The sequence below is a fragment of the Aphis gossypii genome, chromosome 3, assembly GCF_020184175.1.
Source record: "Aphis gossypii isolate Hap1 chromosome 3, ASM2018417v2, whole genome shotgun sequence".
In the NCBI taxonomy this organism is placed as follows: Eukaryota; Metazoa; Arthropoda; class Insecta; order Hemiptera; family Aphididae; genus Aphis; species Aphis gossypii.
The window spans coordinates 34,470,011-34,542,099 of record NC_065532.1 but is presented as its reverse complement, the minus strand read 5'-3'; the positions used below and the strand labels follow the sequence as shown (position 1 = coordinate 34,542,099).

At 28.0% G+C, this 72,089-nt stretch overlaps 1 protein-coding gene across 1 annotated transcript; it reads left to right on the top strand.

Moving 5' to 3' along the window:
* The first annotated feature begins 22,503 nt into the window (after positions 1 to 22,503).
* Positions 22,504 to 62,443, top strand: LOC114131250 (transcription factor Ken 1-like). The gene is made up of 6 exons (XM_050202838.1): positions 22,504 to 23,207; positions 51,561 to 51,888; positions 52,745 to 53,047; positions 53,957 to 54,235; positions 57,496 to 57,916; positions 60,162 to 62,443. The coding sequence occupies exons 2-6, from the start codon at positions 51,571 to 51,573 to the stop codon at positions 60,653 to 60,655; spliced, it is 1,815 nt and encodes a 604-aa protein (XP_050058795.1). The 5' UTR covers positions 22,504 to 23,207; positions 51,561 to 51,570; the 3' UTR covers positions 60,656 to 62,443.
* The last annotated feature ends 9,646 nt before the right edge of the window (positions 62,444 to 72,089 follow it).

Here is a 72,089-nt window from a genome sequence, read left to right as displayed (position 1 = left end):
TGCTAGATTAACGAGAGAAATAAACATTAAAACTGGAAAGCGAGCTTACAGTATGACTTATGGACTAGTTTGGTTACTATTATATGCGTAATGTATACGTTACAATATTTACTGATATTATGAATGAGTGATGATATTATATTAAAGTTGTTATTTTGATTAATATATCAAACTCAAAGTATATGCTAATTTTGTATATTTAAAAAAAAAATGTTCAAATATGATATATTACTACACTATAATATGAACCAACGATAATGCACATTGTTGCCTTACGTGCGCTACTACTCTATCGAGATTTACATGGAATTTCTATCCATATTTTATTGTACAATGATAAAATACACATAGATATAATAAAGACAATAAGCCATAAATAATATTCTCATAGATATGTATGAAAATTTCAATAGTTTTACCAGGAACCTTTTAACAATAAAATATATGACTCGGTATGCATATTACTTTCATGAATTCATCCGGTGCATGTCTTCGGGAAAGAGGCAGCGCGCGTTTCTTTGGGTCGGCGTTCCAGTGAAATCGTACCTCGAAGGTCGTATGAGGTTCGTTCTGCAAGATTTGTTTCACTTAAATATTATGTTGTCATACACTCGTAAACGGTTGATTATAGATCTACATTTTTATCATAAATTGGACTATTCGGACAGTGGCGGGAATGCAAAACATGTATCACGGAAAATTGATGGCGTTAACCGTCGTCGTAAGATTATATCGCGATGGCCATCAAACAGAATTGTGGTTATTCGCTTTCCCCCTCGCAATATGCACACAATGGAATATTGTAGACAACAGTCACCTAGTCTGAGATAACCACGGTTCTGGGCGTTGAACATGTGTTTACGATTCTAACCAGCTAACCTCGTTTTGAAATTTGCAAACAGACGCGTTCGAAAATTTGTCACCAAAATATTTATCGGTGAGTACGCAGCTAATATAATATCTATTATACGTTTATTCGCGACTAAATTAACAGCTGAATAAATTGTTAATTTTTTCCAGATACGTAAGTACGTCGAAGGTGAAGTGAGTATCTGCAATATTTTCTATAAAAGCACCTTACGAAACGGCCGTCGAGTATACCTTTTTAGCAACGCGATAGAACACTTTATGCAACGTTGCCAAATTCACGTTGCCGACATTTTGTAATTTATTATTTTCACGTATTATTACACCGATTATTATGATACCAAACTTACACGAGCCTGTCCAGCTTGATTGACAGTACTGTATTATAATATTATGTTAAATTAAACACAAAAGCTTTTGACCAATATTCAAATTCTAAAAACACTGAATCAGTACCTACTATAAAATATATACAAGTTAAATTGAAAACAGATATCAAGTTAATATATCAGTTTAATGTATTATTAATTATTATTATCGACAATTTCAACTTCTCGATAGGCAGTGATCATCAGTGAGTCTAAATATTTTATTATTATTAAAAAAAGTAAATTGACGCATCAACAATATACGTTTCATTTGATCATAAAACCGTTTAACCGTGTAATTTTTTTTGACTCGTATCACATATTTTGTATCACTGTAATTATTCAAATTAATATTTTTCTATATTATAGTTCAAAAATCGTAAATAACAAAATCGAAAGGTTTTTTATGTCTATAATCGTGTAAGTTTTCTTTTGTATTTGTGTATCTTTTGATAAGCCAACAAAATGTGCTCAATTGTGTTATAAAAAAGGTACCTTAATGTTCAATCGTGCCATAGAATCTCAATCACACGCTGTTTTCACGTTTTTGTTTTTATCTTTCACATCCCTGAATGTGTGTGTATTGTGTTTTACCGTGTTATTCGCACGAGATTACGGGCCACAAATTTCGACCTATAATGACTAATCATTACTGAGAATAATTATTGATTGCCGACATTGACGTTAACATATTATATTTTATTATAATATTATAATGTCGTGAAGTTGCGAATTGAGTCTAATAAGTATCGCTGTTAGTTGTTTTTCCAAGATAGGTACCACATTGAGTGGCGTGTTAAGGTATAGATTTTTATTTGTACAAAATCTCTTTTATTATTATTCACAAGTTTCTTTATAAAAGTAAACAGTTTTACACTTCATCGCAACTGCGTTATTTAGAAATTAGTATGTATTATTTTTATTGTAATTAAAATGTACCTACACAGTATTATTTAATGGGAATGTTTTGAAAATATGAGGAAAACTTTGGTAAAATAATCGCGGAACGCGCATAACGATTTTTTAGTAAACTACCGAAATATATTAATATACTATATGCATAACGCACATAAACTATGTTTATCATAAATTATTGTCGGTTAGTTTACAAAATATTTCGATTCTTATGCGTATTTCGATGTAATCTAAATACCTATAACTATAACAGATCGGTGTGTCCACGGATTCCGATGTTAACTACAGTAAAATTTGGGTAACAGCCGATCCTAACATTTTTGGACTTTTGGTAATTGGTATTCTGATCAAATGACAAAAATCGAAGAAAACTTTCGGTATGATTATATTATTTGTTGCAAAAATATTAGATAATAATACTCAAAAATCATAAACAGTATGATTCATAACACTTTCATAATAATTTTATCGCTGTGATAACAAAAATTAACGTTCGATTTTCAAGAAGAAGTCATCTATACGTATAAAACTATTATTGTATCAATTAATTAATAACTAAATAAATAATATAGATATCAGAAATATTAATTTATTTAATTTAATGATTCAACTGAAATGCTTTAAAATATGATTTTAACCATATCCGTTTACTGTTTAGAAAAGACAAACGGTAAATATTACTTAGAATGAATTATATTATTTTAACATTGCAATATTTGATACCTGGTAAATAATTAAAAATGTACATTCACTAAATAACAATATATTTTTTGGTTTTACTAAATGACATAAAATATTTTAATCAATAAAATCTTAACTAAGTAGTTATTTTATTATATTCTATTATAGTCTACAACTTAATATAAGACTATCCATCATTTTTAAAAATCAATTTTTTATTGAGTTAAGTATCTCAACATATTAAATAATATATTGTGGTTAGTCCAATCACTATCAATAAATTATTTCATATTGATGATAATAAGATTAAATAATGGTTGTTTTTAGTTGAACATTTGTATCTTTAAGCACGTGCCATTTTCTAAATAAAATTATATATTATAAACTATACAGATACATAATAATGTGGTAATCATGAATTATTACGAGTAGGTATATTAGTATAATATTTTAAATTTGGTTAATATATTTTATATACATTTTGAGATTTCTGTAAAATAAACTTAAAAAAACTCCATATTACCTTTTCAACCTTTAACATCATTTAAATTGAAAATTATATGCCTTTTAACTACAAAAATTACACAATTTTTATTGCTAAGCTTTAATAAAAATAAAGTACACTTAAATTGTTCTTTATTCTGCTAAGAGTCAAACAAATATACTAGCTTTACTGTCTTAGTATTCATTAGGCTAGACGACTTATATATTTTAAATGTTACATCATATGGATTAATTGTTATAAAGCTATATATTAATTAGTCATACAAACAACAGAACTAAAAAAAAAAAAAATAGTTTTTTTTACCAAATAATTTAAAATTGTCTACGGATGGGTAAAATAGGTAATATATTTTATGTTTCATATATATTTTGAAATTAAATGTTATATTTTAATATCGATTAATAATTAAAAATCAGTAGGTAATGTTTTGTTAATATTTTGTATTTGTAATTTTAAATGTATTTTTTCTTTAAAAAAAAATATATATATTAAGTACATTAAATATTAAAAAATATATATTTTAATTCTTACTAAATAAATAAGCAAGTATATTATTTTTAGTCATCAAAAAATTATACAATAGCATTTTATAAAAGCTCCTTAGCCCCAGATGTGTATTATGCATTATGATAAATAATTTATTTTGCTTACATACCTTTTAAATAAATAATAAATTTAAACCTATTTCTTTTTTTTATATTTTAAATAGACTATGCAACCATTTTATATTATAAGATGAAATCAAAATTATATTATAAGTAAAAGTTTAATAATGTTGGTGTATGGCTATGTGCTTTTTTAAACTAATGTTTTACGTATTTGTTAGTTATCTACCAAAATAGTCAATTCTTTCTATACTCTCATATCTTTGACTAATTAATATAAACAGTTTATCCTATATTTGGTTTGCCATAAAATAAATCAAATATTGTTAATAGGGCTCGGATTTTAAAGCATATGCTTCTTTTTTTATATTTGATATAAAAATTAGATTTTTATATATAAATTCGTTTCACGTCATCCTGATTCCAAATAAACCAATTCATTTTTGTTTTTTTCCTTTTTCAATTATTTCAGCTGCAGAATTTTTATATTTTTATTACGCAACTATAATAATAATAAAAATTGAATTAATAAGAAACGTAAAAACCCAGAATGCGTTATAGGTATTAGATTATTATTGTATTCGTTATCGGATTGTTTATTAAATGTATTAATAAACGTAGGTATAGATTATCGATCTACATATTATAACAAGCAGTATACCTATAGTTATACAATATACAATCAGTATGTCTATAACATCGATATCGATCAATTTTTGAATTTGAAATTGAAAATTTAGTGTTGTAATTTGAAATCTCTTCTATGAAGTATGCATCAGGTCAATGAATGTAAATAGTCGTTTTCTATGTATAAAAATATTCCGTCAGACAATATAGTCAGTTTCACTACAACAAATTTAGAGAAATATATAGGTAGTAATTAATTATTTTTTTAATTTAAATTAATTTTTCAAATTTTTTTTTTTCATTTTTATAACAAGAGCTCGTGTTCATTTTTGGTCATGTTTTTTCGTTGCTTTTCTTAAAATTAAATATACTTCTATTTTGTTTTTTTTAACACAATCGTATGCTTTTTTAATTGTTTATCATGCTTTAAAATCCTAGCCTTAATTATTAATAATATTGTATAATACATTGTAAGTATAATATTGTATAGTATATTTTTAATTTCTATGTCATTAAAATATTTAATAACAGAACATTGTTATGGGATTATAAATTAATAATATATATTTTTTTAATTGTACTTACTGGACCTCCATGGTGTTGTTCGTGACAAATTAAATAATGCCAGTGAATATCATCTGTTTCAAACGCACACATTTTTAGCAATAATTTACGTGGTTTTTGACAAAGAATACAGGTCTAAAACCATATAAATATAATATTATTATAATTAAAATAATATAATTTTAATTTTATTTCATTTTTTAAATAAAAAATAATGGAATAGTTAAAACATGCCATTTAAAATTAAATAATACAATGTTATTTTAAAATGAAACACAATACACAATATTGTGCATAATTACATTGATATATTATACATAATAACTAATATTATTGAATAATTCAATACTGTTAACTATTGTAAAACAAAAACTAGTATACATTAATAGTAAAAATATATTAATACTTCTTTTCTTTAACAACAAAGCAAGAGCAAACGGTTTTTTATTCATGATAGATAGAATTTTTTTCCGTGATTCCATATTATAATATATAATTGGGAGTTCGCCAAAAACACTTTCGTAACTCTGCGTACAATATCATGGTCACGAAATGGTTATTAAATGTATGAATATAAAATCATATTAGTCGTTTATTTTTTACGTAGAAAATAAATGAAAATAAATTTTACAAATGTTGAAATTCTTATAATGTACTATAATATCCTGTTTAATAAGAATTATAATTTTTATATAGAGTTTTTACTTCACTTCACTATAGTGCACATCGTATAAACCAGTTTATAACTAATATACTTCAAAAATGTTTGAATATTTTTTAACAATACTAAATAGTAGAAAAAATGTTGTTGCATAATTTTCACTCATATCCTGAGTTGCTATGTTTAGGAGCGCATCACTTTATTCTTTCATACAACATAAATCCAAAAAAAATTTCTCCAAGTGTTTCGCTACCTAAGGTTCTAAATATTTTTACTCAGCCAACAATAAAAACATATTATGCCGAAGTAATTGAAAATCAAAATTTACATTCAGAAACCATCAATAATATTTTATCACAGTTCATTTTAAATTCTATACTAGTTTTCCTTTTTTTGTTAATCCTAAAATATACAAATTTATCATTAAAAAAACTACCAATCCTTGGTATTCTTTTATATTATGTAATTTTAATTCTATAGTAGGTAGTTATTATTATCAGTTCTTTTAATATTTTATTAATTTAAACTTTCAATATATAGCTACCTAATTTTTCATAGTAATAGCTTTGTATGTACTTACAATTGTGATCTTTCACGATGTTATTTATAATAATTATTGAGTTATAATAGTATTTACTATTTACTAATAGTTCATCAAAAATACACCGTACATTAAAAATTCAATTTGTTTATACAACTAAGGAGCAGTTTATGTTAGATTAAAGATGAATAAATTGGTCTTACAACGATCTGTTTTTTTTTTTTTTTTATGAGTTATTTATGTTTTCGGTAAAGAAAATACTTTAATCCCAGACTTCGAAAGTGGTTTTTAATAAAAATTTGATCTAAGTATTCAACTATTAAAAATATATATATTGTCTTTTTATTATTACTCAAAAATGAATAACCTTTGTAGATAGGTACTAGATAATAGATATTTTCATACATGTTTTATATTATCTTTTTAAAAATTATGTATGATTCAAAATATTTTTTTGTCCTTTTTGAGTTATTTATATAGATATATATTTTAATATTAGATTTTTTTCTATAACTATTGTTAACTAATATAATACAAGGTCCCTCAAATGTTGTTTTTACAACATTTTAAAAATATCAAAAACATACATGTACAATTTTTTTTTCAAATTTGAAGGTTTTATGTTGACTAAATCTGTCACTAAAATCATATAAGTTGTTACTGAAATAACGATTTTTTTCATTTAATAATTTTAGTTACTTCATTGTAATTATTCAAAAAAATATATTTAAAACGTTTCATCATTACATACCTACCTACCTATAATATATTTAAATACACAACGGAATTTTTAAAACATTAGGCTAACCTCAACCTATATTTATACCGTCCTAAAGTACATCAGCATTAACTTAAGTTAATAAATATATACATACTCGTGTAAAATATATGAATTTTTTGAAAAAAGTTTAAAATAGTTTAGCAACCAAATTACTAATAGAAAAATGAAATTAATAAATAAAATATAAAATATTTTTAAAAATAAACACTGACAAAATATTATAGTGACCTACTGAATTACGAGGTGCACTCAAAATATACAACAGGAAAGCATTGAGTAACTGTACTGATGTTTTATTATCTTATTTTTTATTTAAGCTGGAGAAAAGCTTTAAAGGTGCTGATGAGGTCATAAAAAATGTTAGCTTTTTTATTTTGGCTTCATAGTAGGTTGGTAATCTAATTGAAATGAGTAACTCGTAAGCCTTGGCAGAGATATTTTAATTTTCCAGCATCTGTTTTTGAATACAATAACTGTTGAATTACCATAGTGAAATAATGTAAAAGTTTTTTTTTAATACACAATCTGTACCTGAATCACGCTCGTAAAAATATATATAAATTTATTAATAAGTTACTAATAAATAATTAAGTTAGTTTAGTTCAGTTAATCTCAACGATTTATATTTATTAAGTTTTACTTAAAATTCTTTTTCAAATAATAATTATTTATTAATCATCAAATTATCAAAACCACACTTCAGTTTCCTAATCCCTTGAATCAGCATTTTGTATTTTTAATAGTTGGCTAAAATCAATATTTTATTTATTTATTTTAGTTTTTATTTATTATTATTATGTTAAATATGCATATTATGTTACAAGTAGCACTTAACTACTGTAACTAATGTGTGTAAATATATAATATTGTAAAATATTTTCCTTTCAATTATTTGAATTAAAAATTTTATAATTTTTTTAATTTCGTTACTTGTTTATTTAAACATTTCAAACATCTATACTCCATTTTAATTTTCAAGTAGGTAAATGATTATTTAATAAATGATTGTATATTTTTTTTGAAATACAATAAAAACACTAAAAATTATATATTCATGATAGAAGAATAAAATACAATTGATAGGTATGCATATCGATAACCATTTATAAAAATATTATTCCAGTGTTTTATTAATTTAGACAGTAATTAGCAATTATTATGAAATAATGTTTTAGATGGTAACTAACAAGTACCAATAATTATTGACCACATTAAAATAACTGTAAATTGTAATTATACTTATATAATATCGTATTATATATAGGTATATATCTGTATCATATATTCATATCATACATGTGTTTTTGATTTACATTATTTAGCTTGTCCGCGCCGAAGCCATACGATATTATGATTCAATTTAAATGTATAGTTAATAATATAATTTCATAATACTTTAATATAAATATATATACATTATATACTATTGTATAAGAACAACTTTTATTATGACGGTCAACTATATTAGTGTGGTTTTAAGTAATTATATTAAACAACTGTCATTTTTACTTTCGTACATATATACATATACATACCTAATAAATTATGATAAAAAAACGGATATTCCGTTTGAGTTTATCGTAAATTATTGATGAAATATTATCATATAAGTAAGTATATAATGCGCAAAAGTGAAATACAATCTAGTTATGTGGGCGAGCTACACCCTCAGTCTAAAATATTATCTTGGCTGTCTGGGATCGCCCATACATAGGTACTATTTGTTTGTATTTATATCATATATTTACTATTTAGATATCTATGCAGTAATTTTAGCGAAACTTTGAGGGTATATTTCTATCGTTTTATCAATTTGTAAATATTATATCATGATAATGAGTGTATTCATAATAATTATTAATATATATTTTACTGTGCATATAATTATTATTTTAGATTAGACATTATCTCTCTCGTTATTATTAGTCAGCTTATACTCTCGACTATGTAATAAAAAAGAAAAACGGTATAATTTTTTCATATTGAGTTTATTATAATACAACGAACTAAACTCTACATCGTTATTACTTTGAATTTTTAAAGTGCAAATCCCAAAACAATAGGATAAAAATTAAATGATAATTTCACCGCTAAAATATAATATCCTAATATGGACCACACAGAGACATAATATGCCTTCTGATCTCGACTGATCTCAATATTTCACTAGCTCCCGAGCAAACTCACGGGGTGCATCGTTATAACATATTAATCTGTTGTAAGTTGTAGGTCTTTGTATTTATATTAATGATGTATAGACGATGAAATAATGATTATACGCATGTTATCACACATTCACGACTCGTAAAGCCATGTCTGCTTTTAGTTAATAGTATATACTTATACCTAGTTGTTCCGTCGAATTAATCGAACTGAGCATTTATTCTCTCTTCGGTGTATTATTACTATATTCTAAGTAACGATTGATTTATCCACACATTATAATAATTAGTTATGCGTTCAATGTAAAACAGAATAAGTTTATTGTAATTTCATAAGCTTTACATAATACATATATTCATAATAACTCTTGTACACATGTCTATCCTTCATGACTGAAGTACGTATAGTTCGTAAAATATAATATGCTCAAGTGTCGAATGTCGATCGTTGTTCAGCACATAAATTATACATTTCTTATGTTCATTAATATTTATATACGTGACTATTGGTATGGTACTTCAATGAATGATAATATAATATGGTGGTCACTAAACATAGATAGCTATACAGATTTTTACTGATGTCACCGCTATCAGTTGTTTGAATAAGTGTATTATAGGTAATTAATATATTGTTGTATAGTTAAATGTAAGTAAATATTTACGTTCAATTAAATGCATTAAAAATAGTAAAAATAGTAAAAAAAATGTACATGCATTGTAATTTGTAAGCTGAATAATCAAAATAAATAATTGTCTAGTATTTGAACGACATGGGAAATAAATTATCATTATACCTACCTGATTAAATAAAAAGTAGTAATAAATAATATCGTAGGTAATTATTGCTTATAACGATAATTAAATGGGGCACAAAATGAACTAAAATGTGATAATTTTTGCCATACGATTTCACTTTATCATATTTGTAAATTTTAGTAAATTATATTTTTAATTTTTTTTTTTTTTTTTTAATGATACCTAACTTACTAGTAATTGATTTTAAAATATCAATACATTAACCTGAGCTATACTGAGTATACAGTCATAAATAAATAGATTATGTTTATCTATAAAAATATTTCAGAGAAAAACCAACATTTCCAATACTATTTTCTTACTTCATTCAGAATCAAAACTGCACCTATATATTATTTTAATACACCTTTCGAAAATATTTTATTATGTGCGTAATTCACAGTATGTTATTTTATTATCTTAATATAATTTATACTTTTTAACTTTTGATTAACGTCCTACACTACATAAGAAATTCAATTTGTAGGAATAAATGGTGTGCAGGATTGTTTTTGACGGATAAATATATTATGCTATCGTATTTTTATGTCAAGAATATTGCATGCTATGATAAAATTTCTTTCCCATGGAACAAGAGTGTTCGCAAATTAACCGTCTTTATTGTAACAATTAGACAAACTACACCGGAGTAAGATAGGTAAGACCTTGAAGTGAGTTCAAATTACAAGAGAGTTCAGTGGTTCAAAATATATATATATGTGTATTAGATATAGTTGTATAATATAATATATTATTTTACTTTCAATTTCTTTTGGACAAAGAAGACTAATCATAGATTTCGATCAGTAATATTTTATAATACAATTTAACTTCTTTCGTTTTTATATTTAATCTGAAATGAATAATAAAATCCTAAAGTAGGTAAGTTATAGAACTTGAAAGTTTATTACTAAGTTCTGAGAAATATTAGAAATAACTCAACTATCTCATTTAAGTTTAACATTTTCATCATCTTTAATTACAATGGTTTCAAGGTAACTTTTTGCTGACTACATAGTTTTTTTAAACTGAATTTAAAATTTTAAAATAAGGATTCCGATATGTAATTAGTTAAACTTGTGTTCTTTTAATGAGATTTTTCTAAAATATTTTAATTTGTTTATAATTGTATGTAATACATTAATACGTATAATCATAATAATGCTATACGTAGATGTTACATATATTAATATAGTAAATATAAAAGTATTTTTTTTTTTAATTTTTAAGGTATTGCTATCAATATTTTAATATAATAATAGTGCGAGTGAATACTTTTTACAATACCTATGTAGGTACCTATATGAAATACTTCGCACAGACCATCAAATAAGAAAGGTCTGAAAGAAATTGTTTTATGTTTACTTTCTATTTTTCAAGACAACCTATAGGATAGGTTATTACATTACAATGTATAATCACAATAACTATATAAAAGTTAAATTTCAAACTGATTTTATTATATACAATCCAATAATCAAATAATTTTATTTCAAATTTCAAAATATCAAATTAATTTCACAGTGAAAAATTATGCTAAATTGACAATTGTTATATCTATTGTTTTTATAATAAATAGGTACTAAAATAAAATGGATATAATTACTGTGAAGAAGGGGGAGGGGGGTGCTTAGTAAAATTATTTCATTGAGATGGTTGGTAAACAATCATAAAAATTTGAATCATATAGTTTGATAAAATACAATTTTAAATTAAATAAAAACTATGCGTAGGAGAACAAAACTATATTTAAATCACATTGAACATATATTTATCACATCAGTATAGCAACTTTTGTTATTATATAATATAGTATTAAAGTCCATGGTTTTTTTAATTATTGCATACATAGTAAATATAAACAAAAATACAATATATACTAAAACGTCAACTAAAAATAAATTAAAGTAACCATATAAAATGTACACAATTTTACTAATAAATAATATTATAAATAAAAAATGTAGAAGTTTGAATTGAGTTTTATTAACGCAACACATTTGAATGTCCCCATGCTCAAATGATCTTTTTGAGTAGGTACAGGCGTCATGCATCACCACAACAAGGTTCATAATAGTATGTTCTTTCCTGCAATCACATGTAGCATTATCCTTATATTAAAAGGGATCTACACCTGCCCTTACATGTCCTGTTACTGTTAATTGTTAACCATCCATATCCTGGTAATTGCATACGCTCCACAATTGTCTGGGCTTAGCAACAAGATCTTTATTAGTAACAATTCAATGGTTTCAGTTATATAATATGTTTAATGATAACACACACAAATTGAATACCTTTTAATATTTGTCTTCATTTTTGCTTTTATATAATATAATCAATTTAAAGTTATACATTTTATTATTATATTATTGAATAAAGAGAAGTATCTTATCAACTGGGTAAATTATGAAATTAAATGTCAAAACTGTGATCAATACATGATGTAATTTTGTAATAAAAATAATATTTGTCAATATATTCATTTTACTAACTGTGTTAAACAAAGCACTCGTCTAATACTTATGTACGTACTTAAAAACATTGTCACACAACAAGCATAATATATTTAATTTAATAGTCACTTACAAAGTTACAAATAATAATAACTATTATTTTCTCATATTATATTATAATATAATATTATGTCAATAAAATACCGTACCTACAGATATAGGCTTTTCAAATGCATATTATGTAACTTTTTTTTTTGTGTTATAAAATTAAATTCTTATTGAGTTAAGAATCAATTACTTAAATGGTCATTATATTATAAAGTAAACTTCAATATATTATTGTATCGTAAATTATTAAATACGTGAAATACATATAATTTAGTGAGTATTTCCATTTACATGTTAACAGTAAAGTTGACAAAGTTCTTATAATATAATAATATGATGTATTAATATATATATATATGATTATTATTTATTAGGTATAATATATTATATCACCATCGAAATCATTATCATTGCTTGCGCACACTCTAGCTAAAATATACCAACTAACGACAAACACCTGGAAATGTGCAATGACAGCGAATTCGAGTAACGGGTTATTTTATTCTGATATTTTCAAATGTTTTATACGACTGTAAGTAATGTTTACTGGTAAGATAACAACATTTTATGTGAATAAAAATACATATTTTACAAATTATATAACATTTTACTAGTATACTCGTATAATAAAAACAACAACATAAAGTAGATATACTACCATACGAATCGTTGCTGCAGCGATCACTTGTTAAATAAGATAGGTTCTTTAGTTTCTTCTTAGTTCATCTAATTATTGTAAATGTAAATACATTATGTATACCTTAATTATGTTTAATAGAATAAAATACATATAGAATAGGTGCTTCTAAATGTATATATTACACTTTTTAGAAAGTTTATTCATTTATTTTTGTTTTCAAATCGAACATATAAACAGAGATTATCATTAACGTTTTGATTATAATATACTGCACACAAAAACCACAAAAAAAAATCCATTTAATCATTGATATTCGTAATATTTTACATTAAACTACTGTAGCTAAAAAGATATAGCGATTAAATAGAAATAATTTGAATGAAAGTGAATTATCGTATAGCTTGCACGTGACAAACGTAAAATTATTTCTTCATTATGTACGTTTTTTAGATATTTATATTATGACCTTCATTTTTTTTCCTATTCATTGTATTTAAGAAAAAATAGAAATTAATAAAACCGTTAACGCCTGTTTTATTAATGTAAATTTATTATACATAGAGTATAATATATGCCTGTATATACTTATGTATATAATCGTCAATATTTCCGAGGACATATAATACATATATATATAACACATAACGTCGAAGAGTCAATATGATGTCAATCTTAAAATATTTAAAACATCGCGTAATATACATTGGTACGTGTTTACACATCCAAGAGAAAAGTCGACCGTTTTTACCTTGGCGGGTAGGTCGTAAAGATATTGACACGTTATTATTAATACTTGTTTCCCTATTCAACCACGGCAAAACAACTCGTCTAGTGTATAAAATCGACGTAGTTGTTTTCGAAAACAAAAGCACATTATCATAATTGATTCTATAAATTCGTCATTCAAGGAATATTCAATATTCTGTTGTACCTATAATTTTCGATGATGTATTTGTTTTCTTTTGCCGCGTCCTGCACAGAGGATTGAGAAACAAAAGCTTCAAAAAAAAAAAAAAAAAGGAGATTAAAATACTGAATACATATACATTATTAATAGACCTTTAAACAATGACCTCGCTTTCATATGAATTAACGCACTACATTTTGCCCATGTTCAATGAAATATTTGTACAAAATATACACTTTGATTCCGAAATATATTTTTTTCACTTTCACTTTCCGAATGCGTGAGCGGGTCTTAGGCTATAATATATTACCTTCTCTTGCAGTAATTCTTCTATAAACCTCTCATTGTTGAATATCACAGTATAATTACGTTATATTATTATTTGTCTCGATTAGACAGCATTCAAATAGTATATAAATATACATAATGTATGATTTCAGTACACTTAATAGAAAATATATTCAAAACGATTAGGTTGGTAAATAATATTTGTCTTTCTAATTACCTTTATCGATATTACATTATGAATTATACATTTCATCAATGCGTATAAAAATGTACATAAATTATTAATTTCATTCTGGATTTTGATAACGCGTATTTAAAGCTTCAACACAACTATAACTAACTATTTTTACACTTAGATAAAATGTAATACCTACGCGTGTTTGCCTAGAACATTATTTGTGTCAAGGCCTTTAGTGAAATCACCTTCAATTTAATTTTTAAGGAAGAGAAAATGCTATGCATAGAATGATTTCCGAATCTTAATAAACTCATCGCTATTTATTTATCTATTGAATTTTTAAAATATCCAAGTTGAGCATATACTTTGGCATTACATATTATAAAAAAAAAGTAACTAATGACTAGTGTTATTGTAAAAATATATTAATAAAATATATAGGTACTATAAATAACAATTTACGTTTATATATTTTAATAAAACTGCAAATTAAATTGGCAGTATTATGATATAATGTTATTGTATTAGTTTACTTAATTAAATATTATATACGTAATGTATAACAATATGTTAATATTTTTGGCAGAGTGTATTTCGATGATATACATAGTAATCATTCAAATTAATGTATTACTCAAGGACATATTAAATAATTTTTATGTAATTGAATTGTTAAAATATAACAATATTTCAATTATTTAATTTTTAATATCCGAATTATACACATTGATGTATAGAGCTTATTTTAATAAATCGAGACAATTATTAATGTAAAAATATAATATACTTATAGCACTATGTATTAAAATAATTGTTGGCCCAAATCATATCATAAATAATTTTAAATACCAAATTCGTTTTAAACTAAAGAACACAAGTATTGGATGAAAATTTCCAAAGTTAACTTACTATCATTGTTACTTGTATAAAATATAAATAGTACCATCATAAATGAGGTCAAATAAATGTTCTGTGATAAAATTTGTGACAATTACATTGCGAAGAACCTAATATAACTCTACCAGTTTTATTAAAAACAAGTCGAAAGATTTTGTGCTTACACGATTTTAAATTAGATCTTGCTAAAATAGTAAAATTTAGTCTAGTAAAAGTTATTCTTTGAAGTTTGGACCTTGGATGGAATTTAATTACACCAAGTTTCTAGTAGAGTTAAGAATACTTATTGCATGTACTATGTACCTATTATATTTTTCTTAGTTCAATAATTAATATATTGTTTCGTACAGTGTACGATAGTCGGGACCTAATTAAGGATATTTTCGTGTTACAAATTATACTTCCCTTTTTATTGTAATTTATACAAGTAACTAGTTAGTGTAACAAATAGTGATGGTGGCCTCTAAAGTAGATATAGTGAATTCGGGGATATTACAAAATATTATACTCTGGTGAAATTGACCCCACGACTCGAGGTTAGTACTAAAGGTTAATATTTAATCATTGAAATACCAAAACCTTATCATCTAAAAGTTAAGACCTCGAATCCTAATTATTATTAGAATGATATTATTCTCATTTAAGTAAGTTTGTGTGTTATTCAATTAAAGTCAATTATACGATTATGTCAAGATAGATTTATTATTGACGGTCATTGAAAATATTGCTCTCTCGGAAAACATCTCTTATTATAAAGTTGATTTATAATAATATAGTTTTCTACACATTAAAATGCAACCAAATAGTATTCATTGCATCTTTTTTGATTTAAATAACTAATGGGAACTAGGAAGTATTGGTTTTAAAACTTGTTTTTTATTTCATTATTACATTTGTAATTACAAAAAAAATAAAAATAAAAAAACTTTAGCAATTACGCAACTGTTTATATCTCGGGGCCATGGTTGTCAAATTGTGTAAAAGGGCACTTAATATTTAATGTATTAAATGTATATAGTATCCAATGTAATTTTAAATCAATGAGTAAAAGTAGCCTTCACTTTTCTTCAACCTTACCTGTCTATGAATGTTCTGTTATACAAATATAATCATAAAAAAATCTGGACAGAGTTTAGAGACTAGCTGGTATCAGGCACTAGTGTATATTACATCGCTCACTTGAGCAGTTGATAGCGAGGAATTATTATCAAATTTTGATCTAAGTTAAAGCATCATATTCAAATTGCTTCCTAAGAAAATTCACTTAAAACTGTATTTATTTATTTACTTTGTAATTCTATTTTATTTTTATGAATTTCTTAGAACTATAAAAAAGGTTCAAAAATAAAATTGTTTGATTACGTATTTTGTTTCGATTGAAAATTAAGTAAAGGTCCCATAAACTTTATTATGAACATTCCTTTTCTTCAAATAAAATGTTCATAAAAAAAAAACATCCAATGTTTTAATAACAATATAGTTACTCCACTTAAAAATCTTCCAAATAATATATACAGAAAACAAATAAGTTATATCCCTTTCTTTACCAGTTATTCGATACTATCCAATATTCAATTAATATTTTAAATTATACAAATATATCAATGATGAATAATTTAATTTGAAAATCCATTCTTGGACGGCCATAGGTCATGTTTTAAATGTTAATAATGCTCATAAAATTATTTTATGACTTATAATTGTACACAATTGAAAATAAATTGAATATAATATCGACTAATTGTTAATGTATTATGAATTAACATTTAACGCTAATTAAAACATTAAAATGTTAACAAACAAAACTACAAATTATGCTATCGAAATATGTATATAAAACAAATAATATTATTTAATTCTGTATATTGATATGAATAAGTTATAAGAAATAATCAGTGAAAATTTCAAAACGCTAGATATTTTAATAATTATTATTTTTTTATTATCAAAACAAATTAGGTGTTTAAAAATTATTCTGTAAGTCTTGTATACTTTTTCTTACCCTTTTATGCCTATAAACAAGATATATGATGATAATATAGTCTAATGTCAAATGCTGAAATGCCTATATATGTATATTCTGCGCTGTTCACATGAAATTGCTGTGGGACTTTAACAATCGTTTATATTATAAATATGTGTTTATCAAAATAATAATTTCTGTTCTATCGTTACAAAATATATACTTATTATATTGTACATTTAGTATTTATGTCATTTTAATATCTTTTGAATTTTGAAAAATGCAAATACTATCAGATAGACGAGTACATAATTATAATATCAATAATATCATATAACATATTTTCTACATTATGACTACCGAGTACCGACAACCAATTGAACATTTATCATAAATAAGTTATTAATAAATTGTTAACTATAAGACTAGCAAAAATTATAAAAAAAAAAGTGTAGGGTTAGGTAAGATAGTTTTTATCTGACAAATTTAGGCTTGGATAAACGTAGGTCTTTGACTGTTATTGCTGTACAATATTATATTATGTAACTTTCCACTTAAGTTATAGTTATATGTTTATGTATTAATCATGAAAAAAATATTATCAACAGTTTGTTAAAAACTATATTGTGAAGTTTTAAACAACTATATACATTCTTCTACTTTTTTTAAATTAATTTTTTTTTCAGTAATCATTATAGGTAAATTATTATAAATTTAACAGTTTTATTGAAACAATTATTTATACATATATATATATATATATAGGTATATATATTTAGACCGCATTTGATATTTACCTATTACATATTGAAATTAAATTTAAATTAAATACTGCTAAAACTTAAAAAAGACTATAAATATGTAAAATATTATTTAGTAATATAAACAATTTTAATAGGTAATCAATTTCTTTAGATTATACGGAACTATCGTTTTTCGATAAAGTAGGTAATATAATTAATATAGTCTTAAACAGGAAATTAACTTTTAAGAAACTTTCTTGTTTATTATCTTGTTAAACAATTTCAATAAAATAAAAATAAATAGGTGTTTGTTTTGAATCATGTAATTGTACCTAATTAAATTGTAAAATGTACTTTAAATTATTATTATACTTCATAAATTAATAATTATCAAATAAATAATATTTTAATTACATCTTTTACTTTGCATTTTGCATATTTTCATGAATTTTACTGTATAATAGCATATAATAATACTTTTTAGTGCATAAAAATCCGTGCTCTAATAACACACCTCAGTTTGGTGGCTTGGTGTGTACCAGGGGCATAGCTTAATTGAAGGAAAACGCTGTTTCAGGTTAAACGTGCAAAAGAAAAGTAAACCCTTTAAAGTTAAAATGTACACAAAACAGATTTAATGTTTTTTTTATTATTATTATTAATTAAAGGGATAAAAAGATAACATCAAAGAGCTTCGTTTTATTTTAAGCTATTTATTATTCAACTCATTAATATTTAACATAATTTGAAACGTTGTATTTATTTAATTTATAGTGATACCAATTGTGTCATAGTCTATAAATAATTATACAACATAAAGTACCTACCAAAGTATCAATATTGATTATGCAGTTATACATACAATAGAATGTAATTATTTTATCATAATTATTATTATTTTTATCATTTTATTATCAATAAAAATAATGTCGCTAAACAACTTACTTATATACATAAACCGAAACTAACGTAGTTTTAATTTTTACTATTATAAAACACTTAAGTTTGGGTAATTTTAGTATACTAAAAAGTACACATAGATTAACTATATATACCTATTAAAAATAGTATATTAGATTATATTCCAAGGTCGATTATGTCAACTATGTAAACTAAATTACAAGTTTCTTACCAAACCTATACGAAAGTATGATATCCAATTATTTTTTGGTTCTACGAAAAATTCAATTTAAGTGAAATCCAAAAATGATATATAAAATGCCTTTGTCTAATTACAGACTCCCATTATTATGTATGTATTATAATGGGTTGTAAAACTTGTACTATCCATTCTGATATATATATATATATATGCGAGCAAACTATAGAAGTCTGCACGACTATACATAAATATCATTGCCACCAGCTACCACTCCTTATTTTAATGTAGGTATGTTAGCAGCAAGAACTATGACCAAGAATCCTCAATATCGTCTTATAAATAATATAATGGTCATGGACCATGGAGTCATGATTTATTACAGTTAAACTTCATAGATGGAACTATGAAATTATTACTAATGAGTGACTCCTTTTATTAAGCAGTAGATGACAACTTATAAAAATAAAAATTTTATTACACTTATTTAGGTACATTATAGGACACAAACATGTTATATTTGAAAATAAGTATAATAATCGGATAAACGATAAATTAAATATATAATATTTTACAATATTTATTAAACTATTAAATGTAGTATAGCATTGATTATATAGAATCTATATATTATATAATCAATGGTTGTAGTAATAAATTGCATCTGATTTGTTAACGAATTACTAATTAAAATTATTAATTGGTTCATTAAAATCTAAAATTAGAAAAACAATCCTAATGAAAATCATATTATGCATTCCTTAAAAAATAATAACTTATGTAATACCTAACTATTATTAATACTCGATGGTTGTTCGCATGGTTTCAATGATGTCATAATGCCATATGTTAAAAACTATTAAGATGATATGACAAGCGGTTATGGCGGCCTCGGAAGTGGAATATGATGACGGAAAGCACGATGGTATAATGAAAAAATGTAATTGATAAAAATTTTAGTAAAATACAATTTAAACTATAATATGTTTCTAATATTATAATGTTTAAATCCTTAGAAAAATTACTGAAAAATCGTACAATGACATGTTGTTGCGATTAAAAATCAGAAATGAACATGATCATAATTTACAATCAAAGTTATACCAATATCTCCATGAAAAGTCGAAGTTTCTCCAATAGCGTGTTCAGGGTGGAGATTAAGTCGACCATTTATTAAAATATAATCGTATGCCTAAAGTTTTTTCATTGAAAAAAAACTAAACGTAAACTTTCGTTTACTCGTTATTTTAATATCGGACGCCATCACCAAGACTTCTGTGATTATAAGAAAATCGTCGATTCCACCAGGTTAGTTAGTTATTTTTTTTTTTATTTATATCTATTTTGCTGCGTGGAAACGCGGAGTTACGCAATAGTTATCACTTTTGTTTTCTATTGTTTTCTTTTCCCATTATACCGTCTCATCGGGTTTCCGATTTCGATTGGCTATTAATGCACGGTGACGTGCTGAAGTGTATAATATTATACGTTTGCGATGCGTGAAGGTTTAATATTTGTGGTTAATAGGTACAAGTGCATACACGAGTCCTGTAAGAAATAACACCCGAGTATCGTTATACCGCTTTGATTTGGCGGGGTGTCGAGTGAAAACATTTTGTATTTCAACAAAGAACTAAAACTGAGTTATTATAATAATATAATTATGATAAACCTACCTATATAAATTTAAGATTACCCGGATTTGGGCTAATGTGAAGATTGTTTTTTTTTTTTTTTATAGGCTCCATTGTCAAGAACCCCAAATCCAAAGTATTTGAAAATAACACTGGGTGTTTTAGATAATTAGTCCTAGTTTAAAGTAACTTGAAATTATCTAAGTATTCTGAGTCTTAACCTTTATACGTTTATGTTTTTGTGTACGGAATGGTGCTTAACGGGCCGTTAATATTCGTTAATAGTCTTCGAGGTAGCAGACAGTTAGTAGCCCATAAACTCGGAACAGCAACCATGATACTCTTTTATATTTCCAAGTACGCGTTCTACTTTAAAATTGTATTTTTTTTTTCAAAATATACAATTTGAATTAATTTACAAGATTGAAATATATTCAAACATTACACTCAATTATCATATGACGTATACTCGGAAGTCGTTCCGTACAGAGTTTAAACTACTTAATCGATTTAATTGTTGTATTTTATTAAATGGGTAGACCTAATTGTCGTGTATCTTTTCGTTCAATTTTGTCAACCTCAGAGAACTCGGTATACTTCCTCTGTCGTCATGCTTTTGGAGTCTGAAAAACGAGAAAATGTTCTAACGATATTTCTTAAAATCGCTGAAACCATAAAACACGTTCAACTTTTAAAGATAGTATCAGGACTGCACGCCTGCAAAACAAAAGATCGTTATTTATTATTCTGCTCCATCAATTCCCCGTGTATAGCCGATCCCGGTTTGACAATCCATATTGCAATATTATTATTAACGCAGCAATATTAATACATACCTATATACGTTTCATCTATCGTTTTCGACACAGCTCGATTATTATTCATTACTTAAACTTCTAAGGGGCGAGGGCGGGCGGGATAAACGAGACGTTGACCCACCCACCTAGCTAGCACCCCGGGTATACGCGCCCCGTCGATTTTCAAAACGCCGTTCGTTGTCGGCGTAAAAGTTGAGTAGTGCTGTGAGACGGCGATGTTTCGTACCACTTAGACGCACGGCGAGCGTAGCAGCAACGACGGCGGCGGCGGCCGTAGAAAGGGAAAGGGGTCCACCACACGCGGTAGAAATAGACAGTGGAACCGGACCGCCGCCGAAGCCCGTCACCGTCATTCACGTCACAGCCACCGCTCCTCCGCCCCCCCACAGACGCCTCTACATATTATTATAGTTATCGCCGTGAAAAGGAGCGTGTTGCGTAATGATAAGGTTGGGGGGACCCTCACGCCGTATACCGCCGAGCACGTTTTTTTTTTTTTTTCAATATTATTTTTTACATCACGGTGTATAACGATGTTGACGATGACGATAGTAATAGTAATAGTAATAATAATAATATTATGTGCACATCGAGGCGGCGGCGACGACGGTGACGTCGGCGGGGCGCATGCGCCGTCCGGTGAGTGCCCGTACGCACGCCGCCGAACCAGTTGCGTGTCGAAACAAACCGCGCGCCGCCGCCGTAGTCCTCGTCGACGTCGCCGTGCGTATTATACCATCCGCGGCACTGCGCGCGGTAGACACGACCATCGCGAGTTTGTACGGTGTGTGTGTGTGTGTGTGTGCGCGTACGAGTGTGTTTTTTTTTTTTTTTTTTTAATAATATTTTTCAGCTCCCGCGAGTGTTTCCGCCGTCCACAAGTGTGCCGAGGAAAAGTCGATTTATTATTATTTTTTTATTTTTAATTCATCGAGAAAATATTGTTCGAGTCGGACGTGTTTTTTTTATTTTTGAAAATAATTATTCGTCGTCGTCGTCACTTCATATGTATTAAATTATAATCATACACGCGTAATCGTCCGTACACGTATTATTATAGTGTACGCTTTTGCCGCCCCGTCTGCAAAGGAGTCGGAGCGGATTTTCTGGTACGGGTTAAGAGAGACGGCGACGGAGGAGGAAAAATAAACCTCGAGAAGAGGAAACTGAGATCCTCGTCCTAGCTCGTCTGTTTATTTATCGCAACACGATATAATATAATATTATAATACACGCCGACCGACCGACCGCTTGTCCGCCGCGCAGCTCGCGCGCGTGTGCGTTGTGTTCACGCGAAAGTGAGAGTTTGGATTCCTTCCGGTTTCGGCCGTCCGTTCGAGAACAAAATAAAATACTATGATTTACGTCTGCAGGATTCGATTTGGATTACCATCATTTACGGTAAGTGCAATGCGTGTTCTCATAATATCATTATAAAACACTGCTTCTGCGGTAGACGACGATCTATACGATAGATATAGGAATTTTCCCCGTGAATATTATTTCTTTTGGTATCGAATTTTTGGTTTTAAACGCAATCGTTTATTATGTATAATAGAAGGACATTTGCAAGAAAAAAGACGAATGGCCTTATATTTCAGGAAACAATAATGGGATTTCAATGGAAAGTTGTCTACATACACGATTCCTAACACAGTTGCAGGCTAGATATATGATACTGTTCAATTGTTCATTTAGGTAATCTACAGGCAAATGAATGCACGCTTTAATTCTAGATAACTCATTAAATTAATTTTGAAAAATAACGAAAATATACAAGAAACTTTGAGAAAGTTTATTGAAGTTTATAACATAATTATTATCATCGCTTATGGATGATAATAATAATATAATGTTTTGAAATCAAAATATTACGATGATAATTTAGTCGATTAAACTCGATTTCTCTAAAATCAACATTTAAACAACAATAATGTTTATACGAAATTATTGATTAATATCGAACTATTCAGGAATCATATCGGTAGATATACATATACGACTTGTAATGTGTGAACGTCCTTTAAATGCAACTAAAATAATATAATAGGTATTATATCAAACGTTACTTTTATATAAATATATACTTATAGGTATATTTTTCACCGTAACATATTTACGCCGATTATATTTTCTACGTACTTTCGCGTGTCTAATACGGGGTTTATAATATATAGTAAATAGTTATACCCTTAGCTAATTATTAATTTGTCATCAAAACCGTCAACCTATCGACTGTGACATTTTCAACAAATCTCGCAAACGTTTGCTACTAGAACCGATAAGATTATAATGTCCCGACCTCTAGACGGTTTGTCGGACGATATTTTATTCGGTGTGTGTAGGTGAGTCGTCGTCGCCGTCCAGTGATTTCGAAAACGAAAGTGAATAGTATTTGAATACGGTCTGACTATTCTATACCTGCACTGCTGTCGCCGCCGCAGTGAATATAATACAGCCCGAACCTTTTTTAATCACATCGGTGGCCTTGTAATACATATACATTATGTTTTATAACGATTTTCGAAGCCAAACCAAATATACAGAGATCTATATACACACGCATATATATATATATATATATATATGTATATTATGTATGATTTATAATGATATGTACGCGATATACTAATGTCGGACGCTCTGACGATTATTATTTTGGATGTATATTATTAGTTATGATGACAATGTTACGTTCGCGTAGGATAAAAACCTCGAGACCTTATAGGTTTTGGAAGTCCTTCGGGCTTAGGTCATCCTCAAGAACTTAACGGCACGTTAAACGTGTTTTAATGTCGAAACGATATTACTCCCAACGTGTCACCTTAAAAGCGCCTCTCGGCCTTAATGTGTGTTCTTGAGAAAACTTCGAACTGTTTGGATGGTGTTATAACATTACGAGTTTGGAGTCGGTCTATACGAATGAATGCATAGAGAGAATACAACACGAAAGTACTTTTTAACGGATCCGAGAAGCGAAAAAAAATCATAATCACAAAAATTCGTTCATATACCTACTGCGTATTATATTATTAAAAATTAATAACTTTCAAACTTTATTATAACCAAATGGTCGTAAATTGTGACTTAAGTAGTTTAGTTATATTAAACTACGTTTTTATTTTACGTATCGATTATAATTTAAGAGTGTAGTTATAAAGCAAATTTAGTTTATGCAGCTGAAATATAATATCATTACGAATCAATTTAACTACACATTACAACATCGTAATAATATATAATGTCTCGAATTTTAAGATTCTCGCGTCGTCCAAAGTGATGCGATAAAATTCGATAAAATATCCGACGGTCTGTCGCACAGACAACAACAAAAAACACGCACCACTACTTCTACATAATATGTTTGCTATCTAATCATCCGTTGTGTTGACCTAATTCTAAGTTCGATTGCACCATCGCGTGGAATAATTCCGCGGAAATAAAAACGTGTCTGAGAGGTGTATTCACATTGCAAACACAAAAAAAAACATAAAAACCGCAATTATAATAATATTGTATACGGTTGCAGTTTTTACTTGAGAAAGAACACGCGTTCATAAAGACACAACGCCGTTTTATTATTAATCATTTATCACATATGATAAAATACGTGACATCGCTCCCGTCAAATCTGTTTGTGGATCAAGTCCACGTGTCGGAGATTCATACATTATATATCAGTACATCAAGGATAGTTATGAGTTTTCACTTGAGCTATAATAATAAGTACTATTCTAATCTATCAACTATGGCCTCGATATTATAAACAGCACTCGTAAGAAGATAATTGTGATAATGTGACCCATGCGACTATTATTGACGTCAATTTTTTTTTTAATTGGTCTTTATAGTTCAGAGAAATGTGAAGAAAAATTCTCTGTCGATCAATATATTTGCAATTTATACATATACATATACATAGTTTCACCGATTATATACAACTGTACAAACAATTTACACACAAGTTGTCTGTCTTATGGTCTGCAGTGTACGTGAATCGTCGCATCGTGAGTTATATAGTTGCGTGAATGCTGTTTTCCCGAAATTGAAATATATTAAAAAGTATTCAAGGAAAAGTATAACGTAGAAAATATTTAAATAGTTTTTTTTTTTAAGAAATGAATATTGAAAAATGACTCCTGCCAAATTGGGTTTGTGCACGCGATATTTTAATGTTAATTGTAAAAGTGGTGCCCTTTAACATTTTTTTCTCCGATAAGACAATGTTGTTGTTGTTTTTTTTTATATAAAATACGTAGTCAAAAATCGTTTATTATATCTAGTTCCGTCATTTGGTTAAAAAAAAAATCACTGATTATATTGAAGCATACTTAAGATTTTGTGTATTGTGTACCCAGTGTACACTATATTTATGACTCCTTGGTCGAAAGCTATCTCGAATTATACATATAAATTTCACAGGATCGATAAGTAGGTATTTGTTCGCTAAACTGCCTCAACAGTTTTCCAGTGTATAGCAGGTCTCCTACTATGGTTTAATCTAGTTCTAGTATAGTTTAATTATTTAATGATAGTCGTGATTCGATGACTAATCTGGCACTATATATAATGTAAGACGTATATTTTGTTTAGATCGTGGTCTTTATACAGTAGTCAATCGCATAATATTGTTAATTACAATCACTCAGTCCGGTGTTTTGTTATCTATACAGACTATATATATGGTGGTGTGCCACTTGCGTCACCGATTAATTAGGGTCGTATCAACCCATCGCAGTTGGCTCCCCCGAGTAGTTCGAAAAACTTTCCTACGACCGGTGGACACGTGAGCTACAATGCGTACACTACATAATGTAATAACAAATTTGAGTGGAGAACGAATATAAAATAAATGTCATTATTTACTACCCTGTATGCACACAGAGTTTCACTATTATTATTATTAATAATTTCATTGAGCCTTGTACAATATTTTGTTAAATTTAGTGTATAATACCATAATAATGATAATAACATAAAATACGTATTTTATATTTTCAATTGACTTATTGGTATTCGTTCGTGGGAGTAGAGCATCCGATTTTATAATTGTATATAATTGTGTACCCCTATAACTAGATTATTATGTAGGGTCCGAGCCCTACACTAATTTACTGATCCAATTATTTACAAATCGCTATATTTGCGACCGAGAGATCTATCAAAATCGTATACTTTGTATTTTCAACTAAATCTAATCTAACCTATTTGACGAATGTCAAATACATACAGGTAGTATGTTCCTGTAATGTGGTCAGAACCTATATTACGCGCCGTTTGTAGTATTATAAATAAATCGATAATATTTTATTTGAAAAAGCTACGGCGGTTGTAACTTGTAAAGTTGTAAGTCTGTGATATGTTACACTTAGACAGGTGCCCGTGTGTACAGGGACTGTGATTCGGGCAAATTCACACCGATATCCCCTCACCCTACCAATACATCAGATTTGATAGGTATCGATAGTATATAGTCACTGTAGCATAGTATTATAGTGCCATGAGACATTTTATAATTTGTTTTGTTTTGTTTTTTTTTGACACAAATGTGTGATAGACATTTTGTGCATATCGCAATATTTTATTATCATAATATTATAATATTTAAACGCAGTCCGATTATCCATACAATACGCAACTATATTAAAAGTTTTATAGAAATATATGACTTAAACGGTTCTTTAGTACTTTCAGTATCATAAACTATATAATATTATATAGGTATACGCGCTATACTACTTTTCGCTCGAGAATTGCATTTTTGAACCACATATCGCATTTATTTTATACACAATCAATGATTAATCATTAAAAAATTCTTTTTTTTTTTAAAAAAAAAAGTAAAAACTTTTACTTTCAATGATTTCCGAGCAATTTTTTTTTGTTGCTCAATATTACCAAATCGTTTCCAATGTTAACATAAAAATATAATTAAATAATAATATTTGTATTTGTATTTTTGATTGTATTATAACAACATTTTTAATTCATATAACATATAATACACGTTTTTACGTAGATCCTTGTTCGTGCTTATAATCGTATTATATACATGTGAAGCTGCAATTCTGCAATCTCTCGTTTTACAATAATTAATATCCACAGCAGTTAGGCATGGTCGTGTTGTCCATCAAATAAACCTAGAATAAGTACACATATAGTATTACGTAAGTGTAAGAATTCTGCTTTTTTTCCTCATAACATAATAAATTTTTAGAATGGTTTTTTAATAGTCCTTCGTGATGGTATCGTTTAAACGTTTGATTTACGACCCTGGGTACTTCTGCTGCAGTATGTATTGTGTTAGTGTAGCGTTTTTGTAAAAAAATCTAAGTACCTATAAAAGTACCCACGTTTTTAGAAATACGAAAGTAAAGTAATCGTGTGGTCGTTTAAACGAATGCGAAATGACCAATTAACCTTAATTGTTACAGAAGCACAAGAACGCGCCGTTTTGAGCGTGCTTTATTCTTTTGTTTACCAATTGTGACTAAATGAATAATATACAATGTATTAGTACAACAATCGAAATTCGAAATACCCAGCAATGAACGTTACATTTGATAATGTTATATTATAATATGGCTATCTCAGTTGATGGAAAATTATTTATATTCTATAGTCATAAACTGATTAGTTTCATATTTAGGATATATTATAATATTAAAAAACTTAAAATGAATAAATTTATTAACTTAAATTTATTTGAGGTAAAAGTGACACTGTATTTTAAACAAGCAGAGTGTTAGGGGAAAATTAGATAGTTAAAGTGGTATTAAAAATAAGTATGAAATTACACTCATTTATAAACGATATCCATTAAAATAATTCAAATATTGATTTAAATAATTGCAAATGAGTCTAAACAAAAAACTAAAAGGTTAGTGTGAGTATACGAGTAAATTTAAATTATTGCATAGTATGTACGTCAAAAATAAACTATGAAAAACATCCCTCACTTAATAATTTTGAATATTATTATTATAAATGATCGATCAACGATAAATTATTTTTTTTGTTTTGTTATGTTTATTAACATAATATTTTATAGTAATATCTTTTGTAGAAAATGCATAAAATAAATGTATAGAATTGGATTTATTGATTAATTTATTAATTTTTACACGGTAGTTGTATCGGCATTAAACATACTTTTTAATTGAGAGATAATAATATTATTAATTTCAACACCTGTTACATTTAAAATAAAAACAATTAATAATTAAATATTTTAAATTAATGTTTTAATATTAATGACATTGGTTTGAGATCAAGTTATAGTATGGAGGTCAAACGAGATTAGAAAAATACAATTTAGTTTTAGTTGATACATTAAATTGATACTCTGTAACTTTGTCGTTAATATTACTTACTATTCATAATTAATTAATAGTCATTTATTTTTAAATTTATCCAAACGGTATGATAAACTATACGTTTTGTTCTTCAGTAAAAATATTATTATATTTCAATAAAAAAAACATTTAAATGTAGATATTATAAGTTAGAAAATGCTATGTGTTCGATAAATTTCAAAATCATAATAATCTATTAAATTTTAATACAATTTCCGCAGTTAGGATACTACGAAAACTTTAACTTTGGAAATCGATTGGTGATTGACGACGATGCTGTTGATGTTATACTCCAATAGTTCATTATTTACGTATACTGATATGCTTATAATAATAAACCGTGATACATACCTATATACCTACAACAGCTACCTATCCGGTATTTATAAAATATATATATATATATATAATTTATTTAGTTATTATACTTGTTACGAAGTCACTCCTCCTTATTCCTTGTCTTAAATCTGCGGTTAGAATCAATAACAACAATAATAATCGACATATATAGAAATATGTGTTTGCTGAATATGTAGGTATATATAATACGTATTATGTATTGTATGTATGTGCATTTTACGTGTATAGCAAACGAGAGTGGGACGTGGATGGAAATGGTGGCCTCGAACATCGTTGTAGGATGACAAGATCGCGTTATTATTATTATTACTGCTCTCTCACCATTGCACTGAGCCACGCTTGCCAAGGTCAGCGAAACTTGCACAATTTTTTTCTTTGCACAACTAAATTCTTATAAACAGACCAATACTCCATCAATTATATATACGTATGTTATCACACTCCGCGTCGTGTCTATATTACTTCCCTTGAATTTTCTTTATTTTCGCGTACACAGAGACTACGTATATATTGAATAAAAACGAAATACAAATTAAAATTAATAATAGCATACGGGTGCGGTGAATTTCAATAACCCATTGGTGCTTAGATGCAACACGTATGCAAACATAATAATATTTATTACGATTGATATTTTATCGTTAAAATTGAATTTTTTTATCTCACGATTAGGACTCTACCGTATAATTAGGTAGGTAAGTATTATTGCTCATGTTATGGTAAATTATAGGAATATTCGTTTTTCTACCATTCTTCGGCGTGTTTTTACTTCAAATTACTTTAGAAAAATAATGTCTGTGCAAATATTCTAACGTCGTTTTTGGTCACTAATATTAGGTTTATGCTGTGTAATATTGCATTTACTTATAGGATTTTTATAACAATTTCGATGCAAGTCTTTTTCATGTGATTTAGAATATAGTATGCAATAACATTATAATTATTATGTACATTTTATTTGTCTGCATATAATATCTAATATCTATACATGCATATAATATTTCATATATCTTTTATTTAAACCAATATAATATAGGACATAGGTATCTATAATACATTATTTAACAATGGTTTGACAAGTGTTTATGGCTCGTAAAATTTATTTTTATTAAACACTTACTAATTTTTCTGAATTGAATTTCATTTAATAAGTATTAAATCTTAGTCATGAACTATAATGTAGGTTTAAAATTAAAAAATTAAAATTCGTAAATGTTTGTATGTTTTGTTTTTAAAAAAAATATAGGTTACTTATTTTGAAAATTTTCAAAATAATAGCCTTTTTTGATGGTTTCGGTACTTCTAATAAAATTGACATATAATTTTATTTATGCCTATATCAGTTATAATGCTCACACTATAATATTTTACAAAATACAATGACATTTTTTGAATAATTTTTATTTTTCTATTATAATTTAGCTATTTTTCATTACTTAGCTTGTTCAATTTACATTGTTTTTTTTTTATAATTTTATTATATACGTATGTAGGTATAGTTCGTTATAATTTACATTATTCTGTACGGTAAATTTATCATACTTATTTACCTATAGTGTGAGTATCATATGATTAAATTAGGTGCATACATTTTTTTATCATTTCGTTAATATAGGTAATATATTATATAATTATGACATTTGACCCAAATTATTACTTAACTCAGCACAGTAATTACTTCTGTGAAAAAATTATCAGAGGTATTATATTGTATACTTTTAACTGTACAAAATATAATTATTCATGCCAATATGATATATGGTGTATATCCATGAACCAATATGACATGCTGATCTATACCACCACCATATGCATGCATATTTATATAGATATATTTAAAAACAACAATCAATTGAATTTTACAGGTGTACGTTTATGTTTGTGAGTAAAGTAAACAAACATATTATTATTATTTTATTGGGAGGTATATCAACAAATCATAATAAATAAAATATAATAAGAGTGTTTAAAAACCAAAATACAGGACAAAATTATGGTCGTGGTTAATTCGGTGAGATAAATCAGAAAAAGACAATTATATTAAACTTTTTCGTATTATATACTTACGTATTCTCGTTCTGTCGTTTTTAACACACCTCTGTATATTCAAGGTCAAGGTCGGAAGCATTAGAAAACTTTTAGACAGTAGGTATTCTATGTGTAAAAAAAAAAAATGGATTAGGAAAAACGACTTGCCGATATTATAATTTATATATCCTTATCAATATAGATACTAATGCCAAAAACTAGTTATTTCACTCATTTCTATTTAACTGTACAATTTATATTTATATTATTTGTATTATCCACTCGAATTTCGTTCAACCATACACTTCATCAATGTAGTATTGTTCACGTCATTTCGTATTATTGTTATTATTTTCTTTATAAATCGATTTAAGTTGTCTTTCTTGTCGAAGGTTTGGTTTATTTATCTTAATCAATACGTAATAATATGACGTGGTAAGTACCTCTCGTATAAAAAAAAAATAAATAAAAAATTTTTTTAAAAAAAAGTATAAAACCCCCATTAAATAGTTTATATCATATTATATTGTATTTATTGTAATAATATGTATAGATACCTATTTGGATTTCCGATAGCTATATGAAATTCGCTATCGTTCTAGAGAGAAATGTGATCAGTCAATAAACGCGGCCGCCCGCGTTACCCCCGCCGAGAAAAGAAAAGAAGAAAAAAAATATATCGCCTACGTACGAACATTTCTACTGTATTATGTAGTAGTCTCGTCTTCTCGCAATTTCTCCTGAGCTGGTCGCCCCGCTGCCGCTACGCCGGAGATGTCGTAACAGCCGCACTCGTTGTTTCGTAACAGAGTCGCGTACGCACGCACACTGTACTGTGCGCGATTATATAGTATGACGTATATAATAATATATACTTATAAAACGCGTCAAAGAATAAATAATATCGTTTTAAATTTATGGGCATTTACTATATACACAAATACATATTATTTTCTAACGGCGTGAGACGCGTATTATTGGCTTAATGTGTATTTATACGACTTTGCACGACTTTGTAAAATTTTTCCAGATGTAAAAAACTAGGTACATTCGATCGATATAATAATAATTAGACTCTTTCGTGATAATACGAATATTTTGAATATTTATTGAAATAAAACTGATGCGGTACGTGGTTTTATGATTGATCCATCACATCGAGGGTCGATGTACAATAAACACATATTGGTAAAAAAAAAATCAATCTCTGCTGTAATACACAACACGTACACGTGTATAATAAATATATTAAAATAGAATAATATCATATAATTTATTATGGCGTGTTTACAGCCATTATAATAGGCGCGTACATGATTTGAATTCGCGCAAGTCAATCGATTCTTAATAAATCCGCACTCACTTTCATCTCGCGATTAGTATTCGTTATTATTAATTTATAGTGTTATTTTCATTCGCAATTTGTGAGTAGGGAGACAGGTAGAAGTATATATTCTATGAGTATATAAAAAATATCGTTTGTCACCGTTCGTATTATATTATTCACCAATGTCATCCGTGTCAAGAGTATATTATAACTATAATACACCCATATAATATATAATATTATGTATGTATTCCAATCGACCTTGTAATAGATAGTATAATATTATTATTATTTATGGCTTTGGCTTTATGGCAACCGTTTAGTGCCACTCGTATTGGGATCGGATTCGTATGCGAAACGCACCTTTCGAGTGTAGATAATAATTATTACAATACTATTATTGTTGTCTCGCCCATATATAAACACATACGATCGCGATTTTCGATGCTCGAGCGGCCGACCGCGTGCAGGGAATCCAGAAATGCTGTTTTATCACAACCTACCTATATACCCTGCAGATATTTGGGCAACCAATTTATATAACATCATGTTTGTGTGTTCATGTACCATGTACGCGCTCTGTATACGATATTGTTAGATTTCGACTTCAAATCCGGTCTTGATTTTTTTTCGTCGTCGTCGAGCATTGTGTCTATATACCATTATAAATAACAATAAAAATCGTAAAAAAAATGCGTTCTTATATTTCGCACCACTGGAGTACACGATTCGGACGAGAGATTGTTGATTCGGACCGCCGCGTGTGTGTTATATATATTATATATATGTATTATACCACACGTATCGTTTTTCACGTGTACATATGAAATCCGGTCAAGGATTTCAGAACCCTCTGTGGCGGTGGAGGCGGCAACGTTAGCACTACAGTCTCGCCTATGAAAGTCTTTCCGAAAAAAAAAAACGCGGCAATCATGCTGTACAATTTCTATGGCCTTGGCGGTGCAGTCGACTCCGTGATTGAATGCTAATTTAATTATGTTTACGATCCTCGAAAACAGAGGCCAAATTTGGGATTTAGTCTGTATGTATACAACTTTGTGTGTGAGTGTTCGTTATTATAATGTAATATGCAAATAAAATACTTACGATGATGTTTTGAGTACCTCCTTCTGATGAATAGTTCTGCATATTTTGTTAATTGGATAGTTTTAGGGTCATTTTCGTAGGTCGCGAGTACGCGACAAGCTTCTAAAGAATAATGTGGAAGTTACACCGAAAATTATCAAGCTGAATGAATATAGCGCCGTATAACTCTATCATAGTGCCGACGTATACATATAATATTATCATGTCATATTCATCTTATTCAAACTGAATACAAAGTCAAGTCAAATTCACATGTCAAGGTATAGTGTATATAAATATGGCATTTAAACATAAAATTAAAATATTTTTGAAAATAAATATACCTAATATCTAATGAGTATTTATACTATAATGTATACGTATTACTAAAAAATAGTAAATAATAATAATAATAATAATAATGAGTATTAAATGTTTGTAAAATGATGTGTATATTATTTTTTATTTCCATAAATTCCATTGTAATGTATTTGTTGTTCAATTTTCGACCTTTCTTATACATACATTTAAAACTATTGATACACGCGTAACATATGATATCGTAGATTTGTAAAATAATCGGAAAACAACATACTATAGGTGTAAATAAAATGTATATTATGAGCATATAAGGATAGTGATTAAGTGGAATTATTGTTATCAAATTTTGTTTTTAAATTGGTTTCAAACAAAAAAGCTCTTGAACTGTTATTAAGTTTATCATAAATACAACATTAGCTCATTTTGACAGTTCCTAATGAAATTTGCGAAAAAATCAGAACTATTGTCGTTTAAAAAGTGACAGCTATTGTTTTATCTGCAGTATTCATTGTTCGTATATTTTTTTCTTGGTAATACATAATAAATGTATACAATAACAAAAACAGATTATACATTTTATGCGAATAATGAATAACTAATAATATTCATAGGATTAAATTGTATTATAGCAATTTCACAATATTTTTTAATACAGTTAAACATGCCATTAAAATGTATCGAATATTACTTTTACTTAGAACTGGATAGACCTGTGTAATATTTGACCCCTCCCCCTCAATAAAAAATAAATATATATAGGTACATGTGTTAATCAAATTTTTGTTGCCTAAAAAAAAATTTTCTTTAAATACCTCTATACATTTATAATAAAATAAAATGTGTGTCTCTTTATTTCCGCCCAACAACGATGATGACCACGACGTGCAATAAATATTGCTTTATACCTACACAATATTATAAGGAATCGTGTGATATTGGAAAAATGATTTGTTGGCTACCAACATTTTAATACCAATGTTTATTTAATGTATCTTTTGTACGTTCGTGTGATGGGTAGGTTGCGTGTATGAATACAACACTGAAGTATTTACCTTTTACATGTGTATACATAATATATATAGGTATATACTTCATTGAATATGTGATGAATGTATATATAATATAATAACATAATAATGAAATCCAGTGATAGAACACGACCTTTGTAAGCGCCTGTCCAAGAGATCCGTCATGCCTACGAGGGAGGTCGTTCGTAGACCTGACCCGGTTCTGAGGACGGTTGTTTTTTTTTACGTGTATACCTATATAGAGGTGTGCATCTTACAGCTCGCGAAGAATATCGATTTTCACTTTCAATAGCCTCAAAACAGTCTATTATGTTCAAACGAAATCTTCCTTTTCGAAATTCTTTTCACTTCCGAGTAGCCTGCGAGTATATATTTTATCCATTATACAATATTTAATGCGAGTAACGAAAAATATTTATCGTTTCCGCAGTCTACCTATTCTTAAAATGGCAACTGGCAAAAAAAAATCCGAAATGACCTTTTTCCCGAACAAACGATGCGTATTATTATTATTATTATTATATGTATATTGTCGTTAGTCGTGTCCGTGACGTTAAACGTTTCCAAATCTGTGCGTGATCCGAGTATCTCTGTAAATATTTATGCTCACTGCAGTATTTTATCGTGAATATTATATAAAATAAATCGGTACGACGCGATTCTGCAGCATGTATGCCTAAGAAATTATTCAGTGAGTGTCGATGCCACCGTCGAACGAAATTTTGAATCATCGCGGTCTCAAAATGTCTAATAATATTATGTAGGTTAACCCACATCCGTTCGCGAAACGGTTGAAATAATGATATACTATCATACGACGATAATAATTTCGCAACCGATTGCGTCTTATCGACCGTATAGTATTCCGCTTTCGTCGAAGGTGGTTGATAAGCGTGTTTGTAAGCTGTATTATTATTATATTATTATATACATACATCGTATCAACATTCTACCTGCTTACACATCTTAATGCAATAATTGATCATCGTACACGGCTATTTCAATATACAATGAGCGAGTAAGTCAACAGCTGATAGCGCGCAAGTATCTCCGAGTACGCGTGTATCACGTATAAATTAATTATTTATATTAGATATAGGTATATATTAAACTAATAGCGTAGTAATATTATATTATTATATTTTTTTTTACTATTTATGTCTAATACGTAATACGTTATATTATGTATAAACACTACCTTTGTTGTTTATAATCAGTTGTGATTGTTCTATATATCCTTCGGATGTTTGGCCTAATTTTACTCGCACAAGGAACGACACGACCTATATATTATTACACTTATCACGATTTAGTCATATTCCAATATCCGTTGTTTACGACCTGTCTAAACAATACGTGTTTTATACCGATGTAAAGCATGAATATTGTAATTTAATTTTTCCCCCGACTTTCGTATCATAATATATTAAAGTTTAAGTAATAAGTTGTACTTTTATTCGATTTCCGGGGGGATACACGCCTCGATTTAATTTCAGAGTCGTTATACTATACAATGGTAGTTGAATTTTTAAATAAAAATATCTTTGTTTGTTTATGATTTCGGTATTTTATGATTAATTCTTATATAGAATTACAATAATTATTGATACCTGTTAATACATTCAACTTTTAGTGTACCTACTTACTTATTTTTTTAAGCTGCATATAAATAGCGACTACAATTTATTATAATATATTATATTGGGATTATTTCAATTAAAATTATTTGTGGATTATTAATTATAACAATAAACGCAAAACATTTTAACCGACAATTCGTACGAAGTACGCAAAACTGTTTATAGACGTTACGCTAACAGTACAAATACACACAGTATGTGCAGTGTGCACGCTGTAAGGTATTTTAATAATAAAATGATGATAATACTGATACGATTGACTATTATTGTCGTAGTAATAACTTAAAATAAATGCCATGCGTGCGATCAACATCTGTATAGATGTTTTATTTATTATGTCATTATTGAGTATAAATTTCCGAGTACAATGTTTTGCTTAACGTTTTATTTAATCTACTTTTTTTTATTTTGCTTTTACGTTCCCGACCGTACAATGTAATAATTATACTGTGCAATAATACGGCAAAACAACTGGCGATACTTTTATTCTTTCTATAAACGACACGATTCGATTTGACCTCACGGTCGCTGTGATTGATTTCGCAACTTATTTGGTACCGCAGCTATTACGGAATGTTTCGCGATTTTCAATGTTGTTTCGTGAAGAAAAAGAAAGTAATTACTCCGGTTTACCCGTTTGGGTTTCTCGATCGAACGATTAAAAAGTATACTATATTATATATTATAGTATATTATTATTAATAATATATAATATGAATATGAAAGGTTGCCGCGCGGAGGGATACTATCTATTCGATAATTTTTACTTTTTTCTTCTCTTTATCATATTATACATACATACGATGAATTCATCGCGATTACATAATACTTAATATTAAGTAGCATATGAGTTAGATCAATGTTTTTTTTAGTGAGTACCGGTATAATGTTTATTTATAAACCACCACGTCCAGTATTATACGACTTTTTTTACTTAATTTTTACGAAAACTCTCAGCGGTGAATTTAATTTTGCTTTTTAATCGTTACAAATGTATAGAAATATGAATAATTTACTATTATAAAATTAATTACGCGTTGAATGTGCTTTATACTAAGAATAGATTCGTGTATACAACAATAAGGGAATTTTTTTTATATTATTTACTGCAGTTATTATGCAGTACTGCAGATAGCACCTACTTATATATATATATATATTATATGCTGTTTTTGCTTTTGTTTTCAATATTACAAGTGAATTATAATTATTTAGTAATATGGCGCAGTGGCCTCGCAGATAGTCCATTGTTTGCTTTCGCTTATTATTTTTCTTTCGATTTTCACTATCAAAAGTATTTCTATTATAATATTATATTGGTACATCATGTATACAATTGATGTTAACACTGTACTATTATTAGAAATACTTACAGTGTATATTTTGCAAAGGCTCTTTGAACGGCGTTGTAATTATTTTAACCATGACTACAAGACGGTTAATTAACGTTCCGTTTTATGTCGACGCAAGTGCGTACTTTATAATAGTGTATAGTTTTAGGTTCTCTGAGTGTATAATACGGTATTGGTAGAATACAGTTTGAACCGCTACAGTAAATTTTAATAGTCATTTACTTCGAAAATGCTTTCGGTCTAAATATTTTAATAAAACATATTCTGATATGAAATGCGTGCTTGTGTTGCTTTTATTCGTTTCGAAACATGCGTCATGTGGCACGCACTTCTGTAGTTCTGTGTACACATGTCTCAATCAGTCCAATATTATTTTCCTCGACCCACAACGACCGACCACACGTCACTTCGAAAACTCGAAACCATAGACTCGTGGATAAATAAGACATACACACATAAAGACACTTACCGCAATGATTTTTTGTATTGTCCTCTTTGTGTCTTACGATTAGTAATTTATTTATGTTTGTGGTTTTGATTTAAAGCTTTTGTCCAAAAAATGATTGACCAATCTTCCCGCAATTTATTTCAATACTATACATTGTGTTGGTTTTCTTAAATGTGCATTATATATATATATATATATATATACACACACACACACTAGCTGTATATACTAACTACTACTATAAGTGAATACTGTTAGAAAAATAACAGAGAAAATCAAGTTGTTTTGTTTTTAAGTACAATAATATAACATATTAGTACATATATTATTATTATTAAATTTTATACATCTAAGGTAAAGTAGATGGTACATGTTTTCATCGTTGTGAAAATATACATAGGTTGAAATTTAAAACTTCATTACAACGAACCGAAACCAAAACATGTAAACCTCTATAAATATTATTTTTTCTTTTTACAAAAGGGTAACATACACATGCATTGAATCTAGCGAAGAGAGGTTTAATAAACAATGTGTGTTTTGTGTTACTCGTTAAAAACTTTTTGAAAAGTTTGTTACAATATTTTCTTGACATCTACCGTACTTGTACATATTTTGATCGACACTCCCCTCAGAAAATTTCTCAAGCGTACATTCGTTCACTTTAATGTATTATATAATATAAAATATTATTATCGTTATCTGCATTGCACGACTGGATATTTTAAACTATAATGCAATATATGTAACACATTTTAAAAATGTTTACAGATTTCTCATAAAATTTAATAGTTCTAAATATTATGATCATTCGTTTTACGTTAGATATAAATATATTTATACCGTGATATTTTATAAATTGTATTGATGACGAAATTGTAGAAATGAAATATTAAACATTACCAAGATTCGTTAAAAATTAAAAACTGCGATACTTATTCAGTATACTATTTATCGCATGTTTGATAGTTTAGTATACCTACCAAAAATAGATAAATTAGGATATTTAGTATCGATTTGTATCTATTAAGTCTAGTTTATATTTTTACAGTTAATAGATTGGACTTTATAAGACGTGTGTGTATATGTGTTGATTAATATGTATGACAAAAATAAGATAATTAGTTTATGGTTATTATTGTTGTCTACACTAATAACGATAAAACTAAGTAGTATTTCATTAAATTAAACACGCAGGAGAAATTAACTCAAAATATTAGACTCTGTCTTAATTATTCCACGAAAAGTTTTGGTACTCTGATCAACCATCTAAAAAAGATTAATTTGAATTATTTTTCAAAAATATTATATAACTTAGGTAGGTATATACTACTCTACAATCTAGGTGTTAGTATACACTAATATCTAATTAAAAAATTGATTCTTTATATATTAAATAAATAAAATTATGAAACAATTTAATACATTATGCTTAATATTATTTGAATTGCAATGCATTTTGTACTTTAATGGAATGCATTAATACAAATTACAAAATATGTATTACCTAAATGTGATATCAATATATTAACACTGTTAGTTTTAATTCCTAAGAGTTGTGTACAACTATTTTGCAAGAAAAATATAAAATTTAGTTGAAATGTCATCTATATAGCTCATATTAGTATGTTTTATAATGTACTGGAATTTATTAAACGAACACAAGAGATCTCTTATAAAATGTATGTTATTAAATAATCAGCAGCGCGAGAGGGCTTTACTTTTTACATGTTATAGTGTTACGATGATGTTGTTTATTTTAATCTGAAAACATAACATTATAGAATTATAATAATTTTAATATAAATTCAATAATCACTGTATACTTGCATAAATCAATCATAAATGGCATTTTAGATACATAATTTGTTAGTTGGTAGTTTTCGGAAAATGAATAATAAATATTTATTTGTTTTCCACGATATAATATGTAAGCCTGTATATTATGACTTGAAATTATGTTATGCATATCCTAATCAATATATTATATTTTGATTATTCTTATTCATTAATTATTTTTATGAACGCATACAATCTTATAACGTCCTATTAGCTATTTATATATATTTATTGGTATGTGGTCAGCACTATAAATTATTTTTTTTAAATGCATTATGAATAAAACGCTAAATTAACGTATACGACGACCCTGTAATTTTATTGTACACAAATTTAATTTAACTTACAACAATTTGAACACCGTATGATTTATCAATCGTCAATTCTATATAGTGTTATTTATTTATAAACGATTTTTTTTTTTTTGAAATTCGAAGTATTGTATCTATATTCTATTGTATTGTAATCATATAATATGGTAATATATATTAATAAGCACAGGTTTTTTTTAGTGGCTATAATAATTATTTTAATATAATTTATCTGGCCTAGAATGAAAAATTAATATTTTTAAATATTATACTGTATTTTGTTTTTAAGTTTTACAGTTTAAATTGACAAATTATGTTCTCGCAACAAATTTACATTTTAAACTCCTATAAATTCAAGGCGTCATATTGTACTAGAATATAGTTTGTATCAGTAAAACAAATCACATACTTTGATATCACGTCCGTAGTTATAATAGGCTTTATCGATTAGGAAAGACGTACTCAAATCATCCAAACGATGAAAATATTTAACTCGTAACCTAATTTATGATAATACATCATGCAAACACAAATCAGTAATCAGTTTAACGAGTCGCGCGTCGTACGTCGTAAACATTTAAAACAATAATATTAAACTGCCTCCGCGGGTCCATCGGTCGGATTATGTTTTAAAATAAAAACGCATTTATAGTAGGTATAATATACGTATAATGTGTACAACTGCACGTGGTCGATACACAGTGTACATATAGACGCTTATTATACAGATGTGTTGTAGATAGGTAGTGATTAGTGGTGTAGGTTTTCGTTTTCTACTTTTACCGTTTTAGACGACTGCTACGAAAAACATAGTATAGGTAACGGATTTTTATTACGTTTTCGGCACATTAACATAATTATTATGCATAATATGCGCGCGACCACTTTACACATTTGGTTTTACTGTATTACTACAACACATACACTCATACATATATGACGTATATATCTATCATATTTATATATATGTGTGTGTGTGTACAGAGTACCCGTTTTGGTTGTCGTGGTTCGTTTTCACCGAATTTTACGCCGTCGTATAATATATGTAGGTATTTATATTATGTTTACTTAACATCGGTATGTGTATATATATATATATATACATATATAGGAGCATTATTTTAAATACGCACTGATTTACAAGTTTATATAAAATACAGAAATTCAAGAGTGGGGAGATTATAATATCAATTTCATAAAATAGAAATGTATTTATTTATATAGCTGTTAGTATTTTCGTTTTTCGTTCTAAATGTAATGATAATTATTATGCATATCTATATTTATGTATATATATGTGTGTGTAAATACATTTATAGAACATAATATTTTCAAGATTCAACCCTGAAGTTGAATTTAGGTAAAGTACGCGTTTGAAGTGGTAGTTGATCTACGTATGGTTATTTATTCAAAGCCACACTAAATAAACTTTGATAATCCAAAATTAGATATATGTATAATGGTAATATAACAACAACAATAATAATAATAATAATAATACAAATTCGCATATGTGCAGACACGCCGTCCAATCGTTTAGTGTTTTGCACTAGATCCATGAGCGGATCGGTCGAGTATATTATTTTGTACGGCCTGCGAAAAATATAATACAATGTCATTAATATAAATCACAATTTTTTTTTTTATACAACATCCCATTACAATTGCAATATTGTAAACACTCGAGTTTCGCGTGCACTCGCAGAAAGAACAGAGACGTTGCACACGCATCGTAGAACGTTTCAACGTTTTCGACGAATTCGCGTACCGTTCGTTGACCGGTGAAAATGTCGTGTCGTATAAAGTGCACCGTTAACGGTTTCGACTTCGTCATAACACTCGATATTATTCGTATTATTATTACAGCGCAACGTTGCGACGCACCCCGTTCTGTCACCGCTCGCGCGCACACACACACTCGCGACCGCGTCAATTAGTCTGGTCGTGGCGATAACGCGTGTACGTATATAATACGCCTCTACACGATATACATATGATACGAACGAATAATAATATATAATGTACGCATAATACATACGTACAATGTACGTATATCGTACACGTTATATAGTACGTTGTGCCGTACGCACACGATGTGAAAGTTCACGGAACGGCGGAGGTACATGGTTATACGTTATATAATTGCGTTACGGCGGCCCGAGGGTTAAGCCGGCCGTCGCCGGTCGCCTTTCAACCTTTCTTCTTTCTTCATACCGCAGTCATAATATAATATTTTAACACGCTCACGAATATATTATTATTATAATACCGAGAGTATGGGTATAGGTACATCGTATACGCATACGCATATTATCAGGACCGCGAGAAACTATTCGCTCGTACTGCAGGCGTTGCACAGCTGCTGTTGTTATAATATTATATATATACCTACGCTTAAACGATAACAACAATGCGTGCGGTGTCGCATTTATACATTATAATATTTACGATTTATACCGATCGCGATCTGTTTTTCTTTTTTCTTTTTTTTTTTTGGGGGGGGGGCCTGCAGCCACTCGAAATCACCGGAGAAAATATAATTACAATAATGCTATTATCACGATACGGCGTAATTAAAGCTCGAGAGGGACGTTAACGGCCGGATTTGCGTTGAATCCCGTTATCGTATAGTAAAATAGTACGCTCGACAATTGTTTGTTTGAAAAACTGCTCGTAGAAACATATATATATAGTAATATACAGATTTATAAAGTATAATTTTTGTGTGCGTATATATGATGATGACTGTATTGCAATATTTCATTCAAATTAGTGATGATCAATAATCATAATATATAATGTATATTATGCGCTCGAAATTGTCAAATATGCAATTCTGTGCGAAATGTGTTTGCAGACATGAAATTTACACTTGGTGAATTTAAATTCGTGTCATACTCGTCAACAATGTAACTGTAACTATTTGAATAAACTATACGCAGAGCCAAATAACAACAGCTAGCTCTACGTAATCAGATCGAATGAATTATTAATAAATGTATGAAATCGATATGAATAATATTACATTATATATAGGACTAAAGTTAGGTATATATACAATTGGATTTTTACATTTCATCAAGTCCTCGGGGGAAAAAATGATATCGTTTGATCACGAATCCTTCGATACTCTATTTTTGATATTATTATATTTCTTTTTTGTCGGAAACTACTTTTTTTTTTTTAATGTCAAAAATCTCTAGTAGTAGATAGGTATTTCGAGGTTTTTGATCGATGTACTATCGCCATTTCTCAACCTATATTCGTCAATATCACGATAATGACGATTTTTGCCACAGCCGCCGCCGTCATCATAACAGCAGACGCGAGCCCGCGGTGCACGTACCTGTATTGTATTATATCATAATGCAGCGCGATGACGACAACGTTGAAAACGACGTTCTAAAAACCGAATTTTCACTTTTATTTCGACCATTTTTCGTTTTTTTTTTCCACTTTCCCCTCTCTCAGCTACCGCCGTGCTCGAGCTCGCCCAAGGTTAAGCGCACAGCTATCGTGAACGGATGGGTCGGGACGTGTGCGCGCGCACGTGTGAGGAAGGACGTCGTGCCGTCCGTCGTGTCGAAATCGTACATATAATAGTCGCGTATATTATGTATATTGTAATAGCGTTAGTATTTTAGTAATATTAATACAGTACTAGTGATAGTATTAGTAGTAGTAGTAATATTAGTAATAGTAGTAGTAGTAGTAGTAGTAATAGTTTAGAGTCGGAGATCATTTGCTGAGGTTACGTAATGGGCCGAAAACAGAGCACACGCACACTCGTCCGGCTGTGCGTGTGAACGTGTGATTGTGCTTATTAGTGTGCGTGTGTGACCTAAATTCGGTTTTCACGTACGCATTTACGGTGGACGTATGGTATATACCTACTATATAATATTGCGATTGTATACTTGCTACATAATACACTATCTAAATAGATATTATACAGTCAGTGGTGGACTACAAAAAAAAAAAAAAAAAAAAATCAGCCCAAAAAAACTGTTGTTCTGAACTTCAAATTTGTTTAACGTATAAATGCATACTCATTTTGAAGTTTTATAGAAAATTTTTTCCTCAGATTGGTAATAATTACTCTTATTTTACATCTATTAAATTCAGTTTATTGTAACGTATACAATTTTAAAAAATGTACATTATTTATTTTTTTTTTTTTACATAGATTTTATGTAACAAATATGAGTTATCACTTTGTTTCTAACAATTCCAATAACGTCTTCGATATCGGTATTATTCAGTATATTCTTCTCTATGACCATAAATGGAAATGTTTCTATGATTATTACACGAATAAACACTCCATTACCAGTCACAGCCCAACGGTGAAGTCCCGATATCCTATCGGCACAATCCACCCCTATACATAGTATAAAAATACTATTATTAATCTTTAAACGTGATTTTAACATAATATTTTCCTCAAATTTTGTTTACATCGCATACACGCATCTATTAATTTTGTACGTCTATAGTATTAGTAGATACACCCTGAAGCAATTATGCGATCGTGACGAAAATTTCAAACAACCGTTTACAGATTTAATTACAGTATATATCAACATTTCTGTAAGCATCTGCAATGTAAAACATGTTTAAAATGTGTATTTTGCATTATTCCATAATATACTAGATTTTCAGGATGCCGCTAGTGAACTGCTTCCTTTTAAGTTAATAATGTGAACCTTCTTTTTCTTCCACGAACACAAATTTACCTACTGTTATAATAGTTATTAAATTGTATGTATCTTATTTAGATTGGAAACATTTATAACATATGCAGTATACGTATTAAACGGTTAGGTTAAAGGAGCGAAGTGGAATGACACAAAAGTAACGGGTACTCCGACAAAATATATTTATTACAACTACTCTTATACAATTTAATAATTATTAAGTTAAAACTAATAAACAGATTGTTCAACATTTAATACTTATTGACATTTTCAAAAAATATTTTGCTTCATAGTATAAAATCTAAAACTAATGTAAGACATTTAAAAAAGTATAAATTAAAAATATTTTTCAAAATGTTAGTTTGATTATTGTAATATTGAACAAATTAAGACGTAAAATAAATATTTTCAAAGTCGTTTATATTTTTTAAGAAAAATAATTTTTACTAAAATATATATATATAAATATATTATGTGATTACCTATCCAATATCAGTAAAATACTATCTTATAGACGTATATAATATAATCGTATGCTCAAAGTCAAGTATAAAAACCTATGTGGTGCTCTAGATATATTATTTTCTTAAATTTGATAATAATATGTAAATTTACTCTAATATCAAAAATAACAGAGTAAAATGGTTTATTCTGTACAATATACAATGTCGCTATGTCAAGAAACGTGAGTAAGAAGGCGACAATAAATGCAAGTATGATGTCCTAAGTTTAAATATTTTTTTGAAATTCGTTATTTTTATATGCTGTTCATACTAAAGGTACTTTTTTATGCGAATTTTTCAAAATATACGACAAGAATAATATTGTCTCCATATCCTATGTAAATTTGATTTCCTAACTATTATTGTACTTTAGTGGTTCTTTTTCGTATAAAACCGTTAATATATTATATATATATATATATATATAATTTTGCAAATATTATTACATTATAACCACAAACGATATTTTAAATTTAAATTTTTTTCAATGTATCGTCTATATTATAAATATTAAAATTGTCAAAATGTTTTAAAATAAAGTAGGTCGGTGATGTTCTTTTAAAATAATATTATAATATATTATTTATGTCAAAAATAATTACAACTATTTACTAATCATATAGACAATGAAATTCTACTAATTTTGGATTGAGTATAACGACTTTAAATGTGTATTTATTTCATTGTTATATTTTGCTCTATATTATAGTAACTTTCGAATTTTTTTGTGAATAGGATATTGGGGCGATAAAATGATACACACAAGAACGAACGTCGTTTCCCTGGTCAGTAAAAAAATAATGAATCCTTTAATACTATTATATTTGCTTGTGAGGGCGATAGAGTGTGATTTTTCAATTTATTTTTTTAACCAAACACTGCTTATCATAATACATAATATTAAGTTGCCACACAATACACGTAATGTCTTCATCAGGTTGTTGCTGTAGTTTAAACTATACATGTGGACCGGAATACATATTATATCTACCTAGTAACTACTTTTATAGTACATCGCCTTATAGATACGTCAGTAGAAGTTTTTTCACATTTTTATACTATTTTATATGCTTCGGTCAGACCGTCGTCATGTGACACAGCTATACTAACACTGTTATGTGAGCTACGATTTATTTATTTATTTATTTTTTTTTTTTTTTTTGAGGGGGGAGGTCTTTTCAATGACAATAAATACGTATCTTAAATGATTAGATGGTTAACGTCGGAAACGAAATAGTTAAATTGGTTTTATTCTACGTCACCTGTGCAATTTATCCATTGGCAACAGTGTAAAAGGAACGTTTTTTTTTTGTTCCATATAATAATATTTACACGCATATTACACGTGTTTATAGTTTTATAGAAATTATTATGAGATTTATTTGTTTCATGTTTTTATGTGTAAACGAAAATGAGAAGTTTTTTTAAGTGAACTTCGAAAGTATGTTATAGATAACAAAGCTATACAATAAATACATGTGCACATTAAAACGTTGATCAAACAAAATATGTTAACTGCAGCTGTAATAAGGATAGTATGTAACACTTTACATCCGCTAATATAATTATTTTTTACTACCCACAAATCAATATAATAAATTATTTATTTTGTTTTGTTTTCATTATTATTGTTTTATTAAATTAACAGAAAACCATAGTCATACAAATCAAAAAACCAAAAACATCGTGAAATATATAAACAGTTTAACTGAAAAAAGTAATGTCATACGATTTTTATAGGTTTTTTTTCAAATATAAAAGTTATTGACACATCACTATAAATGCATTTTTTTCTCTTTATCGAATTTATATGCTAAAATTATTTGTCGTAGTTGCGATTACCTAGTAGGATACCATAGGATAAAATACTCCAAATAAATAAATCGACGTGCCGTTTATAAATATATGCTATATATATATCATTAAAAATAAATCAATTAGAATAATAATATAATATGTATTATACACATTTTCAATTATCACGCCATTTCGTTCTTCACGACATTATACTTTAATACGGCTATTATATTATTATATAGGACGCGTTATACTATACTTGCACCGTCAACAGGTGTGTAGGCGTGTGTGTGTGTGTGTGTGTGTTTGTGTATGCGTATCGGAGCGAGCTCGAGTGCAACAAGTTAACCATATTTGTGTGCGATTATTATGCGTGGTATTTATAATAATATTCCACGCGTCAATTTTTTCCTCTCATTTCTTTTGTCGTCTCACGATAGTAAATAATTAAACAACGAACGACGGCTTTCATACAATGATTTTAGAGCGATTAGTGATGTGTAGTCTGGCCATCTGTACGTATATAAATACATCAATATATATATATATATATATATATATATTATAGTAAATAGGAACGTTATTATTATTATTATTATTATTATTGTTGTTGTTGCTCTCATATCTGTACAGTTTAGCATACTGCATGAGTACTATAAAAAATATCCTTCATAGTTAAAGTGGCAGTCGGTAGTGCGTGTTTTGCGATTATAATGTACGAGTATATATTGTAAATGTATTACCCGATGAAATCTTAGAGTTCTTAAATTATTATGCGATTAAATGTAATCTAGATACAATATAAAAATAAATATTATTTTAACCTGCGAATATCGTACACTGCGATAATATGACATTCTCAGTAATTTTGACGTGTTCTAAAACTAATATCTAAAAATAGTGTTTTCCGCCGTAAATGGTAAATCAAATATAATATTGTAATATTCGCTTTGCGAATTAATTCGATCGAGATGGACAATTCACCTTTGTCAGGTTAGACATAACATTTGGTATATTTTCATACATGAACAGTTTCTAAAATGTACGTGCGTGTAAGAATCACATGAAATCACATCACATATTTCTTACTTCCTAAGTATCGTAGATGATAAATGATACATTTATATATTTTGAAAACGATTACGCTTAATATAATTTAATTACCCTACTTATATTCTTCTTTGTTATTGATATTTTTGAATATTATTACTACGGAGTCACAATACTATTATAATTTTAAGTATTTTAATTAACACTGTTTCTTACTGATATATATCATATTTATTATTTATGTTCTAATTCATATTATATACCTACAACCTGAACACAAAAATACGTGCGATTGACAGTCTCACGCTAGATTAGTTTATATTGAAAAATTGTGCTGCCTTCAACTATTTAATAATATATTATTTTAATATTATATGTATTATATATAATAATATGTCGACTACAATACATACAACGAGTATTATTTGTTGAGTTGATGCCATTTAAAATCGAAGGATTTGTATGTGCGATATTATAATAATATAAACGAATGACAAGGCGTTTTAGGTATAATCAGGATGGTTTTGAGTGACACACGTTTCACTTTCAGTGAAGTGCCATCAGCTGCACTGTAATAACAATATTTTCTATAATAACCATTAAAATACGACAAATCTTTTTGTCAAATTCTTGTGATTGGGTGGTGGTATTTTGTTTGTTTGGTTTTTCGGAAGATTTACGTTTAGTTCAGCTTAATAGGCAAACCTACGTTGAGTTGACGTCGCGATAAAAATCGATAGTTAATGTTTGAACAGATAATATATAAACGGTAATTGGTGGGGAAGCAACTGGGACGTTAAGTAAAATAGTTCATTAAAAATGGAAACTTAAGCATGCGCGTATATTTCATAATCAAAAACAAATTAAGTACTTTACCGATTTCAATATATTTTCTAGTACAATGAACATATTTTATAGTTGTTATAGACTTAGCTCAAAAACAATTTGTGTGCAATCCTTATGAGTTAAATAGGTGAAGTAGTGGTGCTTGAGTTCCAAGTCCAGTGACGTAAATACGCGCTTGTTTTTTTGTAGTCAAGACGTCGAATATTTGGGTCTCAATAATAATATATAATATGTTATAGTAAACACTTTTCGGGTAAGCGATGATCAATTATATTCTTATGATGTTTTTCAAGTTGAAAAAATTCATTGCTGTCAAAACACGAGCTATACGACATATTTCGTTAAATTTCTTATCATCTACAGTAGATGATGTTTATGCTACTTAATTCCTGTTATTAAAACGTGTATCCGAGTTGTTTTTTTCATTTATCATTAACGTTAATCACTACAATTATTGTATTATAATAGTACCATATTATACTTACATATAAAATACTTAATTGAGAATACTACTGCACATGATTGGTGTAAAAACATAAAATGTGCAAACACTCGTATACCGGACTTAACTTAATTTTTACGTGAATACATATTATATAATATGTATACGACAAGTGTTATGACTTATATAATTAAAGAAAAATTCGAAAAATACCATTTGTATTGCTACAGTGTTAATTTTTGGGAACATAATTTGTTACGTGCTGTATGTCTCAAGAGTATCGTTGAAAAAGGTGCTTATTTTCACACACACACACACACACACACACACACATCATTAATATATAGAAATGTATATCTATTGCCTTTCAATAAAACTAAACTATTATAAAAACGATCGAAAAATAAATTAAATTAAAATGTTATCTATCATCAGTTATCATGTATTTTATAGCGGTAGACGTTATAGGAGTGTACATTGTGCAAGTATATTCATTTAGCTATACGTACAATATGTGAAACTACTCATAATACTCATAATATAGATCGTCATAATAATTGATATGTGAAAATATTAAAACAAAACCTTAATAAAAAGTTAAACGGCCCCTTCAACGAAAGAGACCTTATACAGTTTTTAATTGTATTTTTTGTTATATTTTGTTCGTGATTAATAAGATATTAAAACCATTTATCGCATATAGTCGGGCAATAGCGTTAAACAAATAGGACATGATGTATTAATCTAGATCAGTTTTTGTTTTGATTTCAAAGGTTTAAACATATTATTTTAATTTATTCTTCGATATATACATAAATATCATAAAAATATTTCATATGCTGCATCCTGCATGATTGATTATTGTTTATTGATAGGGCGATAATAAATATTATACAGAGTTAAATATGTGCTCTATACATGATACGCGTTATAGTTGCTATGATCAATTACATCGATCCCTATAATATAGTTAATTATACATTATAATATTTACTGAAATTTTTATTTACCTATTCATAAAAGTCATTGATTCTCAATACACGCATAAGATTCACGTTGTTCGTTTTTTTTTTTACAAAACTACACATATATTTATGATCGTTGTTAAAATTCTTAAGTTTTATAAAAAAACGATATTCGTACTCGTATATACATCGAATCGTACTAAAACATTTATTTTTATTCTCGTCGTCTGTCGTGAAAACTACCCTAAACGGTAGTGTTTTATCTATTACTATTATACATTAAATAGTACAAGCCACACCATATTATACACTATAAATAAAATATATACTTACCTAGAATTTGTTTTTCTGTCATACAGCCACAGCCAAATGATGTATGATACTGATTCTGAGTGCGGCAACGCCGCACCATTGACCCTGCACTATGGCAACCACCACGTGTACCTGATGGCGGAAATCCAACAGGCCGGCGACGAGCACTCAGACATGGAGCTGATGTGCGAGCAGGGCGCCACCATCCGGGCCCACTCGCTGGTGCTGGCTTCCGTCAGCCCGCTTGTCCGGCGGCTGCTCAAGGAGGACAACGTGTGCATGTACCACAACCTGGTGCTCCAGTTCCCGGAGATCAAGGAGTCTCACATGAAAACGGTGCTGGACTTTATTTACACCGGACAGGCCAGCGTGTTGGTAAGTGTTATAATACATTAATATATACTATTATAAATAATAATAATATTTAATGATATTTACCACGCGGTTAAATCGGGTTAGTCAAACATGAAACACTGAATGGTTGACAAAAATATATTATTATTTGCTTATAACTTATCGGAGTTGTAATTTTTATTATATTTCACATACTTAAATAAATACAACCACTTTATTCCCGACTCGCGTCTCGAGATGTTGTTATTGGTTATTGATTCGGAGACTTCAATTTTAGTTTGACATAGTTGTGGATGTGATTTTTTTTTTTTAATCGGATTACCTTTGATCGTCGGGTGTTCGTCGTCCACTGATATAAATGTTATACTGCTGTTTTCCAACTCGTTAATTTATTTTCACTAATTACACAACATTCGGATATTGAAATTCATGATGTTGTATTTTTACACTCTTGTAGATAAAATGTATACTACATCATCATAATGGAATTTGTGGTATTTATTATACATTGGTTATAATAGTGATATTAATTAATTTTATGACACTCATGTATACACCGGTGAGCGTTAGTGCAGTCAGATAGAAAACACTATTATAGGTACTTTTAGATATTGAAATGGTGTATTATCGTATTTTATAGACTAAAATACAAATACATATTATTTGACCATACTTTATTTTATTTAAATCAAATAAAAAAAAAACTGGAGAAACAAATACATATGCATAATTTCTAAAATGTAAATTACGACATCCGAATATACATTATATGTAACCGCGGACTTGACCTAATATGGATTTATTGTCATCATAGTTATTGATGTGTATGTGTATATATAATAAATCTATATTATATACATGTATTGCGTCTTTACAGGAAAACGAATTCGACGAGGTAGTCAGCTTGTTGAATTTGTTGGAGATTCGATCAGACACGTGGCAACGGGCTATGTACGAATCAGCTTCGTCAACTTCACCGCCACCACCCGGACAACCACCGTCAGCTGCGTCATCGGACTTGTCTACGAGGACGGATCCAGAAAACCTGTCACCAGCGTCTCGGTGTGAAGTACACCCCAAAAAGCGGCGGAGACGATCGTCCGTGCCCGTAAATTTATCCATCGACACGAAAAACGACGAGGATACCTCCGTCACCCAATCTAACTGGCGGGTGTCTAAAGTGAGTCCTTAACACGTTTAATGTGTGTGTGTGTGTGTGTGTGGGGGGGGGGGGGGGGGGTATTTGAATATTATACCTGTCTTGCCTTAAATTGTTGTTAAATAAATTTAACGTACGTTTAAGTATCAAAAAAAAGTTCATTTATTCTATGAATGAAAAAAATTGAATTATCGATGATTCGTTAATGATAGTTTTTGTACGTAATCAACATCTTAAGGGTGTAATATTATTATACAGAAATTAAAAATAAGGTTATTTTCAATTTTACTATAAAATATTTTATACGTCTCAATTTATAAAGATATAGCACATATTTATAAAGATATATAAAAAAATATTTCTCAAAATAATATTTTGAATTTGATACTAAAAACAGCGCAAAGTGTGTCGAAAACGACAGTAGTGACGGATATAATATCGCTTTAAAACGTGAGATACTATTATTTCTCTAAGAAAACAGATTAAACACGGACATAATTGTGTGTCCAGTTGATATGTTTTTAAGCTTATATGACAAAACAATAAATATATTGATTAATATCGCTGAGAGTAAATTATAGACAGATAAAATATACAGAAGTCAAGACGTATCGATTATTATAATTTTCTTTTGACATATCAAGTTTAAATACTATTTCAGGGTATATCATTGCCAATTAACGCCTATCATGAATACTCTATTATTAAAATACTATACTTTCAATATACTAAATGAATTAATAATATACATTTGTTTTAAAAAATATTTCAATTCAGGTTATAAAACGAAAAAAAATAGAAGGGTTTTTAATTATGGTTTTTCAAAAACGTATTTATAGATTTTCAGATATTTAGTATGCATCAATAAATTATAAATATATGATAACTTGATTACTTACATGTATAATATATTGTTTGTCATACGTTTAGTTCGAGGAGAGCCACCGAAAGTTGAGGAGGAGAAGCAGTTCGCCGTTCGACGACTATGTACACCATCATGAACGTGAATACCACCACAACGGTTTCCAACCATTCCCAAAACGTGAACCACACTGGGTCGAAACCGAATATCGAAGTTCGCAGCTTCAGTACAGTTGCGAAGTAAACTTACCGTACATGGACCCGGCGGAACCAAACTTGGATCCCGAGATCGAAGAGACGAATGATTCGGACAGTAAAGATGCTAGGTTGAATCCCGCCGACTACGTGGTACGCATAATAATATTATATTATATTTTACTACAAGGATTCTACTAATCAATAACGACAATAAGTTTTCCCCAAAAATTGGTTTAGGCTATTATAGTTGCGATCAGTTTGAGTATACTTTAAACTGACCTTTTTAGTTTACACTAGAGTCTTTGTATCTTAAAATTTTTATTAAAAATTATTAGTCCAATGTCACGAATACGAAATGGAAGTTTGTAACAAAGTAACTTATTTTAATTTAAACAAAAAACTAAATTTGCTTATTTGATTACCTATTCAACAACAATGGCATTAAATCATTCGAAAACTTGCATCCGATACATTGGTTCTCACATAATTTTGAAAAAAAATTTGCTTGACCAAAATGCGTTACTGATTGTGATGCAATATTAATTTGTCTCTATTTCATGATAAAATTCCCAACATATTGCAGCAAATAATGAAATCGCTATGTAATATTATATAATATGTATATAATTTTATACATATTTATGTGACCAAATTTCAATATTACGTAATACGTATTCTGCGGTGGCTTTTTTGGCTTTTCTGTTTCAAAAAATCTATTTTAGACGCTGATAATATGGCACGTCATAATATAGAGTATATATAATATATATATAATCAGGGTTATATTTATGTGATTATTTTATGTATATTTATCAAAGCTGTGCATTCAAAAATTGACTAGGGATGTAGTTTTGGATTTTATCATTATACTATCTAATCTTTTTTTAGTGACGATTAAAATAAATATCTATTGTGACGTACATATTTATAACTTATCTTTAAATAAATTTATTATTGAAGTGAACGTTATTAGTGTGACCTTGTTTGACTTGTTGTGTAGTAATATGAAACGTTTTTTAAATTTCTTTCGAAAATAAAATTCTTTTACCTAAAATTTTTTTTACGTTTTCATAATAAACTGTAATGCTGGCATAGGTTTCTGCACGTGTTTTGTAATTATTTGTGTGATTTAATATTTTGGTTTATATATATATATATATACATAACATATAAATTATTATTTTAATATATATATATATACATAACATATAAATTATATATTTTAATATATATATATATATATACATATATTATTATTTAAGTCAGTCAAATATTCACATTTATTCACATGGACGACACTGATCTCATAAAAACTAATAACCAACATTTTATAACTCTAGCGGTACTTAAAATGTTGTAATATTAACGCTATTAAATCTCCGACTGGTTTAAACTCTATTTTTATTCTATAAAACGAAATAATATTACAACCAGGCTTGTATTATGAATGGAATTCATAACTTTTCCACTCAGCTCTTAAGAATATCGAGATAACAAATCAAAAACCTGATTTGATTATTAAAACATATATTTGATTGGATTTTCGCAAAATTAAATTTATCTGTCAAAGTATGATTTAATTTATATTTTTCGAAAAGTCGAATGAGTAGTTATGCACAAAAGTTGTATTAAATTTTTGTCTATACTATTATATTTATCCATGCTTGGAACATATTTTAAATTATCATTGTCACAAACTCACTGTTTGTTTTCGATTTTAAACTATTAAATCTGTATAAAGATTTTATTGTTCCCTTGTCGTTCCCATTCACACTCATTTTCTGCAATTCATATACTGATGTAGTAAACAGCGATCGATATTTATAGTGCAAAAATATGCATTCAGTATTTGTTCGTATGACGTAAAATAGAAGCTTTAAAAACTTATGAAGTTATGAAGTATGCACGTTGTATGTATTTATTATATTATTTTGATTAATATTAAATTATTTTAATGCGATTTACTGCAATTTTATGATACTTGCGAGTTAAAAAAAAAAAAACTCTGGCACGAGTAAAACGAAAACGTATTTATACTGCATATTGACTTATAATATTAACTTAAATTATTAACTTCTTGCATTTCTTGTCTAGTAAATAATAATTATTTAAATGTACAGTTCGTATAGAAATATATTTCGCAAAACATAAATATTATTATAATATTATACTGATTTCACGCGTTCTGAAGAATATTTTTTTATTTACTTCGTCTAACATAATATTGTAGTATTGTATATCTTTGTATCTTTGATAACAAACTGTATATTCACATAATTTATGCACATTTATGCCAGACTTACATAGTAAAACAATTGGCAAATAGAAACTATTTGAAACTTCTCTAAAATATAATATTATTGAAGTATCATAAGCTATTAATAAATTGGATTAATAAAACAAATTGCAAAACCCCAATAATACGTTAAGCTATATCAAATTTTAAATAAAAAAATTAAATCAAATACTTATGATATACATAAAAATATAATGTATCAAAACACATTTTATAAATTGTTGTATCTATTTAAACATATAAATATTTTTACCCTTAGATTTAGATTTATTTTTATTAGTCTTTTATCTTTTAGAACATTTTAATATTGTTAAATAATAAAGTATTTGTCCAAATAAAAAAAAAATAAAAAATACTGAACTATTTTTAATCATGTTAATAAATATATATATATAACCTTAAACTATGCTAATTTAGCGTTCCACACTATGCTTAAATAAAACGATTTGATTTACGTAAATGTATTATATTCTATCTCATAATCGGACTTTTATGTTTATAATATAAATTATGTACTGGGGTGCAAGTTTATTGTTTCCCGTTCATATAATATAGCATCCCCTTTATTTACTCCGCTGCCCATTCATGTCTATTACAGATATCACTATATTCATGACATTTTGGTTAAGTTTATTAATGATTTTAAGGATATAATACTATTATATTATGTTACTAAAAAAAATTCTTCAAAGTTAAAAAAAAAACACAACTTATTTATTATGAGTTTCATTATAATAATATATTAACGTATTACAACATTGTTTTCATTAAAAATAAATATGGTGTTCATGAAATGTGAAGGAAAACTGGTTGAATACGTTAAAAAATTAAGTATAAAATAAAAACGTAAATTATTTTCATAAAATATTAAAATATACATACAAATATATATGAACAAATATGATAAATTAATATTACAAAATATGTTTTTTCAATTTTTGTGTCTAAATTCGTCATCGCTGAAAATAAATTTCTAGTTTGGTGGTCCTTTACTCCTATAATTATATATTGAAAGGACATAAATATTTCTCTTCTCTCAAAACCAACCTACCATAAAAAATATATTTTTTTTTCTAGTCAAAGATATTTTTTTAACCATGACCATTCTGTACAGGTGACTCCGAGGAAGCGAAAGAAACAGCCCGGGTTCCAGAACTCTCCAGCCCAGAACCCGCCGTTTGTGCCCATGTACTTCCACGAAATGGCGTTCAGGCACCAGAAGATCACGCAGTCTCTCAGCTCCTTTGTGCACCACCCGTTCGGGTCTACGCCACAGCCACCGCTGACCCAGCCACGGACCACGGACGACGACGGTCGAGACACTCCACCGCACAGGACACCCATCTATATGGGCCGGTCCAGATCTCAGGACTCCGGCGTCTACAGACCACCACCACCGCCTCCCCAGCTACAGCCGCCACCCCCACCCCAATCGGACAACGACTGCAGTCCACCTCCACCGTCCGGGCAGTCAACGCAGTCGTCATCGTTCGGCAGTTTCTCTGAAAACGGTTCACCCTGGAAACCATCGTCCGGTACGTTGTTCGTTATAATATTAAGATATACCTATAGATAATAGAAGAATAGATAGGACTGCAGCTACCTAAGTTTTTAATTTATTAAATTATAAATAGTCAGGCTGAGTAACATGATAGCAATATAACATTATTGACAATTCACTTCAGTTGGCTGACATTTTTCGACAACTCCTCGGCTGTATTTAGTTACATAGATGCGTATTCATTTTTTTCTTTGGATCTATGGATATTGTGACTTGAATGTAAAGCACTCAATAGTAAACTGCGCATAAGAAATTTTAGAAATTATAAAAACGAAAAAGATATCTTATTTTTCTGCACGCTGTCTATATTCGCGATTTATCTGTGTATAGGGAAATAAATCACACCAAATTCGCATGAATCTGTACAGATCTTTGTGACGGTTCTCAATATATATTTTCAGTTATACACAAACCTGACACGAACATTAAAATATTGTCGGGTCATCGTGTATATATTATTGACATATTTAATATAAAATATTACTTGCATAATATATCATGTTTATTTCCTCTAAAAAATATTAACCGGTCAATATTCGTTCACGTATAGTACTAATGAGAGCAAAACATCACATTGTGTAATATTATACAGCGTGCGTGCTAATGGCACGTTTAACTAACAATATCGTATATTCATGTATAAGTATATTGTAATTTCTCACTAAGTGGAGGTTTCGAAATTCAAAAACTTTGGCGTCCGCCAAGAGGTTTCGCCACGACGTAATTAAAACGGGAACCGGCACGAAGAAAGTTTTCAAACGTTTGTGTTATTCCACGTATAAAGTAGCCCTCTCCATCCCTGCCTATTATTACACAACTTTTGGGACAATATAATGTAATAATAATAATAATTATACGACCTTTCGTAAGTGCGCTCGAAGAATGCACAGTCCGATATTATATAATATGACGTGAACAGGTATTTTATGCAAGTTTGATAGGTCGCATAGTAAAATATAATAATATCTTAATTCCATCAAAGAAAAAAGTGTGCCAATAGTTTGGTTTTATCACATTGTCAGATATTGGGGAAGTCATTTTTTTTCTGGTGGGGATAGTGGTATAATTCAATAAATCCTACGACCTGCAAGTTGCAAGATACGATCAAACAAATTCATGTACATCAAAAAATTCTAAAAATTCTACTATGTTGATTGTCCATATCACCAATATAAGACCATGCTATAGCAATAGTAATAATAATATTATGATGTATCAAAAGAATTATATACATCATAGAACATAATCATGAGTAAGATCACCGTGATAACATTTCTTCGAAAACGAGGACATTAATTTTTTAATATTTAATTTTTCAAATATCTCACGGTAGTTAGTTAAAACTATAGAAATAAAAGAATCGTTATTTATTTCTAATACAGCTGCTGTCTTAACCCACATATGTGCGCATTAAACTTATTACTGCAGGACTTATCGAAACCCCGCTGGATTCATTTAGTGTAACGACGCGGGTGTTGTATAATTGTAAAATTAAAACATTTTATTATCATTTTGCGCCACGGATAACTGCGTCGAGGGCGATACAATTTTGTGTCTGCTTATAGCATGCTCTGTATTTTTGTTCCAGTCTGTGCCATGCCTTAATTTTTTATTAAATTATATTATTATATTACTATCGAACTGATAACATCCACTATAAATATTTTCCGAGTTACACATACATTGGTTTTCTCTGTCGATAACAATAATATTATTATTGGGGCACTTAGTTTTAAATAATCATATAAAACACATATGATAATTATTATACAATAATATATTATAAAATTATATATTTCTATGCGCCTATGCTATCTAGTGATATTCTAATAATATTAATAATAACGTTATTATTATTATTATTATTTATGTACAGCCAAAACGTAAAATTCAAAAATTAAAATCACATATCAAATTTATCACAGTGAGAATTTGAGAATAATAACGATAATATGATAACTATTCCAAAAAGACACTCATGTTGTTAAACGTTTACTACTCAAAAAGATTAAAACAGCATTCGATAATGTTTTTCAATGAGTTTAAATAAGATTTTATCAATTTTAAGACCGCGAAAGGGACATGTGTCCCACCACAAAAGTTAAGGAGATCGGTTCGTCCAAACTTTTAACGCTATTTTAAGTGTGACATAATCATAGATTATATTGTATTATACTATACCGTACTGACTTTTGGGATTTTCGTTTTTCTCTCCGCAGACGTGAAACCGATGTCGCTGTCGTCCGAACCGGCGTCGGCGGCGGAAGTGCAGCAGCACCAGCACCAGGCTCACCAGCACAGTTCGCCCGCGTCAGTGGCCGGACCTGCGTCCGCGGCGTCGTCGTCCGACACGGAAGACAAGTCTTCCGGTTGTGCGGGTGGCGCTGGCCGCGAGTACAAGTGCACTTACTGCGGCAAGCAGTTCGGCATGAGCTGGAACCTGAAAACTCATCTGCGCGTCCACACGGGCGAGAAGCCGTTCGCGTGTCGCCTTTGCGTGGCCATGTTCAAGCAGAAAGCCCATCTGCTCAAGCACTTGTGCTCGGTGCACAGGAACGTCATATCGCCCGGCACCAGCGCCGCCGACCAGGAGACGGCGGCCGCGTTCAACTGCTGCTTTTGTCAGATGACGTTCGACACGCTCCAGCAACTGGTCCGCCACTTTTCCGGGCCGCACAACAACCTGCTGCTCACCAAGAACCTGAACGCCTGACGCGCCCGAACATTTTTTTTGTTTCCGGGCGGCACCCACGTCCTCCGCTTCCGTCTCGCCGATTTATCCGACGAAAATATTATATTATCATATAAATTTTCAGCGGACGAGACGTCGTCGTGTACCTCTATATTATATACAGTGTTTTTTTTTTTTTTTATATATAATTATTATTATTGTAGGTACAAAAAAAAAAGAAAGTTTTTCGTAATATTATTTTTACCAGCTGTTATCGTATTATTATTATTATTATTATCATCGTTACTGTTCTCGTCGTTGTTATTGTTCATTTTTTTTTTAACGCGCGTAACACATTATAATATTAGGCCGGATAGCGATTCTAATCCGGTCCCGACCCGTTTTGTACTTTCGGCGCGCGTTTAACGCCATATCGTTGCCGTTGCCCATCATTCATTCGGAGACGCGTAGTATTATACACTCCGACGTGTCTCGTAAACCTGTTATAAATAATATAATAATATCTTAATTCAGTGCAATATGTCATACTCCCGTCGGAATAAAAAAAACTTCGAAAAATCCGCTTGACATCGTCCAAAAGTGTTCATCATGATATTATTATAATTTATTGCGAACGTTTTCTGATTGTATAATTATTATTGTATATATATATAATATACTTCTTACGTGTTCACTAATATTTATATATAGATTTAAGTGACAATCTCCAAAATCACGTGTTTTCGTCGTCGGCATAGGTACTTGTGCATTCCAGTCGCGAAGACTTCGAGAAAAAAAAATATATAAACAACAATGACAACAACGGCGACGACGACAACGACAACGATATTGTTATGCCGATGTGTGTAATGCGCACGACCAAAATACTAAATGTATAGATACTTAATTCGTAGGGAAAATTAAGATCTCTAGAAATAAACAATATGAGCGGTTATATATACGTTTAAGTTAAAATAGAATTATTATATTATTATGATTAACTACGTCCTAAATCGATCGTTACCTTTATGTTTATAAAATAATGTAATTATTTAATAATGATACTAATGATAGTGTAAAAATTTTAACAAAATTAAATTATAAAATATCATATACGACCTAGCTATATATATATATTGTTTGCACGCAAATACGTGTACTGCGAAGATTTGACGATTTTATGCGTTCAAATCGTTGTCGAATCTCAGCGATACACTGTAGTACAACTTGTTATCGGACCGTTTAATTTGTCTTAGTTCGGCCCTCGGCTACTCCAATATTCGTAGCGATATCCAAAAAAAAAATAAAATATGTTCGCAGCGTACTTTATTTAGCCGCGAGTGAGATCATATATTTTGTAGGTCGTACACGATCTCCGTGCAAGCGTTACCTGTGCGAAATCGAAATAGAGATACTTATTTAGTCTTAGACACGTGGCATAATGATTGCCTATAAAACTTGTACATAGTAAAGTTATGTAATTATCATAAAACACATAATATTGTTTATTGTACGTAATATTATGTTTTTACGAATAAAAAATGTGTACATAATTTAAAGTATTGTTACGGTAATAATAGTGAATAGTAATAATAAAATATTATAATGTATTGTAATGCGCATTACACAATATATAAATTAAAACGCGTGTTAATATTATAATATAGTGACGCGTGATCGAAACTAGTCATAATTTATTCACTAAGATGTGTACGAAATGTATAAAGATAAAAAAAATATTGCGTGTAAATATGTACTACCTATATATACAACACCGATCGTGTTTGTAAATATTATGTATAATGAATAAACGGTTTACTAAAACTTTTACTTGACTGCGTTGTTTTCGATCCATTACAATCATATAGAATCAACATTATCGTATCCAAACAGCTCGATGAATATCAAATTATTTTCAAATGGCGTTTCAAATACATTTTCATAGGCCAAGAGATCGATTCGACGTGAGTAGTACCGCTTTGTATACCTACTATATACATATTATAACATATACATTGTATCGATTAATTCCGGATTTAAATTTCCGGCGGTGACGACGTCTATTTGAAAATTATCATCAAATGACAGAAATCTCATTATTATGCATACACTATGGTTATTTTTTCACCGTGCAATATAAAACGTAATGAAAGAATATTGTTGTGTTATTATAATTTCAATATTATAATTTATTCAAACGCCACCGCTGCCATTTTTCTTCTGATCCTGACCTCTTCCGAGCCATTGTGCCGAGTTGTTTCGACGACTTGTAGAAAACAGATGTGTATATATGTTGCGTGAATCGTTCGTAGCGTTAATAACATGCAAAACGTTATGTAAAAATCGTAATGCAGAGTGTAAAAAATATGAGCTTGTCGTTATTTTGATAACGATAATATTATATTATGACAACGGATGGAAATATGTCATAGTTTAATGAGCTGACGTACGCCGAGTACTCGACTTTATCTTCTGTCCTTATATATAATATCCTGTAAACTACAGTAACAGTTTTCCAACTACCGACGTTTTAAAGCAATTACGAGCAATAGTTTTAAAATAAACTTTACGCTAATTGTATTTGTTTTGAAATCTCGATATTGGAGGATGTTGTTTTTGAATAATTATTACGGTTGTAATCGAATCGAATAAATGTGAGATTAAAATCATCAAGTCTTAAAAAAAAAAAAAAAGGTTGACTACGCGTAAATAGCTATCACTATTGTATTTTTTTACAATACAAATAAATAATAAATGATAAAAGTATTCAAATATTAAACTTGATAAACAAATACTCATTATTGGACTATGGAGTTGTCAAATATGTGACTGTTAAATTATGTCATTTTATCTTTTCTCTGAGTTTATTTAAATATGTTTCTCTCAAGACATTCACCAAGTCATCAAAAGTTGTCAATATTCTGATCAGTTGTTGAACTTCCACCTCTCTCTATAGAAACCTTCGGTTATAGTATAATGTATTGAATGAGACGATATCTTATCATACAGCTTAAATTATACAATAGTATAATACGCTGTAAGAAATTTAGTCTGTATACAAAGACATTCAATTGTTATTGAGTATATTATATAAATTATACTAAACATGATCATAATATGATCATACGTATATTAAACATATTACATTTTCCCATGTAGAATAATAGAATACACGTTATATGAATGTTACTCTCATTTTATTACTGTTTTTAGTCGCAATACAATATTATGGTAAATTGGCAAAACGCCCAAACATAGTTTTAATAATTAAAAATGTTATGATACATATTAAAAATTACATACATATTATGTTAAATATTACTAGAAATTAATTTAACCAAAATATATTTTTAAATCTAATATTTAAAAAACATTGTTAATTGTTAAAACAATACATAAACCAACACGTCATAATGTTTGGTAAAAAAAAAAGTACTGAAAAATGCAGTCAGTTGACGAAATATGACCTTAAACGTATAATATATGCGTTTAAAATTTAAAAAAAATGTGAAAAGAAAAAATAATATGCATTAAAAAATATTCGTTTTTCAATTCACAACACCGTAAAACGTATGTTATGCTTACTTGGCGTTTAATATGATCAGCCATAAAAAATATGCAAATACATACAAATTCGCATAATGAATCATAATGCCTTTTCCAACACATTCCAAACAATATGTGCACATTTATAATGAATACAAAGTAAAATGCGAAGGTAAGTTGAAATAGAAATACATTAAAAGTCAAATATGAAATTTGCGTGTAGTACACTAAATGATTTGTATAGAAGGTCACATACTATACAGCATATTTAATATTATATTTTATTTGTTGATAATTTAAATCAATTCTAAGAATATACCTTCTAACATCTCAACAATTTTGTCATATTATGTATAGGAACCTTGGAATTTGTGACAAGTTAAAATGCATCTGTGACGATTCAATGTCTCTAAATCAATCTATATCTTGAAAAAAAAATGAAATTTTGGATTGATATCTAAATACAAATGTATAACCCGCATTATTTAAATATATAAAAGACCTATGATACATCAAAATAATTAAGATTGCTTACCATGAAAAATTTTAACTTATATATTTTAATTAACAGTTACTACCAACATCGTATATTCGTATCTATAAGTACAAGATATAAGTTACATCTGTAACTCAATTGCTTTCCAGCTCGTCTATGATAATATACTTTATTGGTGTCAATTTTTTCATGTAATTTAACTGATATTTAATAAACATACATTTTATATAGTTTATCTTTCTCCATAAATCAGATTTTAGAACAATTTAATGTTAAATTATTAAACTGCTAAGCACATACAAATTTAAATGTAAATAAAATATTTAAATCGACGGTACAGCGTGTGTAATCGTATTATAAATACTATATAAATATATTTAACAGTTATTACAACTTATGATAGGTATTAATCAAAGTATGGTTTAACTATGGGGATATTTTGTATGAGTAGTTTTTTTTTAATTATAGCATCGAGTACAATGATGTACACTTCTAAATAATAATACACAAGTAACGCACTACACTGCAGTAATGGTGTTTCATAATCTAGTTATACATGGTGGAAAACTCACAGGTACGCAAATGGATGAGCAACCAAAAATCGATATTATACACTTATTACAATAGTATGGAATGACCACTCCAGAAACACGCGTAATATTTTTAACAGGTATGCAATGAATAATATTATACGAAATATATACCGAAATAATTATTATCAACTGCAGATTGAATACTGTTATTATATTAAATAGTATAATGTGGTGCGATTATTGTCAAAATGATTCTTTCTTGAGTATAATTATTATTATAAAGTACTATTGTTTATTTTTATTTATCGTCGTCATTATATTTTTATGTGTGTTCATAATATATCGTGAATTTTACTTTATACCGTTCGAAATGTACAAGAAAAATTATTTGAGTTTTTCAAAAAACTATCAATGGCATCTGGTTTGGTAAATTTACAAAAATGTATTAATTTACAATTTAATGAACTATTAATTATTAATTACTATTTATAAGAGTAAAATATATTATTTAAATTAACTTTAAAGATATAATATCCAAACTAAATAGATAAATACGACAGATTATGCAGAATGAATTTAATGTTTTAGGTTTTAAATAAACTCAAATGTTAATGAAATTCAAGATTTACATAATAAATGTTCAAAACTTGTTTTAGTGGGTAACTCACCCTGTATAATATCATAGAGAGATTAAAGATTTAAACACTTTATAAGAAGTATCTTATAAAGTTTTAAATCAGCCTATAGAATAAAACATGCTGTTGTATTAATTATAAAGTAGGTATAAATTATTAACTAAACTAAAATATAAAAATAAATCAAAGATAATTGAGAATTAAATATATCCAAAATACATAAAGAATTGATATTATAATAAAATACTAAAATTGTATTAAAAATAAATGTATTATTATTAGAATTATTAACCAAAAATACTAATAACTTATATTATAATAATATAAACCTTATTATAAATGGCGTGAGAATTAACGATGAAATGCAAAAACTAATAAAAGGAAAATAAACATTTTCTAATTGTTCAGTGTATCTATAACACTGTTGTTGAAATATACATTTTTTTTAAAGAAAAACAAAATTGTAGAAATAGCAGCAACATTTTTATGTAAATATTTAAATAAGCAAACTGTATCCACCTAATTTTCTTTGTAAGCATTATCAACACACGAGTATTTTTCATCATCATTTATGAGACTTTAAATACTCGTATACTTATTAAAAATATTACCTCTATTAGTATAGTTATAATTTTTTCAAAATGTATTTTTTTTTTAATAAACTAATAAATATTCTTCTTTATACATTAAAACAACGTAAATGCCGAACTTATCATCACAATGTCTGAAACCAACGTAATTCATAATTATATTAAAGTTGAGATTAGCTGGCACTTCACTCATCTCTGACAGATATCCAAAATGATTTCCTCGACGCATGCATGTACCTATATTGCCTGCACATTGCGCCGTGTAACACAAAGTGTGATCTTTGAATTATAACATTATTAATTTCGTAGGTACTACATAGTGCCATATAATATATACTTTCTCAATTTAATAATATACTGTGATATTATATATATTATAAAAAAAACGTATTACTGCACATCTTTTTTTTAACTTAATTATCGGAAAACTTAAAGCTAAAACAGTTTAAATATTATATTATAAAATATAGAATTTGTGTGTAGTAATGTCTCTACTGAAGTTTTAAATTGTGATAATTTGTTGTTTTATCGTAATTATTACTAAAGAATAAAAAACAAATAAAATAGAAAATAAAAACTATAATATAAGACGTAGTATGTACCATGTATATGTCTGATTAGTATTTACTTATTTTAAATTCAATTTCGTCCAAGTAAAAACTCCCACTAAATTATTTATTAAGAAATTTCATTTTATTTTTCTTAAAACCGTGGTTTTAGATAACATTGGTAATTCATGTTGTGTAATAGATGAAGACGTAATAACTTTCAATTCACATTAATTTCCTAGTTTCATGATAATACAAAAAAAAATACTTTTCAATATATTTCAAGGTTGCTGAAAATATCGTACTTATAACCCATATAACCTTATTAATGCCTTATACATCTTACTCCAGAGATGCTAAGTGAGTGTTATAATGCTGTAGCTGCGCGTAACCAATTACATGAATGTTTGCTTTTCAAAAATAAACCACATAAAATGTAATACGATGAAAATAAAAGATAAGGCTAAACCACAAAGGATAAATGCGATACCAATAAAATTCGTTTTAATCGTGAGTAGTGACTATGCCAACAACAACAACAATGATATGCACTTTTTTTTATTACCACCTCGGACGAGCGAAGGATACGGTAAAAAACCTTCAAAGAAGGGAAACAAAAAAGGCAAACTCGAAACGCTTTTATTTTTTTCACACTCCGCCATTCCATCCGTGACAACACGGCTGTATACCCTATACAACTCACGACCAATTCTTTATAATAATATATTATACGCGTGCATTTGTTTTTACGAGTCTTTTTGGTATTATTTTCCTCCGTAGTGTCTATAAATGATAGAGTTCATTGTCCTGTAACCATAACATGAGGTATTATTTTTTTAAACTTATTATATACTTGACAATTTCTTGATAATTAATTTCATAATTCAAAAACTATGTTTTTTACACAACTTTAGAAGTGTAAACATAAATACACTTAATATTATGATTAGTAAGAATATAAGAATAAATCATTTTAATATATTTATTTACAATATTATAATATTAACCCGCCACTAATCGCGAGAGTTAAATAATCACACAATGTATTTATAAATGTGTTTTTCGTAATTATCTGTAATATGGATTCCTGATTTCGATTAACTTATCTAAATCAAAACATAATACGATAATGACATTTATTTTATCGAAAACTATTTTAGTTTGTTCGGTAAACTCGTGTCGAGAACAAGTATATCCGTTTGGAGAATATTTATCCCGTTCAACTGAAAAGTAATTTCTTATTTTACATTTTTTTTTTCGATTTCATTTTTTTCATTCTTATTAATTATAACACTTTAGGTACTGCATGTTTAATTTAAATTATATAATTATTTGTGAAAATTAATTATAAGTGTTGTTAGTTACAAAGTACCGACTAAAAGTATTATTTAATTGTATTTTATATAATGGAAAATTTTTACTCCTCGCGGCAAAAAGTAAAAAAAAAATTACGCGACCAGTGACGGGTTAAAATATTTTATAAACTATAATTTCTTATATAACATAAACTTTTAAATTATTATAAAAATATCCATGTTTAAGTTTCATTAACATATTATAATTTTTAAATAACTGATTTTCTCTTTAAAATTTAATTTCTGACATTTAACGTCACTAGATGATTAAAAAAAAATTAAATTAAGAAGTATGATAATACAATAACATTAATGAAAATAATATTTATTTGATATGCATATACAAACGTTGTACGAAGTTGATGCTTAAAATTATTTACACATTAATTTCACAAATAAGATTAATTGATAAAATAAATTTTAATCGTTAAAAAATTGACTTTGTATGATATCTATCGTTATATACATAAATAATGGTTCAACATGTATGAGTTTTAAATAACGTTAATTTGACTTGACTTATTGAATTATTTCATGTTTGGTGAATATTATTACTAGTCCACTAAAAGTTGAGAATTTATTGGGAATATTTTTTTTTGCCTAAAACACTTAAAATATAAACATCCCGCGATCAATATGCACTATGCAGTTTATTAAATAAGTCTCAACAATGTATTTTACGTATTATCGATGTTTTAGAATTAGAAATGATATATATTTATTTTATTTGTATATCTTTTTAATTTTTTCATCGTATTTTTGTTTTATGGGCTATTTATCGATTTTTTTTTTTATTAAAAGAATGCCTTTAAAAACAAAATAAACGAATGACGATATAATATTTATATTGTTTTATTAAATTTCGCTATATTAATTATCTTTAATAACTATCTCTATTTTTTCCTTATTACATTAAAAAAGAAAACTATAAAACGCAATATTCTTATAAATAATTATAACTATACTTTCGTATAATATTTTTTGATTAATATTTGTTATAATATTCTGAATACTTAGAAAAAAAAGATGAGTTAAAAAATATGATTACATTAGATTACCGAGTATTTCTCAGATGTATAAAGATAAAATCATTTTACATTTAAGTGAAACAAAAGTTGACTGACGATAGCTAAATTTATTAATATTATATTTTGTGGATTGAAATAAAAAGTATTTTATAAAATTACTATATTTTTTTTTTATATAAATTTCAATTAGGTTAGGTACTTCTCCACAAACATATATTTTATGTAATTTTTCTCAAAAAGTACATGATATTACATATTTTTACAGCTCGCCGTCATTTACTTTAATGTTTATTATTGTTTATTAAAAATTATGAAACACAAGCATTAAGCGATCATGATGAATCCTAACAGATGTCTTTCATGTTTCATTTTATTAAATGTATAAAATAATACCATTGTTACAAAAAAAAAGTACTCTGACGATGACTGACGACTGTCACAGTATTTCTTGTAACTCTGTAAAAAAATAAAAATAAAATAAGAACCAAGTATACGTTTCAAAAGTTTCTCATTTTAATAAATAATTTACACAAGTCTTAATTTAATAATACAATCCATGCCAATATACATCAATATATTACCTCTACGGCTTTGACTTCTATTTAAGCTGATAATTTATAATATAAATGGTTAAATCTATTCATTGAATTTATTGTGTTGTTTTATCGTTATGTATTGTGAATTTAATATAACATAATAAAGCTAACTGAAAATGTAGTTAATAAATGTAGACAATTTGATGTAGTATAATATCAGTAGTATATTATATTAGATAAAATAAATCCAACCTAATCGATTCTACAGATTCTAGTTGTTTTTATACTTTTATACTTTGTGCTTTTTTATATACTATATTTGAGTATAAGTTTAGCACGATAAGTTGTCAATAAAATGCTTCGATTTGCAACCTTGGGGTGGTAATGTATTGTAAATAGAATCTACTTTATATTCGAAAGAGATCAAAACCATATAATCGTATATGTAATTTTATACTTTGAAAAATGAACAAAGAATTAAGGAAAACATAATTTTTTTCTTTAAACCAGTTTTTAACTAAATTTATTTTTAATTTTGTAATAATTTAAAAATAAATAATTATACAAACTTGAAATTGTTATTTATATCATAATTTTATATTTAATACGTATAGTATAATCTTTAAAATATTTTGATATTTTTTGAACAATTTATAAACAATTACAATTTTCCATTAACTTTGTGATAGGTAATATGTATTTTTTTCTGTTTTACAGTATTTACAGAAAGACAAAACTAAATTTCAAGTTATATACATTTTAATGAAATCGTATAATTTTTAATGTATATTCTAATAATTAAACACTATAGTATTAGAGGAGTTGTATGTCAACCTACCGTAATAATAAAATTAAAATAAATGGATTTAATAGGTGTATAAAAAAAACATATCACGAAATCTACTTAGCGTTTTTATAGACTAACAGACCATCTGCTAATAATCGTTTTTCGAATACAATGTATATCATTGAATTAAAATTTAGCACGTCCATAATGACTCACTCGACATAATGTACAGCAGAGAAACAGTAACCACTCATCTATTTTTAAATTTTTTCCACTTAAAATTATAGATATGCGAGAAAAATAAAAATTCAATAGTCATCAATGGTTTTAGATAACTAAAAATATCATCAATACCATGCATTTATTTTTTTAGTTGTATTAGTTTTATTCTGATTATTAAAAATATTTTCGTTTCAGCGAGTCACAGTAAAAATTAATACATTTTTATACTCAAAAAAAAATGTCTGTACAAAAATGAATGATAACAATTACATTTTAATTCTGTGGGCAGTTAATAATATGAAGAATACAAATATGAATTGTCCATGTCTGCACGAAATATGTTGAATTCGAACGGCGGCTGCTGTTGAATTACAGTTTAGTGTTATAAAACTATAACAACTAGGTAACGAATAAATCTTAAAACAATAGTAAGTTACTATACTTCATCCACCATCATCAATAACGATACGATTTTGACACTTTGTGATATATATTACACGAATGATCCCCAGTGTTAGCAATTTCTCGATTAATATGACGACTCTCTGCCGTATTTATAATAATATTATTTACAATGATATTAAAATTCGTAACTTACCACTTAGCATATATATAGGTACTTAACAACTGACGTGAAACTTCTACATTATATTGTGTCTCGAACCTTGTGTCATGTTTTCATGATGATTCATGCGTATAGCGTATATAATTCAACATAGCTAGTACATTGTTTACCGACCATTTTTTCATACACATATCCATATAAATCCATAAACATACTTGTTTCATTTAAAAGTTTTTTTTAATATATATAATTTATAAACAAAGTAATTTTTATCGTTGAACATTCATTATTTTAAAATCTATTAACGATTTAAAAAAAAACTGTCTTAAATTTTAATTTTCCATCAAAATAAAGCAATATTATTTTAAGAAAATTATATTTTTTTTTTTACTTTTTTAACTGACAATTTAAATTTTTAAATTCATATTTTAAAGCAAAATACTTTTCAGAGTATTTATACATTTGATAAATAAAAAAAACAAATTTCGGACAATTAGCTTATAAATAATAAATTTTTAAAGTTTTAACGAGTAAAGTAGCGCAGATCAAAATATTGCGAGGTATTCAAGTATCCACTTTATTAACCAAAATTTTAAATGTTTGTAACTCAAATAATTCTGTTCGTCAGCATTTCG

Coding starts and splice junctions, on each gene's coding strand:
- LOC114131250 (XM_050202838.1), top strand. CDS start 51,571: ATGATGTATGATACTGATTCTGAGTGCGGCAACGCCGCACCATTGACC. Junction 54,236..57,495: donor TGAATCCCGCCGACTACGTG/GTACGCATAATA, acceptor CATTCTGTACAG/GTGACTCCGAGGAAGCGAAA. Junction 57,917..60,161: donor ACCCTGGAAACCATCGTCCG/GTACGTTGTTCG, acceptor TTCTCTCCGCAG/ACGTGAAACCGATGTCGCTG.